Raw genomic sequence first — 72,089 nt, 5'->3', positions numbered from 1 at the left:
TATTGATAAGTGATGAAACAAACAATAAATTTGACCCCCTGTTTAAGAACAGCTCATCTGTTACACAATACTGGATTTAATATTGTTTTTCTTGTGGTAACAATTAAAAGGAATACAGCATTACACCTTTGAAGACTTCTGCTTTTGTGAACCGCAGATTTAATAGGATTGATTGAAAGAATTGTCATATGGTACATATGAAAGAGGAAGAGAGAGGGAGAGAATGGAACATTCAGCTATTAATTACATGGGCTAATCATGCACATTACAAATAGTCTGAAAGTACTGTTGAACAGCATGGAGGTGAGCAAAGGGGAATAAAAGGAGGTGAAAACCAGCTAGAAGGGATTCTTGGAGAGTCCCAGAAATCCCTTGTTAAAATTGTTTCACCAATCTGAAGAGAAAATTGGGTTGGTTTCCTTTGTCTTTCTGATCATCTTGCCTCTTTGGTTGCTGATAAATCTTCTGTCAGAAGACTTATACCTGTGGCTCAGAAAAATACTTCTGAAGAACAACCTTATAATGGAATGGGGTAAATTACTAAATGGCAGATAATAATTTTAAAAAATCACAGAAAGTATCCTACTTGAAAGTTCCCCTAGGGTTGTTACCCACCTTCAAATTACATAGGCTGAACACCTTGATGTACTGCAATATCTTTATAGTCAGTATATATTTCAGAAGCAAAATATAAACATTTCCATCAATTGCACTTAATGTAAGTTTGTTTACCCAAGGTATTAGTTGCCATCTTCTCTTGGTTATACTTATGAGAGAGCTTTTTCTTTAAAGAGGAAAAAATGAATAGATTCCCCCAGTCCCTCACTCTCCTTTCTGTAAACTCACTGTAACCTATTATAAGGGGGTTAGCTCAGACTAAAAGACTATGCAGAAGCCCCTTGTTACAATGCTGGCCAATACATCACTGGGGAAAATGCTCAAAATGCAGTTCAAGGAGTGGAGCTGTGGCTCCTTGGTATGCTCTCCCCTTTCCAAGAGCCCAGAAAAGCATTAACAAGATGTACATTGGAGCACCATAAACTGAGAGAGGTGGAGGGCAGAGCTGAGAGGCAGTCGTTTAATATGTCATGCTTTTGTTGAACACACACAACTTAGAGTAAAATATTCATAGAATGTGATCCCATGAAGAGCAGCATTAACTCTGTTCTTTGTCTGATACCCACTTCAGGAAGGGTTGTGGAGAGGAAGAGAGTTGATGCACACCTATACATCGCTCCTGAGTACAGCACATTCTAGGTAGTTGGATACTTGTGACTGGTGAAGTCACATGTTGAGCCCCCTTGCTGGTGGTGTTATTTAGCAGACAAATTGCTTGGACAGAGAGCAGCAGCAATACATTGTTTTTTATTCTTATAAATGGAAAAAGATACAGATGGTGGTGGTGGGGGTCAAGGGGAGCCTCTTCACAGGGAGAAGGGAGAGTGTGAGATGGAAGAAACAGAGTCATCCTAGAGTGATTCTTGAACTTCCACTAAACATATGCACTGTTCATGAAGGAGGCATCATGCCAGGGGATGTTGGACAGCAATATGGGGCAAGGGGGGTTGCCTATCCATGTGGATGTGCTGTCATCTGCAGTGACAGAGATTTCTGTCTCCTCTCTGCCCCATCTCCTCTCCATGAGCCAATAAATTAGTCATCCATGGTGGGTCAGGAACTCTGCAAGGAGAACTTCTGTAGTCAGAGCTAAAGGAAAGGGCTGAATGACTCGGAAAATGATGGTATCATATAGAACTTCTCCCATCTAGATCAGTCATTCAGATATGGTATGCCTCTTTAATGACTGAAGAAGGCATAAACCTGCCATCTGACAGTTGCTTGGTGGTCTATATAAGGTGTTGATTGCAATCCAGTTCTTGGTGGACAGGTGTTTACAGCATAAACTCCATCCTCACTCCTGAAATCCTTACTGATAGTCTCAGCAGAGAGACCAGGACATGGCAACTGAACTATCCACACTCCCTATCCTTTGCTGTGGGTCCTTCTCAGTATGGGCAGAGACCCAGTAGTGATGCATTTTTTATAGTGAAACTTGCACTACCACTGTCTGTTCTGTACATAACTACAGTTCTGTCAATGTAGCCCTTTTCATGGGCAATAAATGCACTTTGAAAGTGCCCCTGAAATATACTAAAAAACAGAAAAGAAAAAGAATGCCTAAATTATGCCAAGTAAAAGTATTAAAAGCCATCCTGATTGATTTGCAGAGGCACAGCAAAATTCCTTCATATAGTGGCCTCATGAATGAGATTTGCAATATGCAAGTAAAGCATAATGATTGGCACATTAAACACAAGATCTTTGTCACCATCTGTTTCCTGATTGTGTCAGCAAGTGATTTTTTTTCATGAGAGTGTGAGAATACACCACAGCCTAAAAGTATCAAAGTGTCAATTATGCATCACATTTTACAATTGGAATCCCAAATCACAAAAGCCAGTGTTAGAAATGTCCTTTAATCCTGCTTCAGACCATAGTTAATTATCTTTCCTTCACACTTCACCTTACTCACTATACAGTGAGCTACACAGGAATGACACAGAGATCAACAAAGCTGAGTTAGATGCCTATGTTCCCTATACAATGAATGGAGAGAGATAGTTGCCTAAGAATGTGATCCACAAAAACCAGCACACTAGGCGAGGAGCCACCTAAAATAGTCAGTGGGAGATGCTGACAAGAAGGGTATGTGCTAAGACCCGACCCTGTCTCAAAGATAGGACTAAGTCAAGGCTGCAGGGAGGTGCCTTGTCCTGCTTAGCAATTCACAATCAGGAACCAGCTGCCTAGAGTCAGACAACTTATACGCGTAAAGCATTTCTTGCAGGAATGAGTTAGGCACCTGTCTCACTCCACTCAAAACAGCCAGAGGGGGAGATAGGGTACTTGAATCTGTGTCTCCACAACGCAAATGAATTAAAAGTTATAAGGTGGGTAGCACCATCTCCTCCTCTTCCATCCAGAATTTGAATGGTACCAAATCTGGTAGGCACACTCTGAGCACATCTGCCAGATCAGGCTCTGCACTTGAGTTAGGTGGCTAAATACCTGTGTTCTCCTGGTTCATGGATTGCTCTGGAGTTTAGACATAAAGTTGCCAGGTGTCCGATTTTCAGCAGCTAGAAATTTGGCAACCCTAGGCAGGAGATAGGCGTCTGGATACTTATAGCAAGGCAGCAGTGCACATGCCCAAAGGCAGAAACATAGGCATCTAGGGTCCTTTTACGCTGAAAAATTAAGGCACTGGGTGAGTTTAGGTACCTATAGGGTTTGGCAGGAGTTTTGTGGATTGCAGTGGAGCCAAAACATTGGATTTAAGTGCCCAAAACACTAAACTTCTAGGGTTTAGGTACCTAAGTACTTCCATGGATCCCATCCTTGCAGCCTACTCAAAAGCCACTTGAAATCAATGGGCTTTGGATCAGGACAGTAGTGATCTCACATGGGAATCAACTTAGATGCTACTACTGTGCTCCTTCAGCACACATCCTTTGTAAATCACTTTGAGATCTACAGCATTAAAAGTGCTATGTTAGAGAATTCTAGGACCGTCAGCTGTGCTAACCATCCTGGAAAGGTGTGTTAGAGTCAGTCAAGGGACGTGGCCAAGCCTGGAAGGAGTGCATGCAGCACTTTTTCAACATGCCGCAGGAGATGCTGGTTTTTCCTTGCATTTCTCTTGAGGTGTTATTCCTGTTACTAGGCAAAATCAGAGGCAAATCTAAATAAATCTAAAAAGAGTCTAAACTGGTGTAATTTACACCTTCTTCCAACCCCTTCCCACTCAAATCTATATGTTGCACCAACTAAGACTCCTTTTAGGTTGTCTTAAACTCATGTTTTATACTCAGACTCGAGGCCACATTTTTGTGCAAGTGGGCATGTTATACTATAGTATAAATAGATACAAGTATAAAAGTGAACCCAATTCAGTTCTGATTTTAGCTATCATAAGGCCTGATCCAAAGCCCAGTGAAGTTCATGAGGAAAGACTTCCAAATGACACCAGTGGACTTTGGATCTGAACCTAAATCAAAACTAACATCAATGAAGTCAATGTAACTACACTTGTATAAAACTGGCTTGAGAGCAGAATCAGGCCCAATTAGTCTAATGGAGGTTTAGTTGGCATAAAATGCATGTTAACTTTCAATGATTCACCTTTGAATTTGGCCCCAATCAATTTACTGGAACATAATTTATCCATCTCCTTTGTCCCACAGCTTTATATTTATGAATGCCATAATTCCACTTAAACTTGGACTTTGCAGCTGAATTGTTTGGGAGGTCATAAAAACATGGATAAGTTCAGATACTTTAGATGAACATCTTCTTATCAGAAAAGGGATCTCAGTCATTTAAACTTTAAAAGGCTCTGTGGGAGGAAGGATTTAAAAATTAAATGGCATTGTGCACCTGAACTCACCAGAAGAGAGTCTCTGCTGAGTTCCTCAGACAATCCATTTTTTTGCCTCTGCAGAAGAGCAGCTGTTAAGTCCTAAATATTGTTAAATATCTTTCTTTTTGTAGACTGAGTATGGTTGTATTAAAGCATAAAGATACTATGGTTTTTATACACAGTTATGAAGGAAAGTTATGCCATGTCTGGCTAATGTTAATTGATACCCCGTAGGCATTAGGAATATTTTGCATAGGATGGAGTTAAGGTTCTTTGGGTACATCACATTTTCATGTTTTCTTCTGGAGACTACAGAAATATTAGAAAATATTATTTGCAGATGCTGAACAAATATATAGAAGTAGAGTTAAAGAATGTGAATTGGGTGTTCAGGTCACTGTCACAATTATTTCCGTAACCTTAGCTGGTGATTTTCTTCCAAGCAATGTAAATCATAGCTCCATTTAGCCCTTAGATTTTAGTGATGTGTGTACTGACATGTCTCATTTTGAATTATACGTAGCAACTTTAATAAGTATACCGAAAAGTGTAAGATTTTTATGCGGCATATATGTTTTAAATAGATGTAGACAACAGCACATGAAATGGCCACTTTCATACCGTTCATATACAAGTTAATACTGATCTTAGACAAGTCCACTGTGTGAAACAGGCTACATAAATAACATTTGCTTACAAGTTACATATATTCAATTATTATAGAGGGAATGAGTTCTGTTTTATAGGTACTGGTTTAGGAATTAGGAAACCTTAGTTTTTTTCCTTGCTCAGCCACTGATGCAATATATGATCTTGGATTTACATTGCTTTTCTGTGCCTCGTTTTCCCCATCTGAGAATTTGGGATGATAATACTTTTGTAAAGTAAGAATATAAGATTAATTATATTCAGGTACCACATCAGAACATTAGTAGAGTTCAACCTTGGAATTTTGGTTAAGGCCCCCTCCATTTATATTGAAAATAGACACCCTGGCTTAAGGTATAAATACTCCCCCATATCAAAATTTTGTGAAAATGCGATGTACAGTTATACCACAGATGTCTATGTTTTCTCATTTCTAGTTCAGTTATATGTTCTGCCAGACATTGCTCAGTCTGTTCATCAGCAGATGTGCAGCACAAGACTCTAAAAAGCAGATCTGAAGAATATAAATCAGAAATTAAACTGTTTAGTTCTAGTTTAATTGAGAAACTTTGTAGCCTGAGCCTACATGTACATGTGAAGCACCAAACTGAAAGAAAAACTGAGTATGTGGGGAAAAAAAGCTTTTCTGTGAGCTCTCATGTATACCTGTTGCCAGGGAAACCACTATATCTATGTCTTTAGAACAGGTGCCTCTTTTGGAGTCTGGCTCACATTGTTGTAGTAGATGAAATAATGCAAGCAAGAATACAACAATAGAAACACACACTGAAATATGAAATTTGTATTCTTGGCAGATATGTGTAAATATATACTATACATAGACCTTATATTTTCTTTTAAATTGCAGTTTGTGTGTATAATTACATCATTTTGAAACTTGGCTTTGAGTAGTGCATGCCTACAAACTCTGTCCCCAGGGCCTAGAGCAATTTGCCCTTAAAATTGTTTTGCCACTTTTTTTCCTTTTCCTCGGAAGGCTATTCTACTGTTAAATCTCCCCTTCCACCTCTAACACTCCTTTCCACTTTCTTTATTAGACATTTTCTTTCATTCCAGGCTGCCACATTCTCATTCTGTCTGTCAAGAGTACAAAACAAAGCAAAAAACCCACCTCCTTTCTACTTTTGCAATCTAGGGTGTGATGCTGCAACCAACCAATGAGATCAATGGGAATTTTGCCCCTGACTTCAGTGGCAGCATTGCTTCCTTTAGGAGGGAGAGGAGCAGTATCTCTATCTCACCCATATTTTCTTGCTTTCTCATATGAGGGTTAGCATATACAATTATTTGTTCTAACAACTCACCTAGTACTTTCAAAGGAGTCCTTAGAGGATTTCTCGCTCTTTCTCTACTCAGTTATCTCAATGACCATTGAGTCGCAATTTCAAATTGGCCTGTATAAGTCTATTAAGATTTTTTTTTTAAAGTTTTGAAAATGCATGATGCCATCACTATCATTCCTTTATCATTTGTAAAATATCTTTATTCCTACTTCAGATTTCTATTTCAAAGCAGCAAACACAGGTCTCAGTCCTGCACGCATTACACACACAAGTCACTTTACTCAGAAGAGCAGTTCTATTGAATTCAAAATGTGAAGTGAGTTCAATGGAATTACTCATCTGAGTGAAGTTACTCATGTGTGTAATGTTTTCAGGGTTGGGCACATAGAAGGCAGAGGTGAGAGCGAAGGAGGGAAAGAATCTGCTAGTCTGATTGCTGTCTACTCTTGGAAAGGAATCAAATTAATAATAATTAGTAGAGATGAACCAATAATGCAAAACATTGTCTGCACTTATTCATTCTAACTTTGAAATGAATTGGATTCAGGCATTTACACTCTTTTTGTGTTCACTTTCTGTAAAAATTCAAGCAATCAAGCTTCATTGGCATTCATTTTGGCCAAAATTAAATATAAAAGCCACAAAAGTATTTGTTGAAAGAAGATTTTGAATTAGCATTCTGTTTGGAGCTGAATACTTATGCACTCAGCACAGAAATACTCTGTCACTTAGCAGACCAATCAGAGCCCAAACAGAAAATCTTGAATATCAGAAACTCACAGAAAACTGCTTGTGCTTAGTCAAGAGAATATTTTTTTAAAAGCAAAAATAAAGTAAAGTAAAATAAAATAAAATAAAATAATTTAAAATAAGGCCTGATCTGAAGTCCCTTAAGTCAATGAATGTTTTCTTTTGGCTTCATTGTGTTTTGGATCAGGTTCATTGGACATTTTTCAAGAAGAAAGACAGACTAAATCTGGATAAATTATTAATTGCAAATTATTTACAATTCTGATTAGGATAAAATATTTGAAGGTTAAAAGTACAAAGATGAAGACAGAGAAAAAGTGTAAAGTTAAAATAAATTGTGGGTATTCAGGGGCCACAGAATATAGATAAAACTATAGATTGATGCTTAAAAGTAAGTAACTGTTGCTACTGCTTAGAATCACTAGAAAAAATTCAATTGAATGTTGAAATATTTACATGGAATACATTGAGGAAATGAGTATTATATAAAGGGATTAGAGACTGAGACCACATTTGGAATATTGGAGAAAGGTATGCGATATGCTTCATGGAATAAAAATGATATATATTCACTGTATACTTTATAATTACATTTAAAAATGAGATCAACAGGGCAGAAACCACCAAAAGTAAAGAAAATTTGAGTCCTACACTGAAGTAGGTGGAATATGTTTATAAAAAGCATAGTTATTACATTGCATGGATTATGAAATGCTGTGATAGGAACTCTTTGGTGTGTCCTACACTAAATCAATGGAAGAATTCTTATGTTGGCCTCACTGCTGTCTTTCAGGGAGGTGGGCTACCTATGCTGATGAGAGAACCCCTCTTGTTGGCATAGGTACTGTAGTATCTAAACTGATGTGCTACAGGCTGCAGCTGTGCCATTGTAGCATTTGAAGTGTAGACAAGCCCTTAGTGAAAATCATGCTAAAAAAGAATTGGTCAGAAATTCAGGGGAAAGCAAAATACAAATAAAGTTGTGTTCAACTGCTAACTTCCTAAGAGGAGTTCACCTAAATGGGAAAATCTTAGGTCTTGTCTAGACCAGTTCTTTGTCTGTTTTAACAAACTTGACTTTCATTTTCAAAGAGAGAAAAAGAAATGTTTAACGCTTTGATCAGTAGTTTTGCTGATTGGTGACAGATTAAAAGAACTGCTAGACTACTAGAATTGCTACACTACGACTAAGAGGGAATTGAGGGACGCCCAGTCAAGTGTTTTAGGTCATAGTTTTCTCAGAAATGGTTGGTTCTGCTTGGGTGCCTAGAGTGCAAAGGCCCTCACAGGCCAAGCATTGAAAAAAGCAGCCACAAAGATGAAGCTACTGGTGAGAGTATCAAAGGCTTGGTTGGCAAAGACAGGAATGGAACATCATAAAGTAGAATGTAAGTAAAGGTGCAGAAGGTAAAAAACAAGAAAAGCAATTTTGCCCTTCACTTGGTTTGATATTTTATGCCTCTGTCTATGTGTCCATACCATGCCTATCAACATAGTTTCTGAGTGGAAAACTGAAACAAAGTGGTTCACATCGAGTTGCTAAAATAGCAAGTCTGTGGCATATTTGAAGAAGAATCAGGAAATCCTGAGATAACCTTGTGGGTTTATTCCTTCAGACCATGCTCTCTTCAAAGAACAAGTTACATTGTTGACTGAATCATGAAAAATGAAAGTTACTATAATAAATTATCATATAACTAAAATAGAACAAGTAGTTTAAACATGTCTACTCAGAACTAGCTAACCCACTGGTAACTGCAATAAGAATTATGCCCAGCAGTAGGTGTTTGGAGGATTACGTCCCATAACTGTATTTTGTCTTTTTTTTTTTTTTGGTCTATGCCTTGAACTACATTTCCTCCTTTTCTGCAGTGAATGATCCAGGAGTTAAAAAGGGCTGGGTCCAGGGCCAGAGCAGTGGCCTGGGGCCGGGGCAGTGAACCACAGTCAGCAGCCTGAGGCTGGGGCCGGAGCTGGAGCAGAAATATGTATATTTTAGATGAATATGGGGGTGGGGAGCAGTGCCCCTGCTTTCCCTCCCCCCTTGTGCTCAACCCTGTGTGGAAAACTGTAGGCATGAAAAAGACATTTGGAACTCCATGGGCTTAGGGAGAAGGTAGCTATATAGAGAAGAAGTGGAACGGGAGTACAAGAGTAATAATATAATTCTATCAAACCCATGAGAAGATTCCTACAGGACTGAATGTAGATCTCTCAGTTAGCCTATTGCTCTCAGTCCCTTGGACGATTCATGGAGTTTGTCAGACTTCATCTGTTTAGGCAGGTTTGTAACTGGGATTTTTAGAATGGCAATGAGGAGAGGTCAATGCTGAATGTAGCCATTAGGTAGCAACAGGTGCGAACTTTTCATCACCATTAAATGCTAATATAAATTAATAAAGCGGGGAAGGTAAAATGGATAACAGATGAAGAGCACTGCAGCCTCAACAGCAGCTGGAAAATCAGAATATTGAATAGGTCAAATCCAAAGACCATGTTACTGTACTTTGCAGGAAATTCAGGGTAGTCCATGGGCCTGGTTCACCACCACTGGTCACTCCAGTTTTACCCTGGTGTAACTCCATTGCTTTGAATTGACATTTTGTCTGAGAAAGGACTGCAGGATTCTACCCAATGTATACCAGTCTTCTTTGTGTTGTTGCCAGCCTTGCCTGAAAAATGTCAACCATGTAGGTGGCAGGAACTTAACTTATAAAGTGACTGTCAAAACATGAAGAGTATTTATAGATGCAAGTTTTAGGTCTGCACAGTTCTTCATATCTTTAATATGATTAACTGAATGATTACTATTTTATTTTCATTATCATGTATTAATAAAATGGGAGTTCTGAATGGTTTTGTTCATCTCCCTCAATAAGACAAACAAATAATTATACTTTTGAACATTGGCAGTTATGGAAGCATAAAAAGTGACTCCATAGTCAAGGTTGTACTGAGGTTTACACTTAAATCAAGACTAACATTTCTCTTTTACACACTTTAGGGACTGAATTTATCCTCCAAACTTGGCATAATAATTCTTCAGTGGACAAATGAATTTTCTATATTATTCCTTTAGTATTATATTTAATTACTTTTGGAGATGAAATATTTTAAAATGCCCCTTTTAGAAACTTTTTCCCTTTTTTCTTTACAGCTACAATCCCCACAGATGGCAAATTTCACACTGAATTATAGCAAGATTAGCCAATGGAACGTTCAGGTTCCATCTGCTACTTCCATTTTTTTGAAGTTGCCAGTTTGCCTACCTGATTTACCAGCACTGCTCAAAACGCCATGGGGGCCCAAGGGAAGTAGATTGGTCAGCAGCAGTTCTGGGAGACACACGGGGGAGAAAATAATGCAGGGGAGGGAACAAAGATGTGGATTGCCTGGGAAGACTGGAGTGAGAGGAAATGGGGCTTTGTGGAGAAGTGTACAATCTGGAGAGAGCCACTCTGGAACAAGGTGGATTGAGTTGTGCCTCTCTGCTTTAGGGAGCAGCCTCCTTCTGTCTCTGTGTGTTTTGGGTTCTTGTGTATTATTGTGTATTGTGTTCTTGTGTGTTCTGAATTCTAAGAAATAAAGTACTGTTATGTTTCAACCTTCCACAGGGGTATTTTCTATTTTTATCTAACTTCTTTGTGTGTATGCCAGGAACATAACATGGGAACCTGGAAGTTCTGGTTCTGGCTTCTCTGCATATCAGTCAGTACTGCCACAAAGAGGCAGAGAGGAAGGCAATGTGGGGATGATAAGGAATCAGAGTTAGGAATGTGAGGGCAGGAGTGAATAGGAAATGGGTCAGGGAAGGGAGAACTGGAAATGTCGGTCATGGGGTTGGGAAGACATCAGTGTCAGTCTTCCCATTGTTTCCCCCATGTATGCTGCCATCCACCCATTTCCCCAAATTTCACCCTGAAAGTGATTGTTGCAGAGGAGTTAGGAAGAGAGCCAGGAAATTGTGGGATTCATGAGGGACATCTAGGCCCCCCATCTGTGCTCCTCTCATAGCTCTATGCCCACTAGTAGGCCCAGAAGGAATGATCTGATCAGCTTTGTCAAACTAGGACTCTTTTCTGGTGAACCACAGGAGTTAAGGTTACCAGACGACATATACTACCAAGGCAAACAATAAAATATATGGAAATACACAGATAAGTCTTTTGACACGCCATCTATGCCACATGTATCAGTTCCCATTCTCAGCCTGAATCTCCCTTTCACTACCCATAGCTCAGAGGGATGAAGCCAAGAATGAATGTCCTCTCCCTTTTTCTCTCAGGAAGGGGATTCCACTCATGTGGACAGAGTCTGAGTTTAGTATCTCCTCCTCTCAGGAGAAGAATTGTTTTCATATGGCAAGGGTTGAGACAATCTCCATAGCTGAGTAGGATTTGAAGCTCCTGGAAGCCCCAAACCTAGCTGACCTTCCTCTTTCTTCTTTGGTTATAATTGAATTGGGTAGCTATTCCACATGAGGAAGGAAGGAGGAGGTGCTGGGGCAGGGATTTAGCAGAGTTTTCTGGATGAGACAATTAGCTGAGCTGGCTCAGTATCAGTCCTTTCCTGCAAGAACCAGCTAAAGCATCCCAGATCCTGAAACAGAATCATAACAGGAGCATCCAGTGCCACAAATCTCAGACCAAACCTGTACTTAGGCTGTTAAATAAGTTGCTTGAAGACTCTCCAGTACCTTCTGCTGGTGGTGTCTGGCAGGAGACCAAAGGGTTGGTCAGGGATCATGGGGCTGATAGTTTTGTATGAGTTGCTGGGCTTTCTGAAGACTGTTGTCATCTTCATATTTTGTGGCTGTTACACTTGCCATTTACACTATAAATAGTATTGCCACTCGCACACTGAAATGCCAGGATGACAGAAAGCAGGAAGGCCTAGTGGTCAGAGCTGGAGCAGTCATGCCTAATGGTTGGAGCTAACATTGACATCCAAGGTGGGGTTGGCGCAAGGCTGCAGCAAGAACAAGGCTGAAGCAGTCTAATGCCTGGGGAGTCTGTTGCCACCCTCAGGCAGGAAAGAGTTCCAAGTCCTGGAATGTTGTTGAGCAGAATGAGCTTCTGATCTTCCTGTGGGGCTTATACACCTGGTTGGGTGTGACACAAGCAGTTCCTGGATTGGCTGCTAGCAGAGGAGTGACTCATCACAAGATATGGAGAGAAAAATGTGAAAATGTGAAATACATGAGGATCTTTCCTGAAGGAGTGATCCCCTTCCTGTTGCTTCCACTGTTCATTAACCCTGCATAGATCCTGTTACTCTTAGACAGGATTCAGAAGTGACTAAGTTTCCATAAGGATTTTGTTTTCCTTTTTGCCCTGCTCTTTCTTCAGGCAGTCTGCAAAGATGCCAAATTTTGAGGGGTTACTTGAGCGACATTTTACTTTGACATGAATGAATCAAGTGAGCTTTTGCTTGGAGGTGTAGTTTATTGGTATGGCCCCCTGGGAAAAAAAGGGGTTGGTTTTGCTCCAACCTCTGTCCCCTGCTTCCCAGTGCTCTCACCTGTGGGTATTAGATTGACAAGTCCCTTGATAAGTCAACTGATGGCCTGTAGTGGGAATCTTTACATTCATATTAAAAACATATGCTAGATATGAGAGGGAGGAAGTAAAAAAGAGGTCTTGCTAATAATGTGTCCTCTATAAATGTCATCTTTCAGAAACACCCCACTAGTTGCCTACCTGGCTCATCTGCTCTGCTTGAAACAGAGACCTAGGGAATCCTTGGAAGTAGGCTGACCAGCAGGATCCCTTATTTTTTTATCACAAGCAGACTTCATGCAATAAAAACATTAATAGACTAGCAGAAATACCAGATTTAAAACATTGTATTTGGATCACAGGAGCATGATAAATAAAAATAAATGAAAAGTGGACAAAATACCCTGGGAAAGAAATAGATGTGGCTTCTTTGAGTGGACAAGTTATTAAACACCTCCACCCTTCCCTTGTAAGGCCAATGAAAGGACACAAGTTGGGGTAATACAATTCATTGGCAGGGAAGCCTGTCATCCATCAGCAAAAGGGACATAGTGCATATATGGATGGCGAACTTTAGGATCTAAAGTTGTCTGTCTAACTTTCTCTTTTCCATTCATTTAAATGGGAGGTTTTCCAGGTATTAAGTTTTAATACCCAGAGAGTCCAGCTCTCCTGCAACAGGTTATGAGTCACCTTCAGAGAAGCCAATGGAAGTGACATGCATCCTGTGGTAGGAGAATGAGGCCCCAGAAAAAGGGGGAAGAGGTCAGATTTCCTGAAGATCCTGTAGCCAGCCAAGTCTGTTATTTCAGTTCCATCTTATCTCTACAGTGGCTATAAAATATGAGCTGGGAGTATGATGTCAATGCATTCACTTTCAATAATTGATATGATGAATAATCTCAACCTTCCAACACCTTCTGTATCTCCCCACATCTCAAGAAACTTCATTCATCAACCACGTTTGAAATGTTTAAATAATCTCAGTGATGTATGGAGCACTGACACTCCCTTGTTAGAAATCCTTGCTACTAACATTCTATCAAATTAAAAAGCCACTGAGCTCTTGTGCATAAAATTATCATAAATTATCTCTGAAGGTTCATTGCTGCTTGGAATGTTTAATTGTTCACTAGACTGAACTTCAGCAGCTGAGTATGATTAATCAATTTGTCAGAAGCTCTCTCATAGTATGGTTTTTTTACTCTAGCTTCGGATAAGGTGGCAAACCTGAGTGTGAGTTTCTTAGAAGCAGCAAAGTTCCTTCCATATATTTTATTAAAGGGTACTTTTGATTGCTGTTTTCCAATAGAGAACTGGTCCAATTAGATAACTCTGTATAACCCCTTCAGAGGGAAAACTTAATTCTCCAGAATAGTATTCATAAATCTCCAGTTAGGGTTTGCATATAGATAAGGGTGGGATTTTCAGAGAGCTCAGTTTTTGACTAACTGTTCCCAGTGAATTCAAAACTCCCAGTGATTTAAGTGGAAGCAGAGGTAGGCCAGTGCTAAATGCTTTGAAAATCTTACTCTGTGCATGAATTAGAACTAGTCAAAAATTTTCAGCTAAATAATTTTCTTACTAAAAAAGGATTTTTATTGAAAATGAAGTTTTTCACATGACAATGTGTTTTTGATGAAATGGTTAAATATTTAATGGCAAAGTTAGAAATGAAACAAAACTAAAATATTATATTTTGTTTTGTATCTAATTGGAATCTATTTGGCTTTTGAAAACTGAAAAATGTTTGAATTTTAGATTTTATTTTTTCTGCCATTCTCCCACTTTTTTCCTTTTTTGAAAAAAGTTGAAGTTTTGAAAAGTTATGCAGTGCCAAAGTTATTGAATTTTCTTTTTCCTGCTGCCCCTCTGTAAATTGTCAAAAGTTGGAGAATATGTGAAAAGTTACAAAGTGGAAAAAGGGAAGAGAAAAAATCCTGCTCTCTTTATTGCAGTCACGGACAAAAATAGAAAAATGAGAGAAAAAATGAGGAAAAGCAAAAATATGTTATCATAGCAGTTAAAATAATCTGAGATCTTGAGGTATCATGCTTCTTTTTTAAGGGTCAGTGCAGACCAGTGACACCACAGACCTCTGAGCATCATGAGAAGCTCTTGGGATGAGAATCCCTCTATAAACAAAGGAGCTAGATGTATTGTGACTGCTTCCCAGTTTCTGATTACTATGACCCAAAATACAGTGGACTCCTTGCTTCACCACGTGCAGTGTTCACAAAGACAGATTTGTGCAAGTTCAGAGTCTAGGAGACAATGTTGCACTGTCTTCTCCACTATTTGCATGGATATTTCACTGGCAATTCCATTGCTTTGAATCCCTGCACTGTATAGAGGTATAAGAGGGTAGATGACTGAGATCTCACTTTGTAAATAAAATACGAATAACCAAGTGTTCCACTTCCTTCTATATCTTAGTAGAGTTAGACACACTTAATACACCAATCCATTGATTTTAATAGTGTGATTATTAGGTATATACCAGTCAACTGCAGTGCTGGTGAATTATAGCATCTTGTTCAATTTACTGTCAAATAAATTAAGATCATTTATTCCAGGTAAGCTAGTTTTTCACATTTACTAAAGAGAACAGGTCAAACTTGTCTAGCTTTTAAATATAAATATTTGGGGCTAAATTTCACCCAGATTTACAGGAAAATGGTTCAAGTCTCAGTAGAATTTGGCCACTAATTTTCAGCTTTTACAGAGCTCCTGCAGAATTCTAACAGCACATTATTGAACTAAATCTCTTTCAGGGGCCTTTGATAAAACAGCTGCCAAAAGTTTTACAAGAGTTGGCTAGTGTCGCCATGTCATGCTGTATCACAATTTGTACCTGAAATGGATACTTGGCAATTACCACTTTGCTTGTCCCTGGAAATGTTTTTTTTTTCATTTACTATACAGACCAGTTTAAAAAATTATGTTCATTTCATCCCTTAGGGGACCAGTGCTCTTCTCATTGACCTCAGTGGGAACAGGATTGAGCCCTGAATGAAAATAAATGTACAATCCATTGTACAAAATCATTTTTTGTCTTAGTGACTTAAGATTCTGAAGTGACTTACTAAGTAAAGTGACCATCCAATACATACAACATATTGATTTGTAAAATTATCAAAGTATAGTATAAAGAGACCATTGTATTATTTTGGACATGAATTTTCACAAAAAAGTGTTTTTTTAAATTAATTAAAAACTTCAGTCAGTTCTAATGCTGATAAATGCTGATTTAGAATACTATAAAGCACAGAAAACAATGCACATAAATCGGAGGGTGGTGGCAGTCACAGGACACTGTCAATGAAGGGCTTCAGATTTCAGAATTCATTTCCTCCTTGAGTCACCAAAAATCAGATTAGATTACTTTCAAGACATACAGCAAGACTTAACTCTTCTTCTTGGATTGTCCTCAGATGACAAAAGGTTGACTGGTAGTTTCTATTGAGGCTGGGATGGAAAATGTTTGGGTTTGGGAAGATATTATAGGAAGTCTGTATTTTGTCTTGTATGATCTACTGGTATAGATATTATTTTGAGTGTCCCATTTAAATATTTATGTGAAACAATTTTAAATGTCTAATGCCACTGGAGCTTAAAATAGCCACAGTTAATACATTTGAAAAAGATCACAGTTAAATATAATTTTAATTACTGCAGCAAAATGAAAAAGAGTTACATGTTTGAGGTGCTTACTACACAGATGTTTATTACTGCATCAGGATTCATTGGAAGTAATGGGCATTTGAATTTTCATGTTTCAGAGTTCAACGTTTATAATACAGAGTATTGTTCTTACCTTAATTTAGCTAAGAACTAATAAGTTTACACCAGCATAACTCAGAATAAAATCTGGCTACCATACCCAACATATGATGCATGATATTGTCTGAGAACATCTAAGTCATTTCAAGATAAAAAGCAGAGTGATCATCAAAGTGTTCTTTACACATTTAGAAAAACTAAGGGAAAGTCCTACCACATCATCAGCAAACCTACCAAGCCTTATATTATGCTACGATATTTAGACCAGATAGGGAAAGTTATAGACAGGGTCGGTTTTAACTTTGAATATCCTTATTTTTTTCTTTGTGTAAAATTTTAATTAAAATGCATGGGATAAGAGAGAAGGTCTTCTCATGGATCAGTAACTGGTTAAAAGACAGAAAACAAAGGGTAGGAATAAATGGCCAGGTTTCAGAATGGAGAGCGGTAAATAGTGGAGTCCCACAAGGATGTGTACTGGGACCAGTACTGTTCTACATATCCATAAATGATCTGGAAAAAAGTATAGACAGGGAGGTAGCAAAATTTGCAGATGATACAAAAATTACTCAATTACTGTATAGACTTACAAAGGGATCTTACAAAACTGGGTGACTGGGTGACAAAATGACAGATTAAATTGAGTGTTGATAAATGCAAAGTAATGCACATTGGAAAATATAATCGCAACTATATATACGAAATGATAGGATCTAAATTAGCTGTTACCACTCAAGAAAGAGATCTTGGAGTCATTGTGGATAGTTTTCTGAAAACATCTGCTCAGTGTACAGCAGCACTCAAAAAAGAGAACAGAATGTTAGAAACCATTAGGAAAGAGACAGAAAATATCATAATGTACTATATAAATCCATGGTATGCCCACATCTTGAATCGCCCCATCTCAAAAAAGATATATTAGAATTGGAAAAGGTACAGAGAAGGGCAACAAAAATGATTTAGTGTATGGAACAGTTTCCATATGAGGAGAGATTAAAAAGACTAGGACTTTTCAGTTTGGAAAAGAGATGACCAAGGGGTGGGGAATATGATAAAGGTCTCCAAAATCATGAATGGTGTAGAGAAAATGAATAAGGAAGAGTTATTAACTCCTTCACGTAACACAAAGAACCAGGGGTCACCCAATGAAATTAATAGGCAACGGGTTTAAAACAAACAAAAGGAAGTTTTCATACAACACACAGTTGACCTATGGAATTCATTGCCAGGGGATGTTGTGAAGGCCAAAACTATAATGGGGTTCAAAAACTAATTAGATAAGTTCATGGAGGATAGGTCCATCAATGGCTACTAGCCAAAATGATCAGGGTGTCCTGATCTGGGTTATGTTCTGGGGGTCCCTAGCTTCTGACTGCCAGAAGCTGGGAAGAGATGACAGGGGATGGATCATTTGTTGGTTGCCTGTTCTGTTCATTCCCTCTGAAGCCCCTGGCTTTGGGAACTGTTGAAGACAGGATACTGGGCTGGATGGATCATTGGTCTGACCCAGTGTGGCCATCCTTATGTTCTAAATATAACTTGTGTAATTATAACTAGGTCACTTCTGGGTTCGGGATAAGTTACTACCAGGTGCCCAGTCAGGTGTAAAGAAACAAAATGGACTTGTTGGTTGCCACCTCCCTCACATGGGGTACCACCTGCAGCAGATTTACTTTGCACTAGCAGGTAAGTCACTGGTGGCAAACCAAACAATAGTCTCATATCAGGCCTACCTTCCCCAGGGAGGCTCTGGCAATCAGCAATATCAAGCTGTTCCTGGCTCAAGCCAGGCCTTTCTCCCAGAGTGAGAGCTGTAAGTCTGCTGTCCTTCCCAGTCAACTACCAATAGATCCCTCCCTCCAAGCCTGATACCTACTGCAGTTCTAGCAGGCCAGGCCTGATCAAACCCACAGCAACTCATTTACCCCTTTCTGACCTGTGAGGGGGTTGTATACCCCATCTCAGTGATATATATTTTTAAAATGGCACTGGCATAATAAAACTTCCATAGGGTCTAGCAAGTGTTTCAGGTATAATATATATGCTTGAAACTGTCACATTTCTTTCCCTCCAGGTGCCATCTCTCTGTGCTTTTAAATCCCTTCTTCAAACCCATGTCCTCCATTAATAAATAATATACCAGCAAAACAATGTGAATAATAAATAATTTGCACCTATTTGAAGATGTCAAAGTACTTTACAAATATTAATGCACCATGTCTCAGAACACCTGTTTAGTGTAGCTATTACTGGCCTAGTCTGCAGAACCAGAAGCACTGAAAAGTTAAGTGTTTTCAGTGGGCACTGGATCCAATCCTTAGTGATTTTCCCAAGGTTATACAGGAAGTCTGAAGAACTGGGAATAGAAGCCCCCTGACCCCTCTGCCACCTAAGAGCTGCAGGGACATGGAGCTGGGTAGGGAGCCCCTGCCAGCCCTGCCATGAATTTTTGTTTACTGCCCGTGACCTGTCCATGACTTTTATTAAAAATACCCATGACTAAAACTAAAACATAGCCTTACTCACAGGTCATGTTTTCTAGATCTTTAATAATTTTTGTTGCTCTTCTCTGGACTTTTTCCAGTTTATCCACATCTTTCCTGAAATGTGGCATCCAGAACTGGACACAATACTCTATTTGAGGCCTAATAAGTGCATAGTAGAGCGGAAGAATTACTTCTTGTATCTTGCTTACAACACTCCTGCCAATGCATCCCAGAATGAAGTGTGCTTTTTTTGGAATTGCATCTGTCCAAACTATCATGTATGGTCCACATATGAGTAAGAATCAGGATTGTTGAAGTGATTTGAACAAAGGAAAGGTTGCAGGATCAGACCATAAGTCTGTACTTTACAGAGAAGGCCAAATACAGAGAGGAAATAAATGGTTATGTAGATTATATATCAATAAGTGAACATAAGTGGATGAGAGTTAATGTAACTTACATGTCTATGAGGCAGAAGGGAAGGGTTATTGTGCTTAAAATAACCAAGAGGGAGATACAAGAACACATAAGATAAAACAGATACCTCTGTCTTATTTAATTTTGCATCTTTTAATTCACTGCTTTTCCTACTACAACCCTTCCCTCTGTCTGTTTGGTGTGATAGTTATACCAGCTTTTACTCCCTTTCATTGACTTCCTGATGTGTAACTTACATCATCACTTACATCACCTCTGATCCTGACCCAGAAATTCTAATGATGTACGATTCAGTCCGGCTCTTTAATTCCCAAATGTAGGTATGTGATTACAGGTAATGATTATTCATTCAGATTTTGCCTCTCCAGGTGCCAAAACAGCATTAAAAGCTATGTAGTGATGCATGCCTGCATATCAGAAAGTGGGATAGAGCCCTTAGTTTAAATCCTCCTCAGTTCATGCATCATTAATTTAATAGCCCATAACAGTCTATTATGTCAGCCCAGCTACCACATGTGCTCTAACTGTATGCTCTAAAGGTCCTTATGAAATGTTTACTTGAAAAAGGTTATTATACTTAAACATACGATGAATCTGAAATCATTGTAATAATTTTAAATATAAAAGCTTTTTGCTGATTGAATGTCTTATTTGTTTATATACTTACATAACTGAAAACTGGTCAAGATGATTTACTTAACCCAGAAGCTGAAATTTTGCATACCAGATTTTAACCCAGGGCAATTATTCATTCCAATGTCAATGTGAGTACATCTCTGGAAATAAGGATTTCTAATGTAAATGAGAATAGATTCTTAATAACAATCATGCAGTTGTACTGTAACTACTTATAAGAATAATTATATATTTTCTGATAAAAGTATAATTGTAGAAGCAGAACTTTCCCATTCCATTTAGAGGCCATGGAATTCTTCTCCTACAGAACTAATAGAGATTCTATTTCTATAGGCTAGATTCTACTCTCATTGCAACCTTGAAAACTCATTGACTACACTGAAGTTATTCCAGTGTAACTGAGACCAATATATTCAGCATCAGTGGCTGGCTCTGGATACATCAGACAAAGAGCATGTCTATACCATGGGAGCTACAGTGGCACAGCTGCAGTGCTGCCACTGTAGTGCCAGAGTGTAGACACTTCCTACATTAATGGAAGGGGTTTTTCCATCAGTGTAGTAATCTACCTCTGAAGCAATAGAAGCTGATCAATGGAAAAATTCTTTCATCAACTTAGCTACATCTACACTAGGGGGTAGGTTGGCTTAACTATAGAACTTGGGTGTGAAATTTTCAGACCCCAAGTGTTGTAGCTAGGTTGATCTGAATTTTAAGTGCAGACCAGGGCAAAGGTTCACTGTGAGAAGCATGTGCTCCTATGGACCTGCACAGACTTAACTATGCACTATGTCATATTTATGTGTTGTGTGCACTACCATTGTATAATCAGGGTACAAGTCTGAGAGGAATGGCTACTTCCTTTGGAGGTAACAGTGATCTTTCAGGAATAATGTCAGCTAGACACACAAGAGCATTACTTGGTGGGAAATTTCAAGGTAAAAAGGAAAATTAAAATGTACCGTTGCTAGCCTTGGGATTGCTTGCTTGAAGATTAGTGTGGTCTGTTTTGGGGGCTGTTTTAGGCTAACTGAGAGCTTACTAATAAGGTTCTATCCTTCTATTCCTTGATCCCTAAGCTCTTTAGGATCCCATGACAAAGGGGCTGGGCTAACTCAAGGAACAGGGGTTTAAAAGGCAGCTCCTAAGCAACAAGAGGAGCTAGCGATCAGGGGAATTGCAAGGAGTTCTCCAGGTGAAGGAGAAGAGACTAGGTGACCCTTGGGGCTGAGTTTGTCTGTTAGTTGGTTCTGTGTTTGAAGATTATAGTGTGCTCTATTTTGGGGGCTGTGTGTTGAGATTTCCCTGAGACCTCTTCCACTCAATTCCCTAAAAACTCAGTTCAATTCCAATCACATCACTTAGCTACCTTTATTTGGCATACAGCAAAGTTTAAATGAGTTGATCAGCCTCAAGTATGGGGGAAGGAGTATAGGGCATAGCACATATCCAAACTACAAAATCATTAATCAGCTTTTATACACATTCTAAAACAGACAACCACATGCACTATCTATTCCACATTGTATCATGCACTCTGTGATTGGTACATTAGTTTCTGTGAACCAATCCCTGTACAAATCATAAACTGTTCATGCATCATACATATGCTGTCTGTTGCACATTGCTTACTTCCCTACTATCTCTTTTCACTAGTTACATATCTTACATACTTACAAGGCTACTGTGAATTTATGCTTTGTTCAGTGTTTCATCTCCTTGCTCACAAGAAAACTACACTGTGTGCTGAGCCAAGCTGCCTACTATGCTCAGCTGAGAGAGGACTAAGTAGGCTCTATCTTTTGATCCTTTACCAGTTAGGATCCCTTGAGAAGGGGGTGGGGCTAACTCAGGGAGAACAGGGGTTTAAAGAGCCAGTTCCTAAGAGACCAGAGGAGCTAGGAAGCAGGGGAGTTGTGCAAGGCAGTTTAGGGAGGGAGTGTTAAAAGCAGATACACCGAACACACATACTCGAAACTTAGGCCAATGACCTCGCACATTGCAAAACAAACAATAAATAATTAAGGAAGAAGTCCAGCAGCAGAATGGGGCTTATCCATTTTATTGCACTGTATGCAGCATGTATGATTATCTATCTTGTGGCATGTGTGTGGATACAGTGCAAGCCACTCAGGGCCATCAGAGACACCTTACAGGCTCTTGAGGCCAGAGTGGCTGAACTGAAGGAGCTAAGGGAGACAGAGAGCTACACAGATGAGACTTTCCAGGACACAGTAGAGCAATTCCACCTCCAATCTGACAAACTCTGTGCTGTTGAGGAGGATAAAAATCTCAGGGAAGGAGAGGATCAAGCTGGAGAGGTGCAAAACAATCTCATAGTTAGGATTCTCCTTTCAGATGATGTCATGGTATCCTCTGGCACTGAGGATACGCCTTGTGTGGAGGGAACCACAGTTACTAGGGAGAGCCAGGTAATAGTAATGCGGATTTGTTTATTAGAAATATAGATAGCTGATGGTTCCTGAGGACTGGAGAACTGCCTGGAGGATTGCCAGCTGGATGGGAAGGATGTGGATCTCATAAAACATCTAGACAGACATTTGTGCAGTGCTGGGGACGAGCCAGCGGTTGTGGTACATGTAGGTACCAATGACACAGGGAAAACTAGGAAAGAGGTCCCGGAAGCCAAATTTAGGTTGCTAGGTAAGAGATTAAGTCCAAGACCTTCATGGTAGCATTCTCTGAAGTGCTTCCACTTCTATGCGCAGGGACAGGAAGGCAGGCAGAACGTCAAGGTATTAATGCATGGATGGGACAATGGTTTAGGGAAGAGGGTTTTAGGTTTATTAGGAACTAGGAAACCTTGTGGGAAAGGAGGAGCCTACTAAGGAAGGATAGGCTCACCACAGAGAATGTGAGGGAGATTTCCAAACCTGAGCAAGTGTTTTTAGGTGACAAACCTGAGGAGTTGTCTCAGATTGAGGTCTCAATAGAGGAGGTTTTGGAACAAATTGATAAAGTAAACAGTAATAAGTCAGCAAGACTGTTCCCTCTAAGCTGTGCACGTGTGCGCGTGAACCCTGTGCACACAGCAAAACACCACTCACACAAAAATTTGCACAGAAGCACAAAAATTTGCACAGAAGCAATTTTTTGTGCACACGGCCTGTCAAAAATTTGCACAGAAGAAATTTTTTGCACACATGGCCTGTCAAAAATTAGAGGGAACATTGGTCATCAGGACCAGATGATATTAAGCCAAGAGTTCTGAAGGGATTCAAATATGAAATTGCATAACTATGAACTGCGGTATGTAACTTATTGCTTAAATCAGCCTCTCTACCAGATGACTGAAGGGTAGCTAATGTAACACCTATTTTCCTGGCAATTACAGGCCCATATGTTTAACTTCAGTATCAGGCAAATTGGTTGGAATTATAGTAAAGAACAAAATTGACTGAAACATAGATATACACGATATGTTTGGGAAGAGTCAACATGACTTTTATAAAGGAAATCATGCCTCACCAATCTATTAGAATTCTTTGAGGGTGGCACTAAACATGTGGTCAATGTGGTCAGTAAACATGTGGCGATCCAGTGGATATAGTGTACTTTGGCAAGGTCCCTCATCAAAGGCTCTTAAAAAAACTAAATAGAAATGGGATAAGAGGGAAGGTCTCCTCATAAGATAGGAAGCACAGTGTAGGAATAAATGGTCTGTTTTCACAATTGAGAGAGATAAATAGCAGGGCTCCCCCAAGGACCTGTGCTTGGACCTGTGCTGTTCAACATATTAATAAATGAACTAGTAAAGGGGCTGAACAGTGAGTCAGCACAATTTGCAGATGATACAAAATTACTCAAGATAGTTAAGTCCAAAGCTGACTGTAAAGTGTTACAAAGGGATCTCACAAAGCTGGGTGATTGGCAGATGAAAATGGCAGATGAAATTCAATGTTGATAAATGCAAAGTAATGCATATTGGAAAAAATAATCCCAACTCTACATGCAAAATGATGGGGTCTAAATTAATTGTTACCACTTGTGAGGGTGTGTGCATACCCTGCACTAGGCAGGAAAGGGTTAATCCCACACTCTGGGTGGAGGAAGTACCACCCCTCAGACTGCGCTAGGCATGCTCCAAATGCTGTGTTAGTATAAAGGAGAACAGTCCAGCTTAGTCTGGGTTGATCACCAAGGAGGAAGGACATTGGTTGGAGGCTCCAGCCCAGGAGCCATTACAGCCCTTGCCTGTGGGAGTCACATGGAGACCATGGTGCCCTATGGACTGTAGCTTCAGGAAGCCCGGTAGGAAGTGACCCAGGGAGGGTGAGTGAGTGAGTGGTATCTCCCACTCGTGTAAAGTCAGTGTGTTGTGGTTGGATTCCCTGCTGACCTAGTGGCAAACTACTCTGCCACTGTTAGGGCTCTTGGTCGGAACCCGGTGGAGTTGGGTGGGCCTGGGTCCCTCTACCCCAGCCTCCACCCATTCTGGTGAGGGCCCCCAGTTCTGGCCACTAGGCCACACTGCCCTGTACCTGAGGGCTGCTATATGGACTCTGGCCACTAGGCCACATTGCCATGCACTCAAGGGCCATGGTATCGACTCTGGCCACTAGGTCATACTGCCCTGAACTCAAGGACCACATATTGACTCTGGCTGCTAGGCCATGCTGCCCTGAACTCAAAGGTCACTGTATTGACTCTGGCCATGCAGCCCAGAACCCAAGGGCTGCCGCTTTGACTCTGTCCCTTGGACTTCATCATGGTGAGACCCAAGACAGTCCAGAAGACTGTAACTGTGGTGTCAGCACACCCATTATCCACCCCGACAGGAGACAGGGTGCACATACACCATCACACTACTCAGGAAAGAGATCTTGGAGTCATTGTGGATAGTTCTCTGAAAACATCCACTCACTGTGTGGTGTCAGACAAAAAAAGCTAACAGAAGTTAGGCACCATTAGGAAAGTAATAAACAGAAAAAATCATAATGCCGCTATATAAATCAATGGTACCCCCACACCTAGAATACTGCTTGCAGTTCTGGTTGCCCCATCTCAAAAATGATATATTAGAGTTGGAAAAAGTACAGAGAATGGTAACAAAAATGATTTGGGGGATGGAACAGGTTCCATATGAGGGGAGTTTAAAAATACTGGGACTGTTCATCTTAGAAAACAGATGACTAAGGGAGGATATGATAGAGGTTTATAAAATCATGAATGGAATGGAGAAAGTGTATGGGGAAGTGTTAATTACTTCTTCATATAACACAAGAACTAGAGTTCACCTGATGAAATTAATAGGTAGCAGGCTTAAAACAGCCAGATGAAGTACTTCTTCACACAATGCAAGTCAACCTGGGAAACTTGTTGCCTTGGGATGTTGTGAAGTCCAAAAGTATAACTGGGTTCAAAAAAGAGTTAGATAAGTTAATGGAGGTAAGTCCAGCAATGGCTATTAGCCAAGATGGGTAGGGATGCAATCCTGTGTTCTGGGTGTCCAAAAACCTCCAACTGCCAGAAGCTCTGACTGGACAATAAGGGATTGATCATTTGAAATTGCTCTGTTCTGTTCATTACCTCTGAAGCATCTGGCACTGGCCACTGCCAAGAGACAGGATACTGGGCTAGATGAGCCATTGGTCTGACCCAAAATGGCCATTCTTATGTTCTTACCTGTTGACAATGATGGCACTAAGGGACATAGAGAGAAATGGCTCACTGACTGCTAACTTGACCTGAGTGAATAATTTATAAGAAGTCAGTATTTTTTTCTTTCCCCCTCTCTTTATGGCTTGTCCATAATTTCCTCCAGTTTACTTGTTGTTTGAAATTATTTGCTGAATAATGTCTGTGAATAAACAAAATATACATTCATTTCTCATGACTATTCTGCAAAATTGATTAGAATTTGCTGGGTCTCTGAAGAGTTCTGCCAACAAACACATTAGCTATAATATTTGTGGCAAGAACACAATATGGTGGTGAACACAGCCAAAGTTTCTGAAGTCTGAAAGAATATGAGTAGTGGAAATGGTCTTGTAGCAACCACCCTACTCTTTTGCTGGCTTTGCTTACCCCACTCCTTTCTCTACACAAATTAATTAAACAATGTAAGCAGGCTCAGGTGGCTAACATAGTGTAGGAGGCAATGTTGATGAAAAGCACTATAGAAGTGCCCTATATAATCTCCAAGCAAGATTTGCTCCATGCTATGGAGTGGGACTTTGGAACAAGAAGTAGAGAGAACCCCTGAAGGTTCCCTCACCAGAGCATGCTGGATCTGTACATTTTGGGAATATTTTGACCTTCAGCCTATCTGGATACATTTTATAAAAGATGCTTTTTCTTTGGGTTTGGTCACAGAGACCCCCTTGGGACTGTCACCTGATGTGCTAAGACTACCTCATAGCCTATTTTCCCTGTCAGCCTAGGACTCCAGAACCCTGTCTTGTTGAGCCAGACACACAAGCCTGCTGCAACACAGACCCAGGGTCTGAACCATGTCCCCAAAGCTGCAGGCTTTAACTGAAAACCACGCAGCAGGTACTCCTGTCTCCAGCACCAACACCCAGCTCCCAATAGGATCCAAACCCCCAAATGAATCCGTTTTTCTCTGTATAAAGCTTATACAGGGGAAACTCAGAAGTTGTCCACCCTCTATAACACTGATATGTTATAGATGATATGTTATGATATGTTATGATATAACTAGAGATATGCACAACTGTTTGCTCTCCCAGGTATTAATTACCCACTCTGGGTTAATTAGAAAGCAAAAGTGATTTTATTAAATATAAAAAGTAGGACAAGTAATAACAGACAGAACAAAGTAATGACAGGTTTTAGAACAAAGTAAGTTACCAAGCAAAATAAAACAAAACACGCAAGTCTAAGCCTAATGCAGTAGGAAACTGAATATGGGAAATCTCACCTTCAGAGATGTTCCAATAAGCTTCTTTCACAGACTAGACTCCTTCCTAGTCAGGGCCCAATCCTTTTCAGACCAACTTTGTGGCTTAGGGCCTGGGTCCAGCAATCACTCACACCCCCTATAGTTACAGACCTTTGTCCCAGTTTCTTTCAGGCATCTCTTTGGTGCAGAGAGGCGATCTCTTGAGCCAGTGGAAGACAAAATGGACAGGCTTCCAGGGCCTTTTTTATTCTCTCTCTTATGGGCAGAAACCCATTTGTTCTTCTGTGAAAAGTCACAGCAACAAGATGGAGCTTGTAGTCACCTGGGCAAGTCACATGTCCACGAATGATTCAGTTTTTTGTAGACTGATGCCATTGTTTACATATTAGTTTGAACATTCCCAGGAAAGCTCAGATGTGGATTGGCATCTCCCAAAATCCATTTTCAGTTAAGTGTTTCTTCACTGGACACTTACTGAGAATAGTCCTTTCTCAAGAAGCTGGCCAAATGCTTCACTGAGGCTACTTAGAATCAAACACATTGAGATACAAGTACATAGCCAATATTCATAACTTCAAATACAAAAATGATACATACATACAGACCGTATAATCATAACCAGCAATTTACAACCTTTCTATAGACACCTTACTTGACCTCCTTTGTACAAGACTTGCAACTATAGGACCCTGGTTCCAACAATGATCTATATGGTCACAGTTCATGTCAATAACATCACATTTGCCTTTATGTTAAATCTTAGTCTAATAATTCAAGGCTCCCGTAATCTGTGATGTAGCATCCAGGATAATGATTACACTTAAATCAATAGTTAAAGAAAGAGTTTGAGGTTTTTCTGCCTCTGATATTCCTATTAAAAATGGCACACACACACACACACACACACACACACACACAGTGTGGCAGTTTGGCAACATCTGTTTTGAGAAATAAAACCTATAAATAAACTCTAAACTTTGTCCCACATGTACAACAAATACTGAGGCCACAGTGGTCTAGAAGGACCAAATTGTGAGTCATAGCACTAGCACCTCAAGACTGATCACAGATAACTCAGTTCACATTTCATTTGTTATATTTTTAAAAGTGTAAATATCTTTCTGTTTCTCTGCAGTGTTAGTTTCTAGGGGACTGGGGAGAAATCTTCCATGCAGTTGTTTTCAATAGTTTAAGCTTATGTGGTCCCAAGTAACATTTCAGGGTGTCTCAGAGACCATCATATTTACCATATACCAACACTGTTTGATGGCTGCAATGGCAACAGCCATTTCATTAACAACTGAGCTAATGCTAACACAGTAGCTCACAGTTTGCAATCATAGTTATTCCAGTTTCATAGGTTTAGGAGAATTAGCAAAAATAAACTTTGCATCCTGGAGTGCTGAGAAATGAATGACTTGATGTATGAGTGAAGGAAATGTATATCATGCATGTATGGCTCGCAGAAGGACAAATCACATTCAATTCTTTCTTTATTAGAAGACCCATAAAAGTAAACACATAGAAGCAAATTTTTAGCTACTCTATGCTACTCTATGATCTTTTCAAGCTTTTTTAGGAAGTCTTTTGCATCATGTACAAAATTAAATATCCATTTCAGTATTATGGTTTATTAAAGGTATTGGCAATGAAGCAAAGTGTAGAATGAAGTTGTTTTAAAAGTACAATTTAAGAATGATTTAACATATCTTGAATACAAGGGATCAGATTCACTGAGGCCTCTTCAGATGACATTAGGTATCCACAAAGTGGCACAAAGCCCTGGTCTTCTGGGATCTGTAGTTAGCCAAGACCATCCCTGAAATGGGTAGTGCTGACCAGAGACAGGATGTGGCCATCACAGTTTATGGATGTACTGTTTCAGCCATTTGCATTGCCACTTCTTCCTGGTGAGCTTCTATGGAACCCTCAGTGAAGATTAAAATTTTCTTTTTATGTGCTGATGTGTGTGTCAAATAGACTTCTAATTGAAACAGATAAGGCGATAGTAGGGCCATGCAAATGGAACAGCTCAAATGTATTGAAATAGATATTCCTAACCAGACCAAAGATAAAGTAAGAATATGGCTGGCCCTGTGGAAACTCTCCTCAACCCTTTGCGCAGAACACAAGGCGTCTGCTACTTGCAGGAAGTCAAGTGCTGGTCTAAGCCATCTGACACTAAAGACAATAATCTATAAGGACTCCTGCAACAGTGCTAAGACCAGTTCAGAGCATTTTGCTATGTAACAATCCTTCATGAATTCTAATGGTCTGTTATGCTGTTGCTATGTTTGGTCCAGTATTCTGGCATATTGTGCTGATACCTGGTAGTCTGTTATGATTACCAGGAAGTCCTTACTATCCCTGGACATCGTTAAAGGTCACCTAATTTCCAGACTCAGTCAAGAACCTGATCCTGCAAGGTGCTGAACCTCCTCAACTCTCATTAGTCCCAAATATTATATAAGCTCCTTTGGAAAAAAGAAAGCTGGCCAGGAATCAAACTGAAAAACTCTTCATACCAGAAACACTAGTTGGTCAAATTACTATATGAGTATTTGGTGTTGTTCTTCTTAATCAAACTTTCGTGTGGAAACACTCCAGGCTTTCTTCTGTTGCTTATGTTATTTCGGTGGTACTTCCTTTTATTTACCTAAGGATGTTTTGTTTTAATTAATGTTTATGACTGGCTTCATCACCAAAGAAATACCGACAAAGTACTGAAGTGGATGTGCTTTGTTTATGGGTTTTGAATCTAATTATGTCATCTATAAAAATAGACCAAATAATTTTGTTTGTCTGCCAAAAATCAATTCTTTATCACTGGATTGCAGATCTTCATTTTTTTTCATTTAAAAATAATAAAAGTTGTTTACTGATCATTATAAAACTAGTCTATATGGAGGTTTTCATTTATTAAATTTCAGTATGTTATGCTAAAAGGAGATGTTATATTTATCACTGAGATGTACCTTCTTTCCAGTAATGAAAATTTGCTAGAAATCACTTTATTAATATTCAAGAGCCCATTCCTGCAAACCTCTTTTTGTGTGACCAATTCTGTAATCATATTTCATATGATGAATTTTCAGTGCGAGTAACTACATGAGTAAGGGTTTACAAGATAAGACCATTAGGGTTGCTACCTTTTATGGAATGGGGGAAGCTAATAACACTTAGATATTGTTGTGCAAATATTTTATGCAAATATTTTAATTAGTAATTTATGTGTTCATTTAATTGGCATATTTGGATATGATCACAAACTTCCTTTTTAAAACAATGTGTGTAATTTAGTGGTGGTGAAATGCATCATGATGACAGCTCTAGTGAAAGAGATCCTTTATTTATCTACAGGTCAGCAATAGGGCAAGCTGCCACCATGCACACTGCCCTACCAGCCTTCCTCAATCGTGATCTAGGGGACACTTCCTCTTACAGGGGATAATTCAGTCTCTATGGACCATGACATTCTCCAGATAACTGAATCTGCCAAACTAAGAAGATGACAACATTTCACATTTTAGGGCTTACGATACAGATTTGTTAGTTCTGTGCTCAGGGTGCCTCTCCTCCATAGACTGGAAAATATGGAAGATGCACAGTGGTATCACTGAGGCAAAATCGAACTACTAACCATTTATAAACTATTTAGTACACATACAGTATATGCTTCTCGTTTTGTTGTCTAATGCAAGAGCCATGTATCTCCACCCACCACTCAACCTCACCATCATATGGCCAATATCATAAGTGTCAGCGAATCTGTGGGAGGGATGTGAAGAAGTAGATAGTAATGACCTGTGGATTAAAATTGGACAAGCAGCAGGCCACAGAGTTGTGAAGCACCTTGAAAGAGAGGACAAAAGAGCTTTACCTTGATGTAGGGGAAGCCAGCACATGGAGTCAAAGGTGGTGGTGGGGAATGTAGTCAGAGCAACTGCAAAGTTCAGCAGCTTGACCAGAAAGGGAAAAATGGGTGTTAGGGAGGCCAGAGGTTACATTATCTAAGATGGGAGAAGGACAAGTGTTTTGGTTGTCTAGACAAAAAAGGAAAGGGAAGATCTTAGAAATGTTTGGAGGAAGAAGCAGCAAGATTTGGACAGTGTGTTTGTGTGGGCAGGAGAGGAAGGGACTGCAGATGACTCCCACATTATGAGCTTGGATGAGAAGCAGGATTATGGATGTAAAAATGACAGAGAATTGGGCGGGGGGAGAGTGCAGAGGGTTTGGAAGAAAACATGAAGAACTAAGCTCTTGGTTTTGGTCTGGCACACCGAAAGGAGTGCACAAAAGAGAAAGCAACTGGATCTGGCCAGCTGTGAATTCTGCCAATGTGGTGAGCTTACCATTGTTCAGAGCTGATGTGGCCATGGCCAGCATCTGTGCCATTCCACACTTGAGTCTGGTGCACAGAGTGTCTTGAAGCATGGCCAGAGTGCTCTGAGTCTGGCTATGCTCGACTAGAGTATGATTCTTATGGTACTGAAGCTAGCTGGTGTAACTATGTTGGCTACACTGGGTCACCTACCTTGAAAATCAGGGATCTGTGTAACCCCTCTTTTGCTGCAATGAGCAGAAGTCTGGTGCAGCAGAAACTCTGCACCAAGGAGTTCAGTTTTGGCTGTGTTAAGTTCAAACCAACACCATGACTTGCCTGAGGAACTGTCAGGAGCTGTATTAAGACAGATCAGAGAGACTGTGTTGCCTAACGGCTAGAGCAGTATAAATGGAATCAACAGTTCTGGGCTCTATACCCTGCTGTGCCAATAACTAGAATAATATCTTGGGTAAATCACTTCAATTCCTGGTGCCTCAATTTACTCATCTATAAAATTGGTATAACAACTATTTCACAGCAATGTGATGAGGATTAATTAATTAAAATTTGTAAATTGCTTGAGAGCATTGTTTAAAATATTTATAAGTGCGAAGTTCTTCAATGTGAATAACATAGCTACACACATGACAACAATGGAATGGCAGGCACTAACAGTTTCTTCATCTGTTAAATGGGGATAATGATACTGATTTCTTTTGTAAAGCGGTTTGAGATCTACTGATACAATGCTATATAAAAGCTAGGCATTATTATTATTTTATTCATGTAACTACTCCTCTTTTTCCATGATACATATTCTCTGATTGAGTGCTGACTGAATAACATTAAGATATACTGGTACGGTTGTCAGAGCCAATATGAAACCTATGTTAAAGATTAGATTTATTTTTAAATTTCCCCCTGAGCAGTGAAAAACTATTGGAGTGCTGCAACCAATCCCAGATTCTCTGCTGAGTGACACTAAATGCTTGGTCATGCTGCTTGTTGGCAATAATAGGCACACTCATACACCTGATAAAAATAGAACACATCATTCCTCTGTTACACTCAGCCACCTGCTCCATTGTTGTGACTAGGAAGGGGACTAAAATGTACATTAATTCTGTTCTTTTAGTTCCTAAAGTGTGCAGTAGGTCTTGGGAAACATATAGATAGTGCATTTCATCCAGAAGGTTCCAAGGAGACACGTATAGAACCACTGAAATGCAGCCACCTCTGCGGTGGAATTCAGCAGATGTTTAACTCTCCAAAACAGTCTAGACAGGAAAGAATACTGTATCCAAATGAAAGTGCAGATGGAATTGAAGCCAGAACAATGGTACTAACATCATAGTGCTAACTATTAAATTTTTTTAACTTGCTTATCTTAAATAATGCTGTAATTGCCTTTGTGACTTTCCTTTACAGGCATGAAAAGAAATAGGTTCTTGGAGAGGAGATTAACAATCTGGCTGTTGGAAACAATTTAATATCTCCATATTGGCTGCTCTGTGAGAAGGAGCATTATTCTTAATACCTACAACTTTGTTAATTATTGGTAAACTATGTTTTATAGCTATTGTTTGAGACTGTAACATTATGAGCCACTCCATAATATTTTAGCTTTCTATATATATGCAAAGTAGAAAGACATATAAGTTTAAAAGGAAAAAGATACATAAGTTAAAAAAAAACTAAACTCAGCAACATATCTCAATCTGCCTTCTTTCTGCTAGATGACTGAAATTGTCTATGTTTAGGTGGGATCCACGCTTGAAAAAAAATGGTTTTTATCTGCTCTCAGCTAAATTTGAAATCTTAACTACTTTTTTTCTGAATAAAAAAACAATAGTAGAATGGAACAAAATTTGGTTTTGTATTGAGCCTTTCCTCCCCAACAAGTCTATTTCTGCTGTCACAGCAGTTTTACACTGATGTAATCCATTGATTTCAGTGGTATTACTCCTGATTTACACCAAGTAAGCAAGAGCAGGATCAGACTCAGAGTGGAAAACCTGTACAGATAAATAGAGCAGCCATTATGTGCTTAGCTGTAACACACATGCAGTGTTGGACACTGGAGCCTGTTTTTATCCTTTTTAGAGAAGCACTTTGCAGCCGGAGAGCTTGAATTAAAAGTGCTCATTAATTTCCAGCTAGATTTTGCAGGCTTTTACAATTTGGTATGCTCCTAGAGCCACCTGCTTTTTTATTTGGATTATAAAGGGCTAAAAAGAGTTTAAGAATACTTAAAATTTGTTTGTTCGGTTTCTTCGTGGGATTGAGATAGGCAGCTCTGGCTAAACAACTGGTGTGAAATCCTGGCCCTGTTGAAGTTAACGGGACTTTTGGGATCAGTGTTTCACCCTGATGCCTCCAGAACTATGATTAACAGGTCTGCTCTCTCTCTAATGTGGGTAGCAAGATGTGTACACAGTCTGTATATAATTAAGCCATGATGTGTATGTATAGTTCAGATCTGTGTAATACCAAGATTGTTTACTCATCACTCACTGTAAAATTAAATATATATTGGTGTTCAATACTTTATTTTGAAACTTGCACATATACATTACTAATCACACATTTGAATCTAAGATTGTTGGAAGATGGTGGGAAAATATTTACTTTCAAATCATGTCCTTATTTTGATCAGAGGTCTCTGCTGCAATTAAAGCTCATGCAATTCAGGTGTCACAGCTTCCACACTTCAGACCAACTTTCCTGCTTAAAAAAAGAACAAGGCTAAATGAAAGAATCAAGTGCTAACTCCCCCTCCATCCTGAGCAGAAGTGAAACAGAAGGGTTCTTCCAGGGAACTCCTGCAGAGAACAAGGAAGCAAGTTCAAAGAGATTTGTGTGACCTTTATGTTCAGGAAAATGAGTCAACTGACAACTTGAACTTGCAAATCTCAAATTAATGCTTAAACAAAATGTGGCCAATGTGTGGTCCAAATACTGCTTACTGTGTGTTATTACAATTACTCTATATTTATATTAGTGTAAATTACAGCAAAAATTTGCACTGTAGCTTTCACAACAATCAATGAGGTTGTACTGATATAAATGAGGGGAGAGGTCAGTAGAGTTATTCCAAAAATGCATCAGTGTAACTGAGAGCAGAATTTAACCTCAGTTATGTTGCACTAAGAACAAATCAGATGATGGGAAGAGCATTTCCATTCCATGTGCAGAGCCGAAGATCATGCACAGGTTCAAGAGAAATGCCAATGTCAAGTTAGAAATAAAAGAGGACCAATAACACCCAATGAAATTAAAGCACCCATCAAAGATATCAAACAGGGGATAGCTCCTGATCTTGACAAAATCCAAGATAAAATTCTAATTAAGCAGTTAACAAGAGTCTGTTGCTAAATATGGGTGAATGAACAGGTGTCATAAGACTGGGAAGATAGTTTCATCATGGCATTTCCAAAAAGGGTGATCTTACTGAATGCACGAACTGGAGAGGAATCCTACTGCTAGCAATCCCTGGCAAAGTATCGGCTACTGTTATGCTGAATAGAATGAAGAGGCAGTGGATGAAAAGAGAAGAACAGGCTGGGTTCCATCCAGGTAGATCATGTTTTGACCAGATATTCACTCTTTGACAGATCTTCAAAAAAAGCTACTGCTTGGCAAACTACTATAATCAATGGAGGAACTGGACTGCCCAACGTGTCAGGGGCACATTTATCCATATAACTGTCCAATTCCTTATTGAATCTTGGTAAGTTCTTGACCTCATCAGCTTCCTATGGCAGTGAGTTTGTTCCATAGTTGAATTACGAGTTTTGTGAAAAAATATTTCCATTTATCAGTTTTGAATTTGCCACCTTTAAATTTAATTGAATGTCCCCATTCTCCATTTTGCCTCAGTCTTCCTGTTTCTGCATTCAACCAATTATGAACTGAACTTACTAATAATGTTGATATTTTGGGGGAGATTATATTTTAATGCTCATGAAAGTTAAAGAATATTGAGCTAAGCACAATACCTGAAAGCTTTGTGCAAGTTTATTGATTCAGCTCTGTGAATATCTTGTATTTCAGTCTTGGTCAGCAACATTCTTGAGATTCCAGTCTGAGCACTCAGCTAAGCATTGAACAAAACATTTGTCAAACTTAATGGGACAATTCTGATGTAGTCAAATATCTAGAAGAAACAAGACAGGATAGGTCTGACTCTCCACTGCCTTGCACCTATGTCATTGTCATTTGTTGTCATTTACACATGTACCAAGGAAATGCAATGTAGGTGCACTTTGTTGGGAGAAGGAAGGTAAGTTCCACCCTTTGCAGGGCTCCAGTAAAGACTGGTTTACAGTAGCAACTTATGTCAGAATAACTACGTCGCTTAGAAAATCCACACCCTAGAACGATGCAGTTATACTGACATAGCGATGTGTACACTGGGAGTTACGTCAGTGGGAGGGCTTTTCCTGTCCACATAATCCAGCAAGAGGCGGTAGCTAACTATGCCAACAGGAGAAGCCCTCCTATTGGGCTAGCCAATGTCTTCACTGAAGTGCTACAGTGGTGCAGCTGCATCAGTGCAGCTGCAGCATTTTAAGTGTAGACAAGCCCTGAGTAACTTCTCCTGGGAGCAAGTAGGAAGCAGGGCAGGAACTGTGAATTAGTTCCTTCCCTGAGTTGCTCCTGGATCAGCACAGCTACATAGAACCTGATGTCCTGGGCTTAGAGCTAAGCCTCAACCTAGTTCAATGTAATTAAATAAACAAAATCATTATCACTTGCATATCTAAAGCACCCCTTTCTGGCCAAGATAGCAAGTACCTTAAGTAATGAATAAATTACAAAGCAGAAAAGCATTCAGAAAATACCCTCACAAAATAGTAAAAATGCAAATATTTTGTTTTGTTTTTAAGCTGAGGACCAGACTTCTCAGTAAACTCTTTATGTTAGTCTTTGGCATGCAGTTTTTAGTGACTCAGATGCAGTGTTACTACACCTCTACCCCTATATAACGTGGTCCTCGGGAGCCAAAAAATCTTACCGTGTTATAGGTGAAACCGCATTATATCAAACCTTGGCCTCGGGCATTTCCATTATTAATAGTCACTTCCTGCTCCCTGACTGATTCCTCAGAACCCCCAACACATCCAATCCCCCCACCCTGCTCCCTGTCCCCTGACTGCCTCAACCCCTATCCACACCCCCGCCCCATGACAGGCCCCTCGGGAATCCCACGTCCTATCCAACTCCCCAGTTCCCTGTCCCCTGACCACCCCGCCCCCAGAACCTCCGAACCATCCAACCCCCCCTGCTCCCTGTCCACTGACCGCCCCCCGAGACCCTCTGCCCCTTATCCAACCCCTCAGCCCTGGCCCAGCACCCTTAACACACCATTCAGAGCAGCGTGTCGGAGTCAGACATGCTGATGCGCTGATCTGCTGGAGCATGCAGCCCCACCCGCTAGAGCGCTGCTTTACTGCATTATATCCAATTTTTTGTTATATCAGGTCATGTTATATTGGGGTAGAGGTGTATAATTAAAAGAAGCAAACAAGCCTTTACTGTAAATCTGGGCCTGGCTGCATTGGTATCCAGCTGTTAGATGAAGTTTACATTAATAAAATGTTTGTCTCTTACCCAGGGGCTTTCTGAGTAGCCTGTATAAAGAACTCCGGAAAAATGAAGAGTAGATTTGTTCCTAGCAGGCAGGAAGGAAGTTGTCAGGCGGAAAAAGGATATGGACCTGTTTGCATGCGAGGGTCAGTATTTGCTTGCTGGATATTTCCGCTGTGTCCACACGACAAGAAAATCCTTAGTTTCCTGCACTGGACAAATAGCAGGAAAGGGTGTGAGAGTTATTGAATGACATTATCATCTTATAGCCTCATCGGTGAGGAAGGCTGCTTATCAAAACTGATAGGAGTGAACTGAATTTTTGTAGCTGACATGAGGTGGTGAAATTTTTAAGGGATTCTTCTTTAGACTTCTTTATCTCTGTTTAGCTATTGTAGTATAAAGAAAAGGAGTACTTGTGGCACCTTAGAGACTAACACATATATTTGAGCATAAGCTTTCATGAGCTACAGCTCACTTGAGCTGTAACTCACGAAAGCCTATGCTCAAATAAATGTGTTAGTCTCTAAGGTGCCACAAGTACTCCTTTTCTTTTTGCGAATACAGACTAACATTGCTGCTACTCTGAAACCTATTGTAGTGTATCATTCTTCCTTTAGCTTCATGAATTTCTGCCAGCTTTTTTATTTTCATCTAACTGCACAATCAGGGTGGGGAAATTTCTAAAGCCTTGTTTGATTTTGTTCTTAATAGAGCCATGGGAGATTAGAAGAACTAAAACCTGAATAAAATAGAGGCTTTTTTGGTCATAATTTATGTATATATAATCGATGAACTACAAATGTATCAGGTATCTATTCCATTCGCCTATGTGCATAGACAATATGAAGTACTGATCATCTGTCAATGAATTAAACAATTTCTAACTATAAGTCTGATCCTGAAAAAACCCCCTTCCAAATGAAGTACTTACTCCTTCAAGTAATTCCACTGAAATCAAAGAGACTACTCAGGATAATAAGCACTATTCCAGGATCAGGCAGTGTGGTTAAATCCTCTATCAATGTTCTTTTAAATGTGCAAATGTATTTTTATTTACTGTGTTCACAACCTTTTTTGGCTTACTTTCTGTTAAGATTTCCAGCATGCAAGTTTAATAATGTGAATATTTATCAGAAGCAACATTTTGGGTTGAATGTTTGTGTATTCACCAAAAGCAATTTTCAGAGCATATATTCAGTTGTAAAATTTGCTCTCTGCAGTTTCTGCTGTGGTGGTTTGCTATGCAAGTTATCAAAACAGGGTTCCAAAACAAAACTATGTTGTGAATGTGACTAACAAATGCTGCACTCATTTAGAGCTGTGAATATTCATAAATTTGCTAATGAACTGCAGGTGAGGAATTATTCAATGAAGAAATTAATAAATCTTCTGGAAAAATCTCCCAAACATGTGCAAATGGAAAAAAAGGATGAAATATGTCAAGTAAATTATTTGTCATGTCATTAACTCAGCACTACAAAAGTCAAAATTCAAATACTATTTCTGACTTTATAATTACTCCATGTATTTAAATGGCAGGATTATGCATGTGATTTCAAGTTGCAAGTGTCATTTAAATAGTAGCATCTCACACCTTGAGTCAGCTAATAATTACTTTGCGGCAGTTAATTAGGTCAACAGATATGTACAACTCTTAGTACAACTCAGGCCTAACTTTTTCTTGTGCTTTTGGAAAGTTATTCACATTTATTGCATACTAAATGACGGATTTCGACTGAGGTTGGCTAGGCACGTAAGCACTCTATAGTTGTTGGTTTTTAAAAAAATACATTTTGCATTAATCTACATAATAGCAAACACACATACTTCAGAAAGTTGCAGGCAGAGTTATTCATTTACAACAGATGGCACAAGGCAGGAACATGATGAATTGGTAGGTGGGACCTGAACTAGCAGGCACATAAATAAAGTATCCTCCAAGCTACTTTGGGGATCTAGTTTGTTCAAAAAGAAGAAAGAATGATGGGACAAAATATTTGCATATCATCTTTTGTTCACTGTAATCCCCCAACATGTGCCCTTTAACTGAAGAATGTTGCTACCTAATCATAATTTTGAATGTCTTCAGTCTGGTAAGCCTCTTTTAGATACATCTTCATCATCTCCAAAACCACTGCAACAGTAACAGAGTTTCTGTAGTTATTTTTATGTTTACTGATCTAATGTCCCTGTACATTTTACAAAGCTTGTAGTTACATATAGAGCCAATCACCTTCATATGCTTAGCAAAGTCCCACATAGGCAGTTTTAAACATTGATGCCATTTAATGTATGATGAGATTATTTCACCGAATGAATAATGTTTAAAAAGATGCCCATTTAATCATTTGTTTTATGATTAATGCCACAGCATTTTAATGTCCCCAGAAACCACCAGCATATGAAGCAAATAAGTTAACAAACATTTATCCATACCACAACTCCAGCACTAAAGAAATTCCCTAATCTCTCACACCAAACTTAAATGTTGAGTATTGGTGTAGGGAATCTTTTATTTTAGATAAAGACGAAGAAGTAGAAAAGGCCGAACGGTAGAGTTTACAACCTCTTTTCTCAGGTGTAAATCACTAAATAGGCAGTGGAGAACCAGAGCCAAAGTCTCTATGGGAGAGCAAAGAGAAAGCAGAATGAGGATCTCACTTCATCCTCCATCTTGGATTCTATCACAGCCATGTTTCCTCCCCACCCATACATACACAGTAGACAAACAGAAGATTTTGTACATTCAGAGGGGCAGTTCACAGTGAATAGATTCATTGCAACATAAAACATTCCTGCCACTTACTTTCATGCCATAACTTCAAAGCCATTAGTATTCCAGAGCTTCAGGAGAGGTGCGATGTTAGCTACAGTGCTTACTTTGAAAATTTAACATGGCTTTTTCATAAGAGCCTGGTAGAAAAAAAATTCCCCTGGCTATGGGAGAGATTCCCCTTGTATTGTTTTGAAAAGTCATGACCAATCAAAATTAATGCAATTTCTGCAGCTAGCCCTTATTCTTTGGAAAAAGACATAAATCATGAGTTTTTCTATGTATTTTGTAGTCATCATAGGAGGTATGCAGACTGTCTGTTTCGGATTAAGTTGTGATCACAGTAATTCTACCAACTTTTCCCTAACAACTGAAGGGAGAGTAAAAGGCATTACAGAACATTTTTTGGCAGGAGAAAAATATGAAAAAATGAATGCTTGGCCTCTTGAAAAAATGTGAAGCATGTGCATTGCAAATTATCCTTGATTTGCAAGGGACAACACCTTCCCCAAATCCAAGAGTCTAAGGATTACATCCTGGAAGTTCTGACTGAGTGGAATGTCTTTGGTAGTTTTGTGGGCATGTTGGCAGTATCACAAAATAATCCATGCATTTTGTTTTACAATTTGGGATGTTAAGGGATCGCTGCTCTGGAGAAGTCCAAAGTAGAATTAATATCCTCCATGAAGGTACACAGAGTTTTCTTCCTGTCAGCATTATGTTCATTGATCAGGGAAGTAAAATGTTTTGTGTGCCGTTTATAGACCCCACATGTGCCACAAAAATGTAGTTCTTATATATTGTGTTTTCATTTATCAGTCTCCAAGCTCTTTACAAACTAAGATCAGTATCTCATTTTATGGATGGGAAAACTGAAAGGCAAACTAACTTGTCGAAAGTCAGATAGCAGGTTAGTGGGAGAGACAAGAATAGAACCTCTGTCTCCTCATCCAGTGCCCTATCCAATGGACCACGCTACCTTACGTATAGACACCAACTATGGTACAGCTGGTATACTATTTCAGATTGGGGTTTATTTTTTTTAACTTGCACACCATCTGTCCTGTGAGTGAAAAACAAGTGAGCTATTTTAACATTCTCCCTACTGCTCTCTTTCCTTCCTTCCTTCCCTCCCCCTGTGGACCTGGAAAAAGAAGAACAGAATGGTTTTTAAATATAATGGCTTATATGTATGCATATATATCTGGTTTATATAAAACCTAGGAAGCTGTCCCCAAAATTTCTAAGACCATGTTTTGTTAAAAAACCAACCTGTATTATTCTTTGCCTTTTCATGTAAAATACTGCCAACTTTCTAAATCTACCACAACACTTCTGATCCTCCCCAGGAGGGTAAAGTGTATTGAAGTGATTAGATGCTATCCTTATACTTATCTGCCTCTAAGATGGTGATTTATCACAAAAGACTCAAACTACTGCATTATCAACTACACCCTTTAAATGTCTCTTCTTCTATCTCTCTCTTTCTCACTAATCAGCAACAGGAGAGACAATGTAGTAAGCACAGTGTATACTGTAACCTCCTTTATCAGTAAACATATTTACTATTTAAGTTCATAGGATGTGATTATAGAAATGGAAAAGAACTATTAGATTGCAAAAGTCCGTCCTCCTCCGAGAGCAGGATATATGTATGTCCCAGATAGTGGATATATCAGATATTGAACCAAAACTGAACTTGATCTTAACAAAATGTCTTGGGCCTAATTTGGATCTCACTTATGCTGGTTTAGACTGGAGCAACCGTGAGCAGTTTCAGGTCAGATTCACTGTTGCCTTATGGCTTCTCTATGCTGTACAGACAAAAGACAAAGGGCAGGCAGAAGGGTGTCTGCCTTACCAGACCCAGTGAATAGCAGCTGCTCAGGGTAGAGCTGGGTGAAATGTTTCAGCCAGAACTTCTGTTTTTCAGTGAAAGATGCAGATTTGGCAACACAAAAACCTTTTGCTAATTTGTGTCATTTTTGCCAAATTGTAAAAAAAAAAAAACAACAAAAAAACCCTAAAAAATGTTTCCAACTCTCCAAACCTTTTCATTTTGACATTTTCTAAATGAAGTATTTTTATTTTTTCCATTCAGAATTATTTTTTTTTCAAAATTTATTTTAATGTTATTTAACAACAGTCAAAAATGTTTAAAAAGAATCAATCAATTTTGTCAAAATGAAACATTTTGCTTCCCCCCCCACTTTTTTTTTGATTTGCTGAAAATTTCAAAACATTTAGTTTTCGAAACAATTTTTGTCTTTATTTTTCAGAATCACAGTCCAAGTGAAAAGCCTGTTATTCATCCAGTTCCATTCGGGGGGTCTCTTTGCTACTCTTGTACAAGTCTTAAAGGCAGGGAGTGCTCTGGGGCTGGAGTGGGTGCTGACAGGAAGAACAGTCAGTGGACCGAGTGCTCTCCAAGTGGAGATGGAAGTGTTTTGACCTATAAAGACCTGAAATCTCTTGGGATCTGCCTATCTGAGAGAGTCTTTCTGTGTGATACTGTTCTGTTCAATGACAGGTTTCAGAGTAGCAGCCGTGTTAGTCTGTATTCACAAAAAGAAAAGGAGTACTTGTGGCACCTTAGAGACTAACAAATTTATGCATAAATGCATAAATGCATCCGATGAAGTGAGCTGTAGGTCACGAAAGCTTATGCTCTAATAAATTTGTTAGTCTCTAAGGTGCCACAAGTACTCTTGTTCTGTTCAATGGCGGCACTCAAATTGGCCTCCTCTTGGTACAATAAGAGAGAGGGAGCTGCCAAAGAGGGAACTCATTGTCCATGAGAGGCCTTCACCTTTGGAACCTACTCTCCACTTTGAATGGAAATAGCCCACATTTGCAACCTCTGAGTTATGCTGCAAGTCCCATCTGTTTCTCCAGGCTGTGTCAGAGAAAGGAACATAAAAAGAGCTGCTGTACATGGGATAAAGATAGCTATTGTTTGGGCTTGATGTATTTTGGTTTATCTCCTGATTTGAGGAACTTCTGGTTTTACTTTTGATTTATGATATTTTTAATTTTTGGTAAAACCACCTTCATCTGTATGTGCTTTTTGTGCACATTTATTTGTTGAACTATATAAAAGACATAAATACACCAGGCAGTTTGCCTTCTCTTCATTTTTAATTTAAGTTGATAGATCCAATGTTGAAACAATGATAAAGCAGGACATTTAGTACAAAATTTTCTCTTTGAAAAGATGATGTTGATTCCAATCAATAGTTTTGATTTGGCTCAGTTTATTCATTGGTCAATATGGCTATGTCTAATCATAGCCCATATCTAAATGCATGAGGCATGTGTGATTTATCTGAAAAGGCATCTTTTTCAGCAGGTGGAGAGGTCCTCAAAGAAAATAAGAAGAATGCTCATGGGCGCATACATGTTGAACCATTATTGACTCACAGGCCTGTTTAGACATATAACTGATAGAAGGTTATCTCATGTACACTATTAATGAGTGATTTTCAGACCTCTGAGCACCTGCAGCTCATGTTGACTTCATTTTGACCTGTGAAAATCAGTTTCTGAAAATCAATTTCTGAAAATCAGGCCCATAGTGCACATTAGCGCTGTACGAGCTGAAATCTGACTTGAGTCAACATTCATTTTTAATATCTTTCTTCTAATAACCAATTAAATCTTTTTTGTATGACTCATATCCCTCTGTACATAAAACATCCTTAATATGAGTCCTCAGCTTTTCCCCTTAGCATCATATAATTCAGTTTATAATCTCTTAGAGACTCTATAGCACTAGGGATGACTCTTCTAACATCTGATTACTTAGTTTGGCTCCTAAAGGGAAAAATGACCACATTTGCTCCACACTTTATAAGTTTGCCTCAAATCATGATGTTCTGTACCTCAAATATCCCTTAGTAAAAGAGAAATTCTGCAAAGTAATGGCAGGAGTATAGCTGAGAGTCCCAGATAACACTATTACAAGTAGTAATTTCACTGGTTCTGTTTAGCAGACTGTTATAAGCTGTTAGATCTTATAGAAATTCCTATTGTTAGTTGTGATGCAATTCTTCTTGGTATCTGAGTGTATCGTCGATATATTTTATTCTAACTCTCCGAACCTCTCTGATTAAATTATTTCTTACTCCCTTTTTATTATATCTATGCAAGGAAACAAAACCATACATGGTGTCAGGACATTACAATTACTACACTGATGTCTAATGTCACTAAGTCTAAGGCTTCTATGAGCAGCTTTTTAAAACATGTTTGTGATTCCATTCTCTCTTTTGCAAGCACTCTTTAATGGTTTCGAACAATAGTGCCAATGGACATTTAAGTGAAGAACTTGATCTGTAATAATATAAGCTAATGTTATAGGATGTTTTCCATGGCAAGGTCTCAAACAATGCCTTGTTCACAAAATCATGTCAGCATCTGTAACCAAAGCAAAAAGCTTCTATCTGGCTTAGGTGCTAATCTCAAAAGAGATACTGTTTTGGCTGTAAAAAAGGAGAATTTAGGTGCTAAGAAAAATCATTCATCTTCAAGGGTGGACTCAGATAAATGGAGTTCCGGCACAGGAGACTTTCTTGGCAGGATGGACTTTCCTTTTCAGGCCTCTATATGTACTGTTTTCTCCCTCCCAGTTCTGAGTCTTTAATTTTCCTGCTAAGTGAGGTCTCCGGCTACTCCGCATCACCACTCTGGTCCAGATTCCCTCTGGACATGGCTCCCAAAACTCTATACTTTTAAACTACTACACACATCTTTAAGATCTTTTCAAATTAACATATGCCTGATCGCTGTTTTCTATTCTAAGATGATATCCAGAAATGCACTCTTGTATGCTTTCTTCATCTCCATCTAGTGGTAAACATTTTGCAGTTGAAACCTGCCTCTGTCAGTCATAACTGAGTCAATCCAGTCTAGCTTCCAGGGACATGTATGATCCTGTGGCTTGAATATCAAGATATTAATACATCTTCTCTGATTTTTTTTAAAAAGGTACAAACCACAAGGGCCACTGCACCCAGGGTGTGCCTCACTCCTGGGGAGGGGAGAGGATGTTTCCATAGCTGTGCTTCTCTGGGGATTTACTACAGAAGGGCATTTAGTTATCTGTAAGAGTTACGCAGAATTCTAAAAATGCAGGTTGCATCAGGGTTGTCCTGAATCAGTGGGTCCCCCCACTATGCTCCCTTTCCAGATATCACTGTCCACTTCAGGGGATTACACTGTTGGATTTCTCTGGAGGATAGGTTGCAAATGCTTCTTCTGCTGCATTCCCTCTCCAGGAGGCTTTCCACTGCTTCGGTCTCTCTGCCGTCTGCCAAACACCCTTAGTAGTTCTGGCTCCCTAGCTAATTAAAAGGTGCTCAGATGTTACTAATGCAGTTTGCTGTGTATCCAATTCTTGATAATCCACCGAATTAAAATGATGGCAGAAATAACAGAGATGTGACAGGGATAATTCCCCCAATGAAGATTTGACAGATACATGAAGAACTTCAAAAAATGAAATTGAAAATAATTAGGCTGTTGGACTAAACAAACAATCAATCAAAGTGCTCTTTTATTTTACTCTTACTTATTTAAATCTCACTTTCAAAACAGGTGCTGAACTGAGGTGCGGTAATGCTGCGCTACTTAGCACATTAAAATGTATTTTACCTAACTAATCCTCACAACAGTTCTACTGATAGGCAAGTAAATATTATTAAAGAACAAAAATCTCCATGAAAAAGCAGTGTGTATGTCTCCTCTATTACTGAATTGTTGTTGCACATGGGGCTGTTCCTAGAAATACAAAGCTTCAGTATATAATAAAACATAAAAAGCATCACAAGTTCATATGTACATCCAGCATAATTATCCCTGTTTCACAGGAAGGAAAAGTGAGGAAGAGAGGTTAAGTGACATGGCCAAAGTTGCAAAGGGAATTAGTATCAGAGTCAGGGTTAGCACTCACCCATGAAATCTTGGCCTTATTAAAGTCAATGGGGCTGGGGGGGGGTTACTATTCACTTTAGTGAGGCCAGAACTTCATCCTAGGAGTTGTTGAGTCCTGTGTTCAAACCACTACAGGCTTTCTAGGAAGCAATGCCAAATCGTCCACCTCCCTTCTGCCTCGTTAAGAGCCATATTCTTCCATCCACTGGATGACACTATGGGAAACTACCACAGTAATGCTAAGGAGAGGAGATCGGAGTCCAAGCAAAAGCAAATGGTAGTTATACAATAACATCTAACCCAGTGGAGAAGGGTGGGCCCATGCCATGAAATTCATCAGTGTTGAGGTGTTCCGATTGGGAATTGGATTCAGCCTGAGAAAGGGCCCAGTTACAAAGTTAGATTTGGTATCTGTACCTTTTTTAAAGTGTCAGGATATAGGATTATGATTAGAGCCATCTCTAGCATTAGGGAACAAAAGATCCGATCATAATCTGCATGATGAAGGGTGCAGGTCACATCTCTCACACAGAGAGGGACTACATTGTTTTTGTGGCTGTGTCCCACCACCCTTTATCCTTCACAGAAGGTGCTCTGTGGCTCCAGGGATCCATATGTGAGAAAGTCAGGTAGAGAGCAGCATGGGAATGAGACTAGCATAATATATCCCCCTCACTAGACTTGTGGAGACCCCAGAAAAATTAACAGAATCCTGTCTGTAAATCCCTCCCTGCTATGGTGGCGGTCCCTCTCTCAGGGGGTCACTGAGGCATCTGCCAGGAGCTGGAGCTCTGTTACCATGACTCCATTGTAGCCATGCTGTTAGGTAGTTTATGGGGACCACTCTAGCACAGAGTCTCTGTGTGGAAAACATTGGCATCCTGCTGGTCCACTGATCAGTCAGTGTGAAAAATAAATATGTTCCCACCCTAGAGACTTGATAGATTTGTTCTAATATTTGGGGTTTAAGGAGATTAAAACCTTTCCAGATAAATGCAGCATGGCAAAGAGCCAAGCAACGACTCAGGTCAAGTGATAAAAGGGGGACCCAATGCGTCAAATACTGTGGTGTGTAAAGTATCTCACATATTGCATATCCACTGGCAGCTCTAATGTAGTGGCTTCTTAATTACCTCTTAATTACTGGACAAGCTTAATAGGCTGAGGTCATGTAGAGTAGGCAACAGCTTTAGCCTGCAGGGGTTGCTCTAATGCAAGGATAATTATCCTGAGATGTACCAACAAATCAAGCAGTAAGACTAGAAGTTGTTTTGTTTTGTTTTAAGGTCTATGTTTATATCCCGCTTTAGTAGACAGGCTTCCCAGCTACAGAATCTTTTTGTGGAAGGCTTGAGATTGTTTCCAGAAGAGTATGAGAACTACAGCATGTACTTTTTAGCATGTTGGGATCTCCTATCTGAAAGGATGTCCTGTTTATATTTTGCATATTAGTTCAGTAATTATACTGCATGAGTTCTCCAGAAATTAGATGAAACACAAGAAGGGGGGAGATGGCTTGAAATGGATTTTCACACAAGTTTGAAAAATGACACTCTCTGACGCCTGTCATCATGCCATTTGGGATTAGTCCTCCAAAGGTCTATATTTTTTAAAAAACCTATGCACTTAGGAGGGAGAGGCTATGGTATCCCTGGAATGCATTTTGGGTGGTTTAGGATTTTTTTGCCTTTTTAACAAAGAAAATAGGGAGTGGCTGATATTTGGCAGCCAGCCAGTCTCATTTAATGAAATGACCTGTGTAGGTAACTGAGCCATGCAGAATGGAATATTATCACAAAGCAGCATCTAGCAATGGCAACATTAATAAAGCAAGGAGGATGGATTCTTCATTGCCCTGAATTTTATACAGTCATCTACATCAGTATGTGGTGTGTTTTATACTCAATTTGCATTCACTTTGCACTGGGGCAAGTGTCTGCACAAGATGAAGGGCAACAGAAATCAAACCCAGCATATTTTAAGATCAGAGAGAAGTTTTATTTTAATGTAGTTTTTCTGGGGGTGGTGGGAAAGGAGGTAGAGATGGCTTAACATTTTGTGATGAAATGTAGAGCCAAAGAGCTAAATTCAGACACTGTGGCATCTAAGCATAAGTAAATCTAACTAAGTCTATTGGGAGCCTAAACAGGCATAACTTGTGTGAGTGATACCTTCTGCCTCCTTTCGCTCCCGACACAGTTTGCCCCAACTTACAGTCCATAGATTTACTTAGATGCAAATTTAGATCTGAATCTAAATGATGTTAGAGAGAGTCTAAGTTGATTTAACATATATTATTATTTATTTGTATTATTTTCATGGCCAGGAGCCCATTGTGCTAAGTGATGTACAAAAACAGAACAAAAAATGGTCCCTGACCAGAAAGCTTATAATCTAAGTATAAGACAAGAGACAACAGATGGATACAGACAGACAGACTGGGGAATATAAGGAGACAATGGGACAATATTGGTCAGCATGATAGATAGGCAGTCATCTCAGCACACTATTTAGTTTTTTTGTGGCATCCTGGAAAAGGGGTATTTTAGAAGGAAAGTTTGAAAGGAGGATAACACATTAGTTTTGTGGACAGTTTTAAACTCACATCCACTTATCCACATGACACCCTCCTGCTCGCTCTCCCCACATTTCTTCTTATTGTGGTTCACTGAGTCTAACTTAGATTACAGGAATCTTCATACAATCACCAGAGACTGGGTCTGATTCTCCTTTCACATTCCCTTCAGTGTTGTTACTCCAGGCTCGCATGGGTGTAACTAAGTGCCAAATCAGGCCCATTGGCCTTCAGTCAATGAGAGTAAAAGTAAAGGCAGAAAAAAGATCTCGCCTAGGGTTTGGCTCTGAAGAAAGAGTGATGGGATAGCTTAATAAAATAAGCTCAATGTAGCCGTAACACATCACCTTATCAGTAGGACAACTACATTTATGTCTAGCAACACCACAGAAATCTGAATCAGTCTCAGTTCTTACACTGCACCCATCACCACTGTATCTGAGAAGATGAAAATAGTACATTGTATACGTTATGAAGTCTGCCAATGTTATCTCTGGAATATGGGAATTGATTGGGGGTAATAAAGAGCACTCCAGAGCTCTGAAAGTCCTTGATTCTATATTTACATCTCTGAACAAGCTCATTTTGACTCATAGCTCCTTAATTAGAGGCATAGTCATTTTCTTTTCTGTAGGGCATTTTTTTACCCTCACAATACAAGCATACATTTGGTAACTAATACCAGCAATTAGCTTCATCTGCTATGTAAATGAGTGTAATTGCAATTAAATACTTTAGTGGGCCCAAAGGAAAAACATGCAATCATTACAAAGTAAGTAGGAGTACATGGTTAAGGGACATTTAGAAGTGTTAGCAGAAGTGCCTTTTCAGTAGTGACTACAGTCCTTTTCATTTTTAGTTATTCCTTCAGGAGGTTAGAACATGACACAAAGGATATTTTTTCTTCTTTTTCACAGAGAACTCAGAGACACGTGGTACAAGGAATGACAAACACGAGGAAGAAAAGAGATGTTATTTACAAGAATGTTCAAAGCATTGGGTAGCATATTTCTGGTCATCACAACCAGTATGCCAAAAACAATACTGGGGAAGATCCTCAGATGATGTCAATTGTCATAGCTCTATCAAAGTCAACTGCTATGACAATTGACACCATTTGAAGGTCTTACACACTGATTCTTGGAGGTATGTGTACATTTGATCTGTGAGGTGTGATTCTGTCTTGTGTAGACATACCTGTGATAGCTCTACTTCAGCTAGAGTGCTAAAAATAGAAGTGCACCCTGGGTAACATGGGGAGTGTCTTGGGCTAGCTGCCCGAATACTTACGGAGAGGGTCTGGGCAGGTGCATATTCTAGTAGCTAGCCTGAGCCGCTGCCTCTTCTACCCCAGCTGCACTGCCATTTTTTTCTGTTAGCTCGAGCCGAGCTAGCACGAGCATGTCTACACAAGCTGGAATCATACCTCACAGCTCAAAAAGTAGGTGTACCGTAGGTGGTATACATATGGCCCAGGCCTTTGCTTTCAGGGCCTGTCCATACAGTTAAATGTCTAAATTAAACAGGTATACATTTTGAAAAGTGAGTATTAGTATTTAATTTATTTCACTGTTCAGGGTAGCAGAGCAGTCTGTTGAATGTGAATTGCCTTAACTCCTTTATAGGCCTGCTGCAAGGAATTTCCATGTATTGTCCTGAAAAGATTGATAAGATCTGAGATAATTTGACCAACACAGGAAGTTATGAAAATGCCACTTTTTCCTGAACAGAGTTTCACCCTGTTTTGCTCAGAGAGGGCACTGAGTCTCTAAGTGTCCTTTGTCTCTAAGATGCCAATAAGGATGGTAAGAAATATTTACTCTTCCTCTGTAAAGACCTCATATGCAGTTTTCCACTTGGCTACATTTTCTCAACTTCCTTTTCAGTCTGTGTGTATTACCTCTAGAGACATAATGAAATGCTTGACCAGCCATTTTACTAATATAGATATGACATTCAGATCTACATTTACTTTTGGTCAAACCTAGATACTTCAGGCTGTGAGCTTTCTTATTGCCTGAAAGAGATGAATAGTAAGGAAGAATCTGAACTGATTTTTGTCTTGAAAAATGTATACAGGCTAAACTGCCACCCAGCCGTGGTTTGTCTCATGCTCATTTGCACCTTCATTTATGGAATTTAAGCACTAACCTATAGTCCTTATGCAAGCAAAACACCCACTAATGGTATTGGGAATTGTCCCATTGAAAGAACTACAGAAAACTGCTTTTTGTGGATAAGCACCAAATACTAGTTTATCTTACAAAAAAATATTAGTTTTTAAGAGAGTGTCCAGATGCAAACTGGCTTAGTCTCAACCTACATAAACCTGAAAAAATACACCAAAAAAGTGGTGACACATTTAAACAAATGAGTGAGGACAGTGAGCTCACCTTCTTAGTGGAGGTGTGTGTCTTTTCCAGTGCTGTCAAGATGAATCATAGTCTCAGGGACATTTTTTACCCATCACTGCTCCTGGAATTTCAGTATTGGCAAATAGTGCAATTTCCTTTCTATGATTGGCATGGTGATTGACTGTTCCTCTTTTAAGCAGACCCCATATCACCAGTCCATGTCTTTGTAACTTCAAGGTTACTGCAGTGAGCTTTACTTGTGGCTACCCTTGAAAAGGCCTTAAGCTACAACTAGGGTAGAATGTACTGTCTCATCTCTTGAGTGAAGGAGAGTGCTCCAAGGTCTCCACAGAAGACTTTGTTCAGTTTATAACTCCTTTAATTGAACTATCCTACATGATCTGGGCCCCAAATATCTGCTAATAGACCATCATTTGAATTAAGGTCTTCTCTACTGATGCCATAGCTCTTCTGGGGCTTAATGTTTCCATGAAACCCAGAAAGTTTCCTTCAGTGATCTAGGAGATTCTTTATTTAGTGAACTTCAGGGTAAAGTATAAGACCTATTAGTATGAACAGGATTTATACAGTTCTATGTAAAATATTTTTTTACAATTTGAATTTTGTTCAAATAAGAGAATTGATGTTCTCTTATTTTTTATTGATTTCAGATGGATTCCTTTTACTGATACAGGGGGAGGCCAGATGACTTTTGCCAAATTTGAAATCTCATCCCCAACAAGATTGGCTTGTGAAAGAAAACACCAGCATATTTAGAAACTGTTACCCTTAATTAGCACGCACTGAAATGGATGGTTGAAATTCAGTAAAAGATAAGAAAGAAACAACAAAAACAAACACACAAAAAGCAAAAACAATCCCCACGCCAACCCTGAACATCTTTCGGTGACATAGAATGGAAAGATCCAATTTTTAATGAGGATTTTTTCTCTTTTTAGGAAATGAATGGCCATAATTAAATTAGCAAGTGTCAAGATTTTTGGAATATGAGTGGGAATATGGAGATTATTGGGCCAGTTAGACTATATGAGTGATACAAACATATTTGTATTACACTGCACTCATGCCTTTCATTATTAATGTAAATAAATTTAGCTGTGTAAGTATCACAAGGAAGCACAGCAGTTTTCCTTTAACATTATTAGGGCTATGGCTTTTAAGATGATAATTGTATCTGTGAAGGAAAAAATAATTTCACATGCAGTAGATGACTGTGTGAGGCGCCTGTTCAACAGAGAAGATGTTTGGCATTCTGGGGGGGAACAAACACCGTTAGTCCACAGGTGGTAGCTGTATCCTGATTTATCCAGGATAAAAGATTGGTTTCCTGAACAACAGCTAAACAAAATAATGACCCACTTCTGTATCCGGGAGCAGTAAAGCTGCTCAGGGAATTGTGTAATCTTGTAAATGTGCATCTTGTTCTGATATGCCCAACCTCTAATTCTATGATATGCCTGTTACTCTTCCCTTCAGTCCATACATGCTAGAGACATATGGGCAACATGAGTTACAACAGCCCCACACAGGTAGAGACTGATTATTAATCATTATTAGTAAAATTAACATTATATTCTGGCTCCAGGTAATAACCTCCTTGTATTGCTCTGCTAGGGTTAGCTCTGGGGACCGTTAATTTCTTTTTTGAAGTGAAAAAACAAAGCTAACTTGTATTCGGGCAATGAGGGAGGAGGATTTACTGCAGTCACTACTTGTGATAAATTATTGTGCCTCACCACTCCCTAGCTGAGCTCCATTTTAGAGTTTCCATCCAGGAAGAAGGCCTCTTTGAAATTCCTTTCACAGCTGATTGACATCAGTCAGTTTGAAAAGAACCTCACTGTTCCAATGGCAGGGGATGCATTTGTCATGCTCAGGAATCCAATGAGCACACAATATTAGTTTGCAATATCTGGGGCTCCATCCCTGAGATTGGGCATCAGCCTTCGGTGATTACATGAAATTGAATTCAGCGATTTTCAGCCACATCCCAGAGTCAAATGCCTCCATCCAATAAGGAATAATATTTTGAAGGATCTTGCATCCACATATTAACTTTTGAGTTGCACATAGCTTTAAACAGGAACACCTTGGTTTAAAAATAGACTGCCTCATTGCTACTCAAACTTCAACAAGTAAAATGCTTATAATTTCAGAGTTTAATATTAGAGATTGTTATTATTAATTCAACTATCTATGTATTTATTTGTATTGGAGAGTCGGCATATATGTCCCATTGCATTAGGCACTGTATGCATATACAATAAAAAGATGGTCCCTGTGCAAAATTGCTTTCAAGCTAATGGAATCAAGCCACAAAATTTGGATCCAGATCAAGATTGGGATTTTTGAGGACTCAGAATTCAGAAGTGATCAGGCAAGAGTTTTTGTTCAATGTATTATATATTTCAGGACCATTTGCAAAATTAGAATTTGGGTTCATATTTCAAATACCCTCAAAACTAAGAAGTATTTGGATCTTAGGTTTTAGTTTCAGCTCTTCTCCGTTTAATATTGTGCTAGTTGCAGGCATGATAAATTCTGAGGTTGAAATTTGCTCATAAATGTTGTTTTATTTAACAGTTATGTTGAAATGAAAAGTAAACTTTTAGGGCTGTAGAGTTTACATAAAGTGGACTTAAGGCCATTGCCTAGATTTGCAAATTTTAGAAAAAAGCCTGGGCAGAAACTTTATCTATTAGTGCTATATTTATCATATCTCTATTCTGTGTGAACTAACATCCACCTCAGTTCTATGGAGCAGAAACCTATTCTTTCAGATGTAATATTCAGTGTGTTTGTGGCCTCCTTACAAATGGAATTGTTTCGGTCTTTCTCTGTCTGAAAGCAAAACATAAACAAGAGTCACATTAAACTGGAAACAGGATCTTAGTTCTTGCTGTTTCTCAGTTTTATTTAGCATTGACCTTTAACCCTCATTAAGATACTTTGGAAAGTTTGGGGCTCTTTATTTGTATAGTCCACTGTGGGAATATTTTTGTTGTGTTATTATTGTTATTTTCCTCCTCAAAGATATTTAACTGCCTTTGGGCAGTTATGTGGAAAGAAAAAGCCACCTTCAGAGAGTCTATTGTACTTGTTGTGGGACTGAGGTCAGAGCATATGCTCCGGCTATTGCAGGCATACCATAAAAAGTCATCCTTTCAGACAATGGCACCCAGATTGTAATCCTTAAAATATGAGTATGAGAACATGTAAAATGGCATTTGTTCAGGGCAAAACACACAGATGTGTGCACAAAAATGGATTACTCCATTTAAACAGACATTTGTTCACTGAACAAACATGAAACACTTGTATGGGCCAAATAATTGTGGTACAAATAGGTATTTGTGTATTCAAAACATGTTGTGGAATGTATCCAACAGACAGGTTAAGCATATAAATACCTGTGTGCACTGATCTTGTTTCCACTAGAAAGTACTTACACTGTTGGCAGACTGCTATTTGTACCTATGCACATGCAATATTTTGCAGGCCCATTTCAAGAACCATTGTTTGAAAATTTAGCCCAAAGTAACGAAGGATGCCCAATATCAACAATCTTCAAACTTTATCAGAATCAGAGCATTACTCTCCTTAGGTTCAGAAAAATTAGTCATGCTTTCTCTGATTTAAATATGTGGAAGAGGAGATGCATTAAAATGCTACTTATGCCCACTTGAGCTGTAGCTCACGAAAGCTTATGCTTAAATAAATTTGTTAGTCTTTAAGGTGCCACAAGTCCTCCTTTTCTTTTTGAAAACCAAGGGTGCATTTAGGGATAAACCTGTTCTTTTTTGGTCTGCCTTGTTGCTGGGTTAGTGCCTCCATGCAAAAGCATACTGTCAGTTCAGTGTTTTCAGCGATCAGCAACAGCAGAGATAAGTGAAATAAAAATCCAGCAAGAAAGTAAAAATACTATCATTTTCCCTGGGTTTGCTGGAGGCTCCCAGGCAAGGGAACAGAGCCTTCCCAGGGAAGCCATTCTAAGAACTGGAGAAACACTGTCCTATGTTCTATGCCTTCTATTAAACAGAAGTTGGAACTCTGGGTTCTGTCTTTGTCACACACAAAGGTCCCCAGTTCTCCTGACAGCATCAACAAACAAACACACACACACACACAGAGTTCGTTGGAAAACACGAACTGTATCCCAACAACTTGTATTGAAAGAGAGGATATCTTTTTGAAAGACACCTTGATTGAAAGGTTTCAGAGTAGCAGCCGTGTTAGTCTCTATTCGCAAAAAGAAAAGGAGTACTTGTGGCACCTTAGAGACTAACAAATTTATTTGAGCATAAGCTCTCGTGAGCTACAGCTCACACCTTGATTGAAAGACTCCAAGTGATGGAGAATGTATAACTTCCTTGGTTATCTGTTTTGATGGTTGAATGTCCTCACTGCCAAAAATTTGCCTCTTGTTTCCCATTTGAACATTGCTGACCTCAGCAGCTAGCCATTGGTTCTTACATTTTTCCATTTGACTAAAAGGCTATTTTTGAACTAATAACATGTTACAATTAATATTTTTATTTGAGTCTTAAATGATTTGATTGCAGTTCCATCAGCTTAACTTTTTTAAAAAACTACGGCTAAATACATCCTTAATATAACTTCAGTGATATGATAATAGAGATATATTTGTCCCAACAGATCTAAATTTGCAAAATTTAAGCAATTCTTATGAAGTATCTTTTAAGACTCCAAGTCTTTCATTGGTCCCTGATCCATTTTTTCACTAGCCACAATCTTCCAGATTTAGATTTACAATCCATAAATTTTACATCCATTAAAGGCAGAGTTTTCTGCTTGTAATCATTATTAATATTTGATGGCAGAGATATTATTCTTTGTAGTTAATTTTATAGATAATAGTTAATTCAGAAAGACTCAAAACTTCTATGCAAAACTACACTTTAAAAAGTGACCTTGTCAAAGAGGTGCTTTTTTTGCTTCAATTAAATATAGTCTGTCAGACCCATTGGTAACGTTAGCAAGTGTAAGAATAATTTACAAAAGTAGTTAAAAACACTCAAAATAATGTTATGCTGTGCTAGTTTTTTTTTAAAAAAAGAATTATTTTATTTGAAAAGATCCTTATTTTAGTAGCCTTTTAGTAGATCATTTTGAGTTTACTGTTAAAAAACATATTGGGTCAGTAAATGAGGCTAATTAAATTGTAGTAGGAGTAAAAGTCACCACAGGTTGTTATATTTCTCCTACCCGGTCTAAAAAAACCATGTAGTATGTCATTAGTAGCTTTAAAATTGCTAATTATTTCAACATGAATAGCAGTAACAATGCTGTCAGTTTAATTTAATGCCCTCTTGAGAATTCCTGAAGAATACATGATTTCTCTCTGTATTTTGTGATTCCAGGAATAACATCATCATCAACAAGAACAAAAAGAAAATTCAGAAAAAGTCCTTCCTGGAGTACTTCAGAGTAGAAATTGTTGAAACGTTTTTGACAAAACAGTTTTCCATTGGAAAATGCAGTTTCATCAAAATCAGAATGTTTCATGGGAACGTGTTGGCTTAACAGAAAAAAGATGAAGTGTATAATTTCAACTTTCTCATTTTGTTTTGATAATATTGAAACATTTTGTTAAGGTAGAAATATTTCATTTTGACAGGGTACAAATGTTTTGTTTTGACAAGATAAAAACGTTTTGTTTCAAATTTATCATCTCAATTCATTTCAATTTGACATGTTATATTACAAAGTTTTGACATTATCTAAATGAAACATTTCAATGAAACTGAATCTAAATTTTGCAGAATTTTTGATTAGAGGGAAATGTGTATGATGGAAAATGTTTAACTAGCTTAACACATTAATACATCCACACCTTTGTTCTTATAAGACCTGCAGCAGGAAATTTCAAAATGTTGGCTTTCCATTCCAATTCAGAACTTTTTTTTAATCCTGGAATTTCCCATTGAGCAGAAACTCTGTTTTCTGATGCGCTCTAAACCAGGGCCCCGTCACTTTTAAAAGTGACAGTGCGACTTTACAAAAATGTCTTTGTTATATATAAGGTACAGTATACAATTACATCCTGCAAACCCTAAGATCTGTGGTACAGTGAGTATACAGCCTCACTTTATTCAAACAAAACAATGATGTTTGGCTTCCCCAAAGTCCAATTATGCTGGGGAATAGGTGTGAGTCCAGTTCTGTAGTTAGCAATGGGTCTGAATTTATCAGTGAGTATGTATATGGATTATCATGTATTATCTGATCATGTATATGGATCATTTTCATGTTTGGAACAGCCAAGGACTCGACAACATTCAAATCACTGAACTTTCAGAATTAAACACAAGATTGTAGAGCAATCTATCTGTCTATATTTTGTTTTTGTATATCATGAGTCATCTTAGTTTCTAACCACTTTTCTAACATTTGGGCTTTTAATACCCAGAAATGAGGTATGCCAGAGTGCAGTAGGCAAACAGGAAAAACTTCATTGTCCTTGCCAACAGCTAAGATTTTAAAAGTCAGTTGCTTAATGGAGGTGATCTTCTGACAAAGGCAGAGCAGAATTTTACTCAACGTGTTTGGGACAATCTTTAAGACATTGCCTAGTGGATTGCCCACGAAGAATGGGCCCTTGTGCTGACTTCACTTTACTTTATGGGTTTTAGTAAATCTGTCATTACAAAGAGTGAGAGAGTCCCACATTCTTTTAAATTTTGCATACTAATGATTTTCTTTCATTCTCTCACTTTGGATGTTTGTTCTAGTGCTACAACTTGTTAGATTAAGAGTTATTCTAGAAGTTCAAAGGCTTTTCTCCTCCCTTTTCTTTGTGCATGGCAGAACTTGAGTCCAGGAAGAAAGAGATCTGATGGCCTTAAAATAGGATTTCTTTCTTTTGCTTAGTTGCAAGTACAATCCTCTTAATATGACCACTTGGTCAGTGAATATGAAGTTGAGTCTCAGTTTGTGGGTCTCATGTATATACTGCATTTGTATGTATATATGTTCACTATAAAGTGAGAGAAATTTTTTGTGCAGATCTAGCCATTTTGATACTATTCAGTTTAGACAAAACACATTATTATAGTTTCTTGCTGCCATCTAGCCAGGATCTCATGAATATAAAAATTCCTGGAACAGAGCTTCAGAAAGTTGATTCTCCTATCAAATTTTACATCGTACTTAACTAAACTCCAGAAAAGTTGAGACCCAAGGAAAAAACCTGGGTTTTGTCCCAGACCTCCTCTGGGAAAAAAAGGAGGTAGCTTTAGGGTGAGGAAATCTCAGCAATATTTTCCTTGTGGAGATTTCTCCTAAACTGCTCACCAGAGGTATTGGTAAGAGGTGCAGGGCTTGACTCCCTTTCCCCCTCACCAGAACAACCCACAGGATCAACCACCCGCAACACCGCAGATCCCAGAAGACCAGTGGGAGGTTAGCTTGCTTCCTCAGCGACCCCTCTCCACATATTAGCCAGGCCAATATGGCTCCTGTATCCTGTGGAGTGCCTCACAGGGGGTTCTTCATCACAGAGAGCAAGAGCAATTAGTACAGCATAGATTTCTTGACTTTTCTAGGGAATCTCCAAGTGGCCAGTGGATTGGACAGAGTGCTCTGCAGCCCAGCCCCACACCTACCTGTCATTCCTTCCCTGGATCTCCCACTCTCCACTGCTCCCCACTTTCAGATTTCTAGACCTCTGTAGCACACTTCATAAGCCCAGGGTATTATTACTCCTTGCTGGTCATTATTGTCACTTATGAATTCTTAATTATCTTTATTTACAGAGGGGAATTTACCATTCTGAACATTTTACAAATGACATACCAGAAGACACACACTTTAAAAATAATATATGTTTGTTCCCTACTACCCATGTAAATTCCAGTCTAGTCCAAGGATTAAAGAGGAATATAAAACCCCAAAAGTGTTATGTCAATCTGAACTTCAGTCAGCTTGAAAGACTAGATACAAGCAGTGAAGGATGAGTCAAGTTTCTATTACTCACCAAGGCCTGATCCAATGCTCATTGAAGTTAATGGAAAGATTCCCAAACCCAGACACAGGATTGGAGGTTGCTCCTTTATCAGATAGACAGATATTCATTACCAGATAAAAACTTTGCTAACTTTGAGATGAGGTTATAAATATCTATTTTAGGATTATCTTTCAGAGTAGCAGCCATGTTAGTCTGTATTCACAAAAAGAAAAGGAGTACTTGTGGCACCTTAGAGACTAACAAATTTATTAGAGCATAAGCTTTCGTGAGCTATAGCTCACTTCATCGGATGCATTTAGCAACCATCACCATAGTATCTCAGGGTCAGATTTTTATAGGTATTTATGTTCTAAATATGCAGATAGGCACCTACTAGGATTTTCAAAAGTACCTAAGTTGGTGAGGTGCCCAACTCCCATTGACATCACACTTCTTGTGTCACATCTACAACTGTATTGTAAGTTCCTCAGGGCATAGGCACCATGGGTGAAATTCTGTCCCTATAGAAGTCAATGACAAACCTTCCTTTGATTTGAGTGGGCCAGAATTATACCCCATTTCTTTATATTTCTTCTGTAAAACACCTATCATGCTCTGGACCACTATATCAACAACAAGTAATTATTATTGTAAAATAATGAGAAAATATTACAAGATTGTACAATACATATTTAAGATTTAAGAAATTGGAATGCAGTATTATGCTGCATTATTTGAGAGATTGCATATGATCCTACCATGAAAGACGTATTATAATACATATGCACAAAGGGTAGAGTGAGGTTTGCATTGCAATTTAGACTTTGGCTTTTTCCTAACCAACCTAATCAGAAGGGCTAGTGCTGATAACAGAAATTGGTAGTCTATTGTAAAACAATAATAATGCTCGGCGCATGCATCTGTGATCCATGTGAGGAAGTGAACCACTGCCCCTGGATGGTGTTTCTCCTGAACTGAAAGAACAGGTCAGATGATTCTGTGACAGTATCCTCCCAATGTCAAATGGAGCAAGCCGGTCTACTCATTGTGTATCCTTTGTATCATTAAACCCAAAGTAGAATGAAAGTACACATTTTACGTATGTGTTTAGCAGTGGAACTGACTAGATGATATGGGAATGAGCCTTAAATGCTATTTAGAGGAAATTCAGCTTATTTAGCAGTTTAAATATTATTCAGTCACAAGAAGCATGGGTGTATCATTGTCTCAAGCTACAAAGCACACAGATTACTATACTGTGTGAGCAAAGAGCTAATCTGGTAGCACATTTGGTTGTAACAAGTGTACACCTACACTGTGGCTTCGAGTGGACAGTCAATTTGTGATTTGATGCAGCGTCTAGAAAAGTGAACGGATGCCAGGATTGCCACAGCCTCAGAGGAAACATTTTTAATTTAAGTGTGCACACTGAGATGCAGCTGTGCCAATGCATGCATATTTATTGGACCTGGCCAGGAGGCAAATGTGTAACTAATTAAACTATTGAGGTGTCAAACACACTGGCTAAGATTTTATTCTAAAGGTCTGAGCTGCTGTAGACTCAGAAGATTGTAGTGTTTTTAGAGGCAATTTGATCAATTACTGTATCTATAGAATACTAAATACTTGCACGTTACTAACACAGTAGTTTATTTTCACAGAGTTCAGCACAGGTGGCTACACTATATCTAACATTTCTCAACAAAGTCATCCCTGAACAGGTATTCTGAGACAATAATGTTTATATATAGCTATGGTACTTATCATTTGTGGCCCTGAACTGCATTACTACACCAGATGTGAGTTTAAGAATGGGCTAAACTGGAGATTTAGTGAGTTTAATTCTTTTGTTAGTTTGATTTTTAAGTCAAGTCAGTGGTCTTGGAAGGTGTCAGGCTGACAGGTTTGGAGACTGAAGTCTCCCTTCTATGTACAGAGCAGTAACGACATGAACAACAGCACTATGAGTTTTCCCAACCTACCCTGCTAATGTGCTCATTCCTTCTTTAGACAGGCCACCTTTAATGACAAAAAGGTATATTGGCCTCTCCAGTCATTCACCTCTTTGAAGAGAATGCCAATGGAGATGTATATTGTGAGGAATTTTTTGTGAAATGGACATCTGTACACTAGAATCTGTACTGAGACAACCAACTAATTTTACATAGGCCATCAATCAGCTATCAGATGGTATTGACTTTCAGTTTCAGAGCTGAAGCAGCAACAAAGAGGTGAAAGACTTAGCGTCTGATTTTCAATGCTTGTTTACACTGCGCTAGCCTTTATAGTAATTTTCGGGCCCCTTTATTCGGCCAGAATGGTGTAAAGGTGCCTTAGTGAAAATGAAAACCAGGCTTTCTACATTTATTCCATTGATGGCCCCTCAGTTTCGTGTGTTTATAATTTTTTTTTATTCTCATATAGGCAGTATTGCCAACCTCAAGCATTCAAAAATCATGATACTGACTTACAAATAGTGAGATTTTATAAAATAATACATTTGGGGTTCATATTATTTGCCTTCTGGCTTTTAGCTGCTAGGGTTCATTTATGCAAGTTTTTCTCCACAACCATAATGTCTAGAAACTTACTTTTCTTTTAAATGAAAACTGAGATTGAACATTCAAATTATCTGATTCTAGGAACTAGGGCTTTAAGAAATACATAGAATATTGCAAAATTATGAGGGCCATCTTGTATGGGATATTTTGCCCCTTCTTCTTGCTGGATTCTTCCATGGAAAAAGGGTAGTAAATAGGTTCCTGAATCTTTTGATCCCTTTTGTGCAGGCTGTGAAAACTATCACTCTATAGTAAGGTTTCAGAGTAGCAGCCGTGTTAGTCTGTATTCGCAAAAAGAAAAGCAGTACTTGTGGCACCTTAGAGACTAACAAATTTATTAGAGCATAAGCTTTCGTGAGCTACAGCTCATTTCATCGAATGCATCCGATGAAGTGAGCTGTAGCTCACGAAAGCTTATGATCTAATAAATTTGTTAGTCTCTATAGTAAGGGTCCACTATGCTATATGCCAGGCTACATGCCACCCTGTTTTTGCAGTGAAGTTGCTGTAGTGGAATTTAACTTAAAGTAAGAAAATAAAAAAGGAGAAAAAGTGAGACATAAATTAAATCAGTAATACCCAACCATCCCCAGCCTTAACTTCAAGCTTAACTCTGTGTAAGATTGAACACTATTTACCTGTTACGCTTCTCTTTGTGTTTAAATTCTTACATCTTACCCTGAAAAAAGCCTACCCAGACAAACAGTTATTTTACACAGTAAGTTATTGTAAATAAAAATGTTGATTAATCAAGGAAAATCAAACTGTGAGCCCCAGTATCATTCCTTCCTGGCTGGTCCCAGACTCCCAGCTTGTTTATTTAGTGTCACCCATAGTCTATCATGGCTGACCTAAAACTATCAGAAACAGCCTCAATTGCAGCCAAGCATAAACAAAAATCTGAACTGAAGGTGCAGAGGGACTGCCATTCTAGAGATAAGATCTATTGCTGTAATAGCCCTTGATTATGAAGACCAAAGGAAAAAAACACCAAATATACAGACACACTTCTGTTTATTTAAACATGAAGGGAGGGAAGCAAATCATTTACAAAGAGGAAGGCATATAGGGAATAAGGTTTCATTACATGTCAGTGTTTCTCAACAGTTTATAAAACAAGATTTTCTGATACTAAAGGTTCGCTTGTGGTCTTCTTTGTTTGCTTATTGACATTTGGCAATGTGCTAAAAATCACATGCTGTAGATGGAGATAGTGGAGGGAGAGAAAGAATCTGCCAGATGGTTAGCTGTAGGTAGAGTGATTTTTTTTACCCTTCCATCCACCTACAGCTTAGAAGCCCCAGTTTTATATTGTAGACAAACTTACATTTAGATGATATATCACATGAAAAAAATACAGTATGATATTATGTTTCATAAGCATGCAAGATGCATGAGTGCTGGAGATGAGAGTAAAGAAAGTCAGTTTCATGCATGCAAAAAGCAGCCCTCTGAGAAGACAAACGTACCCTCTTTATTCTCTGTGGAGTTATTTTGGGGCAGGAGATCATTTTCATTTGGACTGTTGATTTTAAGTTTTGGTAGAACAGAGAGAGAGAGAAACGGGATTTAAAGCCATGCTGAATGCTTTTGACCCATTTTGAAATGATTTTTTTATTATTACTGCAGTTTGGTGGACATGTGGAATTATCTCATCCCAGAGGATAACAATTTCTCCTGAACATCAGTGAGATGTATTGCAGATTTAAGGGATCTATAAAAGAATTAAAGGAATTTGCACTATAACTGGATGGCCATAGGTGGACTGATGGAATTGAACCATACCAAACACTACAGCCAGAAGTTCTGTTTCTATCTGGGCATATCCCTGTTCAGTCTCTGACAGGGATGTGCTGGCATAAGTGACCAGCTTCTCCTGCAAAAGAGCTGCATCCAATCTTTTCTTTATTGTATCACACTGGATTCTCATTGGCCATCCTGGCTCAGAATACTTTTGGACAGGGGCATCTGTTATCATTTGTTTCAGCATGTCAAATGCTTGCATTTGGGAACCAACTTAGCCCCATTTTACATCCTTTGGCGTTGTGGAAATTGTTACTTTTTCTTGTTTTTTTCTATATGGGCTTGCGTCTCCCATGATTAGTAAAAGTTTTATGTTCAAATAATCTCAAAGAGAAGCTGAGTTGAAACCATAGGATTTCATCTGATTTCGTGAGAAAACCATGGGAAACTATTAATTTCATATGATTTTGAGCAGAAGCATCAATCAAAATGTGTTCACTTGAAACTAGGGCCAGGTTTCCTTGAAAGGTTTACGAACACTTCAAAAAACCTGGCCTGAGCTCATAATGAAATTCAAAGTCAGATGAATTTTGTATGGCTTGTGCTTTTATTACAAATATTGGATGTCTTGTGGCCCATGCACTGAACTGAGAGTAAAACAATCTGTGTCCTATTCCCAGTTTTGCCAAAGAGTTAGTGTGAGGCCTTGGTCAAGTCACTGAACCTCTCTGGGCCTCAGTTCCCCATCTAAAAAATTAGAGTAATAATTCTCGCCTCCCTCTCAGAATGCTGTGAGGCTTAACTCATTACTATTTGTCAGAAATGCAGTTTTCAAATGTTCTGGACGAGAGACTCTGCAGAATATCAGAGCATTAGTGGGTGCCCAAAATTAGGGGAATTTGTGAAATGAGTATGAGCCATTCTTGTGTTTGGAAAATACCAAGATAGCAGTTATTAAGACTATCAGTCCTCACACTACTCTGACGCACAGAAGGCAAAATTTTCAAAAGCACCCAAGTGACTTATGTGCATGGTCCCATTGAAAGTCACTCTCTAAGTCACTCAAGGTTTTGAAAATACCAAAGACTAAGAGTAACATTTTCAGAAGTGTCAAAGTCATTTAGGAGGCTAAGTTCCATTTTTCAAAAATGACTTTCATTGATTTTCTATAGGAGTTAGGCTCCTAAATCATTTTGCCTTAGTAACCAGCTTTCTCATAACCTATTTCAAAAGTATTTGTGTGCTTTGCAGCCATTGTCACATTCCCTATTTAGAAATGCCATGGCCCCCCTTCTACTGTCCTTACAGACACTTCATCCCTCTTCTCATGTGCTACTTGTTATCTCATGGGATGATGCAGCAAGTGCACCAACTCCTAAATATCTAGAAAAGCCCCTAAAGTAGCAGAGTGTTTGTCATGAGATATGAACACCACAAGATATTGGTGTTTACAAGTGACAGAAATGCTACTTTTTTCAGTGAATTCTCTATTCAATAATCATAATCTCTCAATGGTGATCAAAGGTAAAAATACATGTCAATAAACGATGGCATCCTTACAAACTTTCTCCTGCATGTGTCTTCTATGGCTAAACTAAGGTGAACACTGTCTCCTCTTTGACCCCCTCCATTTGACTAGAAAGCATGGCTAATTAAGAACAGAGAAGTCTTGTATTTGCTGCTTGGCTATGAGAAGTACACAGATTTCTAGAAGGACTTGGGTGCTACCAAAAAGAAACACCTTTTAAAGGAGTTTTTCTGGTCTGAAATCCATGAATCTGCAACTCAAAAATAATATAGGTAGGTATGTTCATCTGCTTTCTGGGACTTAACCCATTTCTTGAAAATTGCATGGTTGTGGCTTGGCAAGTGAGTGTCTTAAGCCCAGGACATTACAAAACAGGCTGGGTGGGGGAAAGAGAAAACCTGAGTAAGCAACTTCTGATGAAATTTTCAGATGCCCATATGCTAATTTCTTGGCCAATCAGGGCTTCCTGGAAATGCCCACGAGGATACCATCAGCATATGCTAATGATGTATGCATGCCCAGAGGCATTTATTTCAAAAGGGAGCCATTTTCAGAGTGTTTTGAGATCCTCAGATGGGAAGCATTATGGAAGCATAGAGTATTACATCCTATGGGAAGATATTCAGAAAAAAACATATGGAATTTGTCAGTTATATTTCAGACACAAAGTGTGAAAAAGTAGAACATGTTCTTTTCAACAGACACTGTTATTTAGAGCTGCTGCATACTGTTTTATATTATCAGTTGCTAGGACAAATTGTTGCATGCAGTTCATCCCAATCAATTTTTTGCAGCCAACAGAATTCCACATTTTACACCAAATACTTAGGGCTTGATCCTATCTGGTGTTGGACTGATGAAGTGAGGAGACAGGGGCACAGGGATCATTTCACTCCCTCACTGGCTGTACAAGCAGCAGGGCAGGATCTCCCAAGAAAGCCCTAGGAGGAAATCAATTCCCAAATAGGTATGGTCTGCCATTTTGGGGTGAGTCTAGCTCCCTAGCCATCTAGTATGCATACTGCAGTTGGCAGCATATGCTTGCTTCTTCACTGTTAGAAAGAGTAGGTTTTATCAACAGGAGGCAATTCCTAGAACATTCCCACAAGTGAGGAAACGACTAAGTTACTCTAGCTTTCAACTCTGGCAAAGGTGTCTCCCCATGGACATTTGTGCAGCCAAAAAAGGTCCTAGAAAAAATAGAAATTAGAAACTGTGTCAAGGAAGAATATCTGTATAAAAGGCAGTTTAAGGGATACAGATATGGGATACAGAGCCTTTCACTTCTAGGTTATGAATGAAAGTCATTACCATCTGAAGATTCTTTAGTAGTCAGTCAGAAATGAGTTGGTGTCTCAATCAGTCCCTAAAGGATAGACATATACATCCTAAAAATTATCACTGCAGTCATCACCCTTCTTAGCTGTCTTAGTAGATAGAAGGACTAGAATTGAATGGAAAAGAAGACTAACTCCCCAGTCTTATAGATTTATAGATTCTATGGCCAGCAGAGGCCTTTGTGTTCATCTAATATGACCTACTGTATAACACAGGCCATAGAACGTTCTCAGAATAATTCCTTTTAAACTAGAGCATATTTTTTTAAAAAAATCTTGATTTATAAATTTCCAGTGATGGAGAATCCACAATGACTCTTGGTAAATTGTTGCAATGATTAATTGCCCATTGGAACCCATTCTTACAGCCATACTTTTTTATGTACAAAAATCTATATAGTTCTTATCAGCTACTTAAAAATAAATTTCTGCTGTGGTGCAAGTAGGGTGATCAGATGTCCTGATTTTATAGGGACAGTCTCAATATTCAGGGTTTTGTCTTATATAGGTTTTTATTATCCCCCACCCCTGATTTTTCACATTTTCTGTCTGGTCACCCTAGGAGCAAGCCATGGTGTAATGGCAGACCCATGCCATCCTCAAGTGTTAAGGAAATTCCAAATATGGATAAGTGCTGCTATTTTTATTTAATTAATCCAATATTGCACAAATTCCTTACTGTGCTATGCTCCTGCCAGGGTAACTGAAACTCAGTCTCTATTACTTTGGAGGGACTGAGGGTTGTGATGAGAATCTTGAGAGGAATACAAATTGTTGCTGCCCCAAGATAGTTTTGACAGGGATTTTACATCCTGTGAGTAGAATTTCCTCTTTTGCAGCTGTGTACCCAATTCTTGGTGTTTTAAAGTACTTAATATACTTTTTCACTATCCACATTATAGGTAGCTGGTTGACATTAGGGATTTTAACTGAGTCCTGAAAGAACAGAATTGACTTTGCAACGTTGAACTACCAGACTTGTCACCTGGTTCTATAGCACCTGAAAATAATGAATTTTTCAGTTTGCTGGCAATTTTGAAAAGTCAAAAACAATTGTTTCTGAAAAAAAAAATTTTTGAAATAAATGTAGCTTCACGTCAAAGGAACTTTGGTATTTCAACAAAATCAAAACGTGTCATTTTGATTTTGACCACTTTTACATATTTTTGGAATGTTTAAAATAAAATTAAAGGAAATTTTGAAATTAAGCAATTTAAACTGAAAAATTAAACATCTTGTAATGACAATGTCAAAATAAAACATTTTGATTTGGGGGGAATTTCTTTTTTTAAACAAACAATTTGGTGAAATTATAAATTAATGAAATATTCTGATGTAATCAAAGCTGCGTCTTTCATCGAAAAAAATGTCAGCCAAAATATTTCACCAGTTTCATCTGTGAATCCCCCTATACAAGGGGAATCCTCCAATAGTTGGATCCACTGGTGTTAGGGCTGCTTTATGTCACCTGAGTGGTGCTAACCAACCAGAGGACACAGGAGAATTGGGATCTATATATTTAAATCATGTATAGTTCAGGTATATACACTCTGATAAGCATTCATCATAAAAGAAAAAAGTCATCATTTGGGTATAGAGAAATATATATAAATGTCTGTTATTTATCAAATTAAACTGGTGAGTGGATAAGGTCTCCATTTCAGCTTGAAAATTGACAATAGCTGGTCCATTGAGATTGGTGGAAACTTCATTCAGTTCAAGGTAGTTTAATTCAGAGTTGCATTACCACTGTTGCCTTTAATCAATATTGATGTTGTTTTCCCAGAGGAATTATAAATAAAGAGAATTAGAAAGATGTATATCTGTGATAAGTCTTTGTTGTTACCAGTAAGAGGAGTCCGCTGTGGCATCTGAAGGCAATACTTCTTGACATCTCCTCCAGCTGTTTTTCACTTGTAGGATGCTTGGGTGATCCATTGGGTGATTCTCTTTTAAAAAGCGGATATAAACCAATCAGCATATGTTCCTTGCTTTGTACAAAGAACAAAGACTGTCCAATGAGAAAATGAGTTGTGCTTCATGAATCACCTTTTCGTAGTCCAATGAGAAAACAGGGACTCTTTTGCAGCTTTAAATTTGGAACTAACTACACACCATTTCTGCAGGTTTTATTCCAAGAATTCAAGGTCCACAACAATAAGCAACCAATGAATACCTGCTTCTGGGGTCTCCTCTGTAGCTACACAGAGCCCTGCAGCTTTTGTAAAGCTTCTGTAGGACCCCTCTGTTAACTGTGGTGTAAACTCCTTGGCTCACTTTTACACTCTCAGTTCCTTCTGGCAGTTTTACAAAGTTTTGTTATTTTATGTTCTCTAAATAAAGTCTCTAGTCTATCCATTCTCTGGTGATTTTATAATGTCACTAAGTTCAGTGAGTCTCAAACTATGGTCTACAGAGAACCTGCTGGCTGATGAAGAATTGGTTGGTCAAAGGATGTTGGCTCTCCTTGTTTTCAGCTGCTAAATTGCCACAAAAGACAGGTAAAAATATTTTGTGTACTATCTCAATATATATTTTTTCAGGTACGCAATTGTAGTTGTCACAGGGATCTAATGTAATTCTGAGTGGGAGGGGAAGTGGTCCATAGAAACTGTCTTGTTTAAGATGCAGTCCACAGCACGCTACGGAAAATTTTAGAATGTCTGATTTAAGTAGTCTAGTCTTTAACAGACTACATTTGTTTCATCACCACTATGATGAAACAACTGCGTAATCCTTAATCTTGGGATCAGTATCTGTTTATTATCTTTATTTATTCTTATTTGATTTATGTGCTGGCTCTAGCTCCAAATTCTGTACCCACAATCTCAGAGTAGGTTCTAAATTCAGCAAAACAAGATCTCCTGCTCCTCATTGCTTTTGGTACACCTATAGTTGCAAACATGATAAACATATGGATATACTTCTCATATATGGTTTGTGGTTCCTCTGATGAAACTGGAAGAAAAGAATCCTTGCGTGTTTTTTTTTTAAAAACTTGTATTTTCCATTATAACTCTCTATTTTCAGGGGTTTATAACTTGCCAGTAAAAAAAAAATGCTTCAGGCTGAAATTGTAGACAAGCTCTAAGCCTGGGAGCAAATATTTGGTATCAAATTTCAGAACATAAAGATAGCAGTGTCATATTTGAATAGTGTCATAAATCATAATAAAATCTAGTTAGAATCAAACTCCTATTCACACTGATATGTTACAACAAGAATTTAGCACAGTTTAATTCTAATGGGTAAAGTACATCAAATGAAGGAGTTGGTTCTGACTGGTTAAAGAACAGGACTTTATTCATTTAAAACTGAATCATGCATGTATTGAAGTTAATACTAAAAATCTCATTGACTTTGACTGGTGCAGGAGTAGTCTCAAAAACAGTTTTATTCCTTTATTTGCAGTAGGATTTCTCTAAGTGGTTTTACTTTAACATAATAAATGTATTGTTGTAACTTATCAAATAGGTAATAAATATGAGTCATACTAAAATTTTCCCTTCTGTTTTGAAGGAGGACTTTGCCATGAAAAATTCTAACACTAAAAACCAAAGACCACTTCCATTGTTTAATATGCTGTGAGTTAATATGCCATCATCATGGTACTTGAGCACTCCAGATACTTACCTCAAGAGCACATAGTCTTCACTTTTCCAAAGACGACAAAATTTCAACTGTGATTCCCAATACCTCCCAATAAATAATTTTTAAAACCATGCATTTAGTTGCATATATCTTCTGTGTATAATTAGGCTATAATGTGTCCATTTCTATGGCATCTCTTTACATACATATTAATTAGAGCAAAGTTCTCTCTCACTCGCCATCTCTTTCCAGGAAAAAAAAAGAATTCTTCCTATGAAATATGATCAAAACTTAAACATAATTTTTAAGAACATAAGAACGGCCATACTGGGTCTGAACAAACGTCCATCTAGCCCAGTATCCTGTTTTCCGACAGTGGCCAATGCCAGGTGTCCCAGAGGGAATGAACAGACTAGATAATCATCAAGTGATCCATCCCCCATAGCCCATTCCCAGCTTCTGGCAAACAGAGGCTAGGGACATTATCCTTGTCCATCCTGGCTAATGGCCATTGATGGACCTATCCTCCTTGAACTTATCTAGTTCTTTTTTGAACTCTGCTATAGTCTTGGCCTTCACAACATCCTCTGGCAAGGAGTTCCACAGGTTGACTGTGTGTTGTGTGAAAAAATACTTCCTTTTGTTTGTTTTAAACCTGCTGCCTATTAATTTCATTTGGTGACCCCTAGTTCTTGCATGATGAGATGGAGTAAATAACACTTCCTTATTTACTTTCTCCACATCATAATTTTATAGACCTCTATCATATCCCCCTTAGTCGTCTCTTTTCCAAGCTGAAAAGTTCCTAATTAATCCTTCTCATATGGCAGCCATGCCATACCCCTAATCATTTTTGTTGCCCTTTTCTGAACCTTTTCAAATTCCAATATATCTTTTTTGAGATGGGGTGACCATATCTGCATGCAGTATTCAAGATGAGGGTGTACCATGAATTTATATAGAGGCAATATGATATTTTCTGTCTTATTTTCTTATTTTTAAAACAAGGTCTACTCACTTGGTGCCTAGTTCAACATATCACTCCACAACACTGCACAGTAACAATTCAGTCTAATATCCTGGTTATCTTTTAACTGTAACTATCCATCAGGCAGATGACTTCAAGGATTCTTGTACATAACTCCCTAAAAGTCATTTTCCTTCCTTCCTTCCTTCCTTCCTTCCTTCCTTCCTTCCTTCCTTCCTTCCTTCCTTCCTTCCTTCCGGTTTCCTTTACATGTAATCACTACTTTGGCTTATTGTCTGCACCTTTATTATTTTACATCTTCTTAAACTTAAGATAATTTATCTAATAACTGGAGATCTTTAAAAGCTTAAGATCTTTCTCAATCTGGTTCTGCTGTCCTTACTATTTGCAGTATTTCCAATACTGGCACTGGATCATTAACAAGTGTTGATAGTTTTCTATCCAAATAATGTACATATATAATGTTATAAAAGAGATTTCTTCCCAAACCAATCCTGGAGTTACCCCTTTAGAATCTCTTTCCACATGTGGGAATCCCCTCTTACAAGTGTGCTGTTGGTTTCACTGTTAGGCTATTTCACTCCATCTAAGAGCTTTCCCTCCGGCCCCCACTACCCTGCAATTGCTAGTTAGTGCCAAGTGTTTCATTTTTTTCTTAAATTAGATAGTAAACTGTTTTGGATATGCCTGACATTTATTTAAATAAAATAAATAAATTTATTTTATATAAATATTAAAAGACTAATAAAAGTAATGACAATCTTAAGTAATCATCCCAAACATTGAAACATCACTGTTGTAATCTGAGGATCCAAGTTCTGCCCTCACATAAATCCTAGTTTAACAAGGTATTTATCTGCTTAATCTGAATCATGTGATAAAGTCAGGCATAAGATTTAGTAGCTTGCTGAATTTGGACCATATAGAACTTTAATTCCAGAAGTTCATGGTTTTCAGTGGATTTCCACCAGATCTGGTTCATGTGAAGGCAGAATTTGGCTCATCATCTTTCAACAGTAACACCATTTTGGTTTGGATCAATACTGTAATTCTTTAAGGAAGGGACTTTTTGCCCCTTTGACATAATTCCTTCCCCTCCTTGATGGTGATATCTAATTGAATTCTTAACAATAATAATAATAATGATACAACACTCACTGCATTCTCTTGTCTATAGTGGCCTTTTTTAGTAAAGTGAGACTATTACCTCATAACTCCACAACTTTTCTCAAATGATGCTTTCCAAAGTAACCACTTCCCTAAAACTTTCAAAATAATATTTTTTTAAAAATCTAAACTGACTTGGTTTATGATGTATTCCCATTCCTCATGCTCCATTAAATTTTGTATAGTTGCAACTTAGGAGCTCCTTAGGAGACAAAGAATTGAGATTTTTTTGATAAGTGTCTTAAATATTTTAATACTTTGAAACCAAATGCTGAGCCAAGCTATAAGAGAAAGCTGAATAATCAGATTGGTTTAAGTTGACTAAACACACCAAATTCTGGTCTGAGTGTAATGATCACTCAACCATATATTCAGTGTCAATTGTTTAGAAATAAATTGCTTAATTCCATTTGCTCCTTTAATAAACAATAATCTTAAAAGAGTAAATGCTTTGTGTATCTCGCTAATTTTCTCTTTTTTAGCATAGGATGCAATTTAATTGGAAATCATATATTGTAGCCTACTTGGTATAAAGAGGCAGATTAGAATACCAAACCCTTTCTATGAATATCACTATGACATATGAATATCACTAAAATCAGCTTCATCAATTCACACATTTCCTGGATGGTTCTGAAATGTGTCAGATTTAAAACCTTGACTATTCAGCCAGAACTTTGGATGATGAAATTTCTGGTCTCAGATGCTGATCTGAGCTTGTTTTATAAACTGTAGCATGCTGGAGCCTAGTGACGGGAAAGCCTAGAGCTGTTTAATTCTGCACACCTC

General features: G+C 38.5%; 1 long non-coding RNA gene across 2 annotated transcripts; it reads left to right on the top strand.

Annotated features, from left to right (window-relative positions):
* Positions 1-24,034: 24,034 nt before the first annotated feature.
* On the top strand, positions 24,035-42,059 carry LOC122460742. Of its 2 annotated transcripts, none has more exons than XR_006282217.1 (4): positions 24,035-24,235; positions 34,788-34,903; positions 36,791-36,908; positions 41,818-42,059. It is a non-coding gene; the product is annotated as an uncharacterized LOC122460742 (long non-coding RNA). The 2 variants fall into 2 exon arrangements; XR_006282218.1 differs by having other exon boundaries at positions 24,035-24,256.
* Positions 42,060-72,089: the final 30,030 nt, after the last annotated feature.

This window comes from Dermochelys coriacea, chromosome 6 (genome assembly GCF_009764565.3).
Source record: "Dermochelys coriacea isolate rDerCor1 chromosome 6, rDerCor1.pri.v4, whole genome shotgun sequence".
Taxonomy (NCBI): domain Eukaryota; kingdom Metazoa; phylum Chordata; order Testudines; family Dermochelyidae; genus Dermochelys; species Dermochelys coriacea.
This window is presented reverse-complemented; position numbering and strand designations above follow the sequence as displayed.